The sequence below is a fragment of the Rhipicephalus microplus genome, chromosome 1 (genome assembly GCF_043290135.1).
Source record: "Rhipicephalus microplus isolate Deutch F79 chromosome 1, USDA_Rmic, whole genome shotgun sequence".
NCBI lineage: Eukaryota > Metazoa > Arthropoda > Arachnida > Ixodida > Ixodidae > Rhipicephalus > Rhipicephalus microplus.
The window spans coordinates 171,468,282-171,540,370 of record NC_134700.1 but is presented as its reverse complement, the minus strand read 5'-3'; the positions used below and the strand labels follow the sequence as shown (position 1 = coordinate 171,540,370).

General features: G+C 47.8%; 2 protein-coding genes across 2 annotated transcripts in view; both read left to right on the top strand.

The window, feature by feature from the left end:
- Nucleotides 1–2,723, top strand: part of LOC119178558 (endothelin-converting enzyme 2) — a 3,341-nt gene extending 618 nt beyond the window's left edge. The window contains exon 2 of the mRNA XM_037429765.2: nucleotides 702–2,723. Within this exon, the coding sequence (XP_037285662.2) occupies nucleotides 702–2,723 (2,022 nt within the window). The remainder of the gene's footprint in view (nucleotides 1–701) is intronic.
- A 17,545-nt stretch (nucleotides 2,724–20,268) lies between these two features.
- Nucleotides 20,269–71,539, top strand: LOC119178333 (polypeptide N-acetylgalactosaminyltransferase 1). The gene is made up of 12 exons (XM_037429522.2): nucleotides 20,269–20,409; nucleotides 41,150–41,540; nucleotides 43,933–44,113; nucleotides 45,390–45,559; nucleotides 46,718–46,925; nucleotides 47,818–47,988; nucleotides 49,012–49,129; nucleotides 50,087–50,273; nucleotides 55,482–55,624; nucleotides 57,322–57,435; nucleotides 64,745–64,885; nucleotides 70,469–71,539. The coding sequence occupies exons 2-12, from the start codon at nucleotides 41,267–41,269 to the stop codon at nucleotides 70,613–70,615; spliced, it is 1,854 nt and encodes a 617-aa protein (XP_037285419.2). The 5' UTR covers nucleotides 20,269–20,409; nucleotides 41,150–41,266; the 3' UTR covers nucleotides 70,616–71,539.
- Nucleotides 71,540–72,089: the final 550 nt, after the last annotated feature.

The window sequence follows — 72,089 nt, the reverse complement described above, 5'->3', positions numbered from 1 at the left end:
GAAAAAGACCGAGAATTTGCATTAGGAAAAAAATAATAGAACAAGCCCGAGCAGCAGAGATTAGGAGCACTCCAGCAATGTGTACAGAACTAGAAAAATGTTTATTGCATCGTGAAAAAGTTAGCTTTCTCTCAACTTATACTCGGATGCTTGAAGCAGGATAACTGGAATTATTAATTTAAAGAATTATTTTTCATATGCCAAATTTTAATTTGATTGGGCACTTGGACCACAAAGAAGGAGTAAACAGTGCAAACCAAAGATAAAGGAAAATGTAACGGAAAAGTCCGGGAGAAAGAACAAATATTATACGTGCGCGAGGAACGGTGCAGGTGCACGCTTCATAGTTTTTTACGTAATGATGGTTGCTTTTGCTGGTGACCCTCATAGGAGACAAATGAGCTACACTGATGCCGTTTTGTTTTATTTTCGTTTTGTGTATATTGTGCATTGTCCTCCCAAAGATTGTGTGTTGTGCAATAATAAAATTTTGTCGCCAGTGCAACGCCACCTTTTTGATCACAATTTTTGTTAATTCATACGCGTGACTACGGCATAATTCTGTTCAAAGTAAATTCGTTCATGTGAATTATTCTAAGAACACCCGATGGGTTTAGTTCTTGCCGTGTAACAGATAACGCCGAATTCATAATTCGCTGAACTTGTTTCCAATTATATCTCCCTTTGTGCTTCCCTTTCAGACGACACAATCGCAAATTAGTGGCCCAATCAGGCGCCTCATTGTGGAAAGGCACGATCATCGCTTCAGAAACCTAATGATTGCTTTTTGTGTTGCCGTAGTGGCATCAGCTATCATCGTCAGCGCATGCGTCACACACTACGTTTTCAAGCACGTACCAGTACGTGTGCTGACAGGATGTACGAGTCAAGCTTGCTTGCAATACGAGGGCCTGGTTTCTAGCTTTCTGAACGTAAGCGTGGCACCGTGCGAGGACTTTTACACCCATGTGTGTGGATCTTGGAGATCTGATCTCGGCAAGCTCGGCGTGTCAGACACGGCACTGACAACTTACCAGAGAAGACTAAGTCGACAAGCTTTTCTCCAGTCGGTGCCCGCATCAGGTCAAACGCCCGAGCAAAAGGCGACAAAAATGTTCACGGCTTGTTACAATGTCGTCGACAAGAAGGTTAGCTACGTGGAGTCAATCCGCAAAGTGATGTCTGAGGCGGGACTGCCGTGGCCTCACGTCAATTCCCGTACAGACATATTGCATTCCATATTTGCAATGTCGACCTGGCCCATTCCAGTTCTTTTTCGGATTGCGTTCACAAATTTGGTTCGAGGAGGCGGCCACCTCATCATCAGGTCAATCACGCTTGGCGTTTTCGCAGAGCACATACGGAGAGAGAAGGACGAGAAGCAACGGGAAGAGTACTTCCACGTATTTAAAAAATACTTTGAAAATGAGAAGTATAGAAGGAGCATTACCTATAATGAAACCCTGTCTGTAGAGAAGAGCGTGATTCCGGCACTTGGAAGGTCGCTTATTGGAACACCTAAAATCCTTCGAACCCACACAAGTGAATTAAACAAGACGGCACCCTCCGTTCCACTGGAATCGTGGCAACGGGAGCTCAAACGTCGTTTCAACACGTCTACCGCCAATGTGACCATCTATGGCATTCGTTTCTTCGAAGCCTTCTTTGAGCTGCACAGCACGCTTGGTGAACGCGCAATGAAGGAGTACTACGGTTGGTTTGTAGCGGAAGCCTTCTTGCCCTACACAAATGCTCACATTCTTCGCAAATTTCACGGGAGCGACGAAAGAGTCATGGACGAGCAGATGAAAGTCTGCCTCGGCTTCACGGGAGTCGCTGGTTACGCCCTCGACGTGAACTACTTGAAGAGCACCACCGACAAAAAGGTTCTGGAACAGGTGACACAGGTTGGAGCAAGACTCAAGGACGCCTTCCATGAGACGCTCAGGCGAAATAATTGGTTCCAAGAGGGCCTCGTCACTTTGCCAGAGATGGACCACGCCGAGATATTACTCGGCATGCTAAGCAAGTCCGGAGAAAAGAAGTGGCTGCCTGACATGACCGACGACGCGATCAGGAACTTGTCAGCATTGTCGTCCCTATCGCTTGCCTCCGGCCCGACAGAGAAAGCACCTTCTTCATACTCTGAAAAATACCAGCCCGAGAATGGTTCTCTCGTCCCAGAAGAAGTGGCCGATCCACCGCTGACACTGGCACCATACGATTTCTCGTTTCCTTTCCTTATGGTGGACGCACCCGCATCCGTCATCTACGCTGGAGTCGGCTCTGTACTAGCGCGGCTCCTCTCCCAGCACCTCTTTGCCGCCCAGCAAAGATGGAAAACCACGACGCTGGAAAAACTGCACGAACGAAGGGGTTGCGTCTACACTGCCGACGAGACGACCGTTTTGGACCGAGCCACAAGGGACGACGTTGTTGTGGTGACGGCGGCCACTAGCACCTTGTGGAATGCGTTCCTGTCTGCCGCTTCGTCAACTGGGTCAAACGTTTCGTCTCCAGCGACTTACCTGGATTCGCAGTTGCCGAAGCTTTCGGAGCGGCAGCTCTTTTTCTTGATTTTGTGCCACAGCACGTGCGGGGACCCAGCTGGACCAATGCGGTGCAATGTGCCACTTAGGAACAGCGAGGCGTTTGTGGAGACTTTCTCGTGCCAGCCGGGAACACCCATGCACGCCACACACATGTGTCCTGTATTCCGTTAAAGACAGCGGGGGGAAAAGCACCGGAGCCGCTCTGTTCATATTATGATTCGTGGTATTTATTCTTTTTTCGTGGTGGTGTTTGCGCATGTACACGTCATTTTTACTGACTACAACTTCTGCATGTCACAAAAACGCCGCAGTTCAAAACTCAATAGCATTCACGTAATTTAAACTACCAATGTCTGTATCGTAATAAGCGACCAATTGTTGTGCTCTATCGAAGGAAATGTCGTGAAGTTACAATCACAGCAGTATTTGACGTTGCTCTGGAATCCTACACTCTTGCACCAGGAAGCAAGACAAAATACCATGCGGACTGAGCCCCGCTGTGGTGGTCGCGGAATCCCGGCTGTGGCGGCTGCATTTTCAAAGGAGGCAAGAATACTGTATAGGCCCGTGTGCTCAGATGTAGTTGCACGTTAGAGATCCCTAGGCCTTCACCACACATCTCACCCAGGAGGCCCGGTTTCGATTCCTGGTGTTGGAAGAAATTTTGCTCCCCTTTTCACCATCTCGCTATATATCCCCTTTAAGCCTACTTTCATCCCCGCAAAGCGCTTAGCCGCGTCCCTGATACGGGAGACAGAAAGGCGAGTCTTCTATTTTTTATTTTTTTTCTAATAAATAGCCACTTATATAGCAGAGGAACACGGGAGCGCGAGCATCTGTTGGGGGTTTAGGGGTCCGTGTGTCTGTTGTTAAAGATGATATTAAGGACGATAGCCTCCCTTGGGATACTTGAACGCAGAAATTTTCGTGATGTATGTATGTATGTATGTATGTATGTATGTATGTATGTATGTATGTATGTATGTATGTATGTATGTATGTATGTATGTATGTATGTATGTATGTATGTATGTATGTATGTATGTATGTATCTATGTATGTATGCACGTATGTATGTATGTATGTATGTATGTATGTATGTATGTATGTATGTATGTATGTATGTATGTATGTATGTATGTATGTATGTATGTATGTATGTGTATTTGTATGTATGTATGTGTATTTGTATGTATGTATGTATGTATGTATGTATGTATGTATGTATGTATGTATGTATGTATGTATGTATGTATGTATGTATGTATGTATGTATGTATGTATGTATGTATGTATGTATGTATGTATGTATGTGACACGATTCAGCCACCCGAACAATGTTTAAGCACTTGCTGAACACCCAGGCATCTGAACTGGCGGCTGCGTTCATATTTGGGAACATTGTTGATCAAAAAGCAAATATTACGCAAATCTGAAGCGCAACATCAATACGTAAGTATTAAGTGGTGTGTTCCTGTATTAGAAAAAAAATCAAAGCATATCCACGGAGTGAATGGTGATTACGGGGTCGAAGAGTCCATCCGTCCGTCTGTCGGTCTGTCTCTTCGTCCATTCATTCGTCTATCTTTCCCTGTGCCTGTATGTCCGTCATCCATCTAGTGAACACTCCAGGTACCGCAATGTCGCATCATTCCATCTATCCGTCAGTGCGCCTGCTTGCCTGCCTGCCTGCCTGCCTGCCTGCCTGCCTGCCTGCCTGCCTGCCTGCCTGCCTGCCTGCCTGCCTGCTTGCGTGCCTGCCTGCGTGCCTGTCTGTCTGTCTGTTCGTCCGTCCGTCCATCCGTCCATCCGTTCACCCAGTGAACACTTGAAGTACCACCATCTCACATCATTTCATCATGTATTCATCATATACAAATACCACCGTCAAGTGGACATTCCAAGAACTAAACGAGAGGCGACTACCTACTACTACTACTACAACTACTACATACATCGAGGACGCACCACCCATGGTTCAAGGAGCTTCGCCCCCAAAAAATGGACCATCTCCCGCTAACGGGAACCATGTGTAGATGCGAAGCAGTGGGCTCTAACGCTTGCACTGGCAAGGACGTTGACGTTGGCGCTTATCAAGTGAAAACCAAGTAAAGATGCCCTTGACTGAATTCTGAGCGCGCGATCCAGTGCCTATATACGGGACACTCTGTAAGATACAAAAATCTTACACCATTATACGGGGTGGCCAGTGAACGGTTGTGCAGCACGAGCAAATGGTTTTTATATGTGAATGCGTTTCTTAGTCAGGCTATGTAAGGCGTCCGTCGAGATCCACCCCCGCCCTCTCCCATGGCAACAGCTGCGGGAGCGCGCGTCCCTACCAACCGGAGCTCCCACCATGTCACACTTCGGCGTCGGCATGTCGCGGTCTCCGGTTTCTTCGACTTGAAACTTTTCTCTTTTTCTCCGCGCATCACACACTCATTTCACACAACCTCATTTGAATAGCACGTACTGCTTAACTACTACACGGTTACCAACGGGGCTTGGCGCTGGTTAACTTTTCTACCTAGATGAAACATCCTTTTTGCTTCTGTTTTTTAAACGGGTGGGACAAATCTTCATTCGACATAAAAACGTATTTCAACTATAACGCCTAAATTACGTGCCTGTTTAACGTGCCACAATTAACCATCAGTCGGGCTCAGTAACGCATCAGCTGTTTACACAATATGAGCGTTTGTAAATTACAGGAGTGGCATTCTAAACGGAATATAATACTTATTGTGCGTCAAAAAGCGGCGAAGGTCCTCCTGAAGTTTCTGCGATCGACCCACCTCGTGGAGCAATTGTGACATTCTAGTGTGTGGGTAGGTGTTCGCTTCCCTGCAGTTCTTTTTTTCTCACTCCGTTTTCCATACTTTTCTATCTCCCCTTCCTCTTTCCCCAGTGCAGGGTAGCAAACCAGATACTTGCCTCTGGTTAACCTCCCTGCCTTTCTTCATACCATATCTCTCTCTTGTGCGTGAATAGGCACAGTGTGTGCACGAACTGTTTCGTGAGCCCTGTAAAGTTATGGTACTGCCTGTAAGTGTAAGTGTAAAGATATGGTGCTGCCTACTTCGACAGGAATCTACTTAGGCGCACCAATAGTTGATACGCACCTTTCCACTCAATAAAATACATTCGTATCTCACAACGTTTATTTTCAAACTACCACGCTATACACAGTACCACACGCGACCAAAACATTGCTGACATGTCGTGGAAGTACGAACGCATGTCATACCATCATGCAGTGAAAATGCTATAAAAGTAAATCTGTTCAAACAAACCTTCATTGCATTTTTCATGCCAGGACGGAAATAGTATGAGAACAGCATCACGGCTGGCGGCGGATGAGACTAGGACTCATGTAGCACGGCAGGCAGAAAACTATCGTCTTTTGAACTCGTTTGCAGTGAAGCATGCAGACACGTGGCCACTTTCTTGTCCACGGAGGCGAGACCATGTGTGGTAGATATATGTTACTGATTCGTTTCAAAAGTGTTTGCTCTTCATGAATGTGCCCCCTGTGTGGACAGCAGATACCGGAAAGTACTTTCCTGTCTCCCTTCCATTGTCGGCGAAGCAAGCTACATACCAAGTTTATTTTATTTTCTCCGGCCCACAAAGAACGGAGAAGCTGAACGTCATCGATCCCTGCCGGAGTCGGTGACACGTCGAGATGTATTGTTGAGGCTCGAAAACATCTGAAGTTCGTTTCAGCCCGTCTGAGGTTCTTTTTAATATAATCATCTGAAGCCTCTTGTGGCTCTGGCCACAGGATGGGAATCACTGTAGCAAACTACGGGAGGCTTTGATCTTTTGTGGAAAGTTTACCCATGATCTCCTCTACATGAGAAAGAAACAGATAAGATCCACAGAACCAGGAAATCAGAAGGAAACATAAAATATGCACGTGATATTTTTACCCAATTCCCGAACCCACTCTAAATGTTTCTGAAATTAGTTCGATTTATTACAAATTACGAGGAAAAATATTCACGTTTAAGTTCGGTTTCAGATCAGCTGAGATGATCTTTTGCTAGCTCCTAATTCTATCTGGCATTGTAAACCAGCGGAGAGACGCTCTAGGTGCTGACCAGTGCGGACGCGCGAAGATCGGCTCCTGCTTTCAAGAATGATTTCCTGTGGTATTCACGAATTCGTCGCCGAGTTTTCAGTCCCATCGTGTGCCTAAGTTCTCAAGAAATTAGCAGATACCACCTTTGTGCTGGTGAGTGGACTTTTAAGCCATTTTTGGGACATTTTTACACGGCAACGCCACCGGGGGATTTAAGCCTAACCAAGGAGGCGATTGTCGGCGCCAACGTGACTCAACGCTCTGCACGTTCCAGGACCTGCAACTGAAAATGGAATACCAAATAGATGGAGAGGACATCTCTCCAGAGGATTGCACGGAAGACATGGGTTGGAAAGAAGCCGAATAGAGACGCTCAAGGAATGAGCTAGCCGCGGTTAGCGTTCCTGCTGCCAAGTGTTTGCCCAAGGCTGGCGTTGCGGGAGATGCTCGAGCCAGTCGTAGTAGGTATGGCACCAAACATACAATTGTGCGAGCTGGACGCATGCCGCCACTACCCAAGTACTTCAGCAAAATTGTTCTACGACCACGTGGAGGATTAAATATCTCGAGAATTTGCACTGAAGCCGTGGCAGACGCGATAGTACTGGCGGCCGGCGCCAAAGAGGAGGAGGCCATGCAGGACATCATCTGTTCCAACTTGCAGCAGAACATTATGGTGACAAGCACTCTGGACCAAGACAGAGCTTCAAGATACCCCAAGGTCAAGCAAATTGACATGGGAGGCAAAGTTTTCGAGGTTAGCACGTACGCCATGGCACCCCACGATACTTGTAAACGAGTGATTCGCGGGATCCCCATCAGCGATACTCAAGACATTTTGACCCGAAAGATTGTGAACGCGAACAACCCGCTAACGCTGCAGGCCAAGAGAATCAAGAACACCGGGACAATCATCATAGCGTTCGAAGGACACAAGGTGCCCAGATTCGTGAGATATGAACCTTCACTTTTGCAGTGCTTCTTTACAGCAAGAACATCGATATTTGTTACGTCTGTGGAAAACTGGGACATCGATCTGACGCCTGTCCGAACCCAGCTGAAACCATCTGCAGAGGCTGCGAGATCAAGAACCCAGATAGCCTACACCAGTGCAATCCAAGATGCAGGCTGTGCGACGGTCACCATGCCACGGCAGAGAAGGAGTGCAAGAACAGGTTCTTAGTGCCATACGTCGGCAGACGCAGACGTTAGGAAAGATCGCGAGCAGCTGCAGAAGCCGGGACGCATCAATCACATCGAGTCTAGACATCAACGACAAGCAGCTTATTTAAGCCTACGGGACCCAGAGCATCCAGACTACACAAGAACAGGAAAGGCGGCCCCACTCCAGGGGGAGGTCGAATTCCAGAAGAGGTTCTAGACCCAAGGCCCGCTCCCAATCAAGGGGGTGTTCGAGTTTCCAAGGTCATCATCAGGGTCGGTATCAGCCTGGGCGGCACCCGAATGGCCAGCTGCCTGGCGTTCAGTTCGAGATGACAGCTTCCAACCCGGGGAGGACGCCTGCAGTTACATCGAAAGGCAGCTGAACTGAGCGAGTGCGCAACGGCGTGGCAGAGGTGATGACAGGTAAGCTGCCAGAGCATGATAGAACTGCACAGCTAGAGCAAGAAAACGCGAGACTTACAAAATCAAATGAGAGGCTATCAGCTGACTTAAAGGAAATAAAAGTTCTTCTCACTAAGCTAACCAGCGCGCAGCCTTCACAGCCAATGCCTCAGCCAGTGGATGTCCCTGTGGCTGAAAACGTGGAGAACACGAGAACGACAAAAAAGAGGGCAATCATGGCAGAACACGTGGAAGCCAACCAAACGACCACTTCAGATATGAAAGAGGTTTTCGACACGCTCAGCAAAGTAGTAGCCAATCTTAGCGAGCAGATTGGTAGGCTACAATCAAGCGTGGCAGCACTGGAAGAGCATATGACTTTGCGCATTACAAAGGTCGAAGCATATCTGCACAACTCAGCAAGGCCTCCTCATGCACCAAACTCACCTCCTCAGCCACCAATAATAGTGGTACCAAACGTGTCGACAGGTGCAGCATCAGGCTCTGGCCGCCCATGATGGCAGCGCAACATGAAGCATTTCGTATCTGGCAATGGAACTGTAGAGGTTACCTTAAAAAGAAGGCAACCCTACAGCAGTATATCAGGAGCAGCCAAGAAAAGCATCATATTATATTACTACAAGAGACCCTTTCACCGGAAGCAACATTGTCTGGATTCCGGCCTGTAATAGGGGATACTGAATGGAGGGGAGTCTGCACCTTCGCATGCAACAAACTAACGCACGTAACCCACGACCTCAAGATAGAAGCAGGCCGGTCGGAACACGTCATGGTAGAGATCGTGCCAGGTACCAGCAACCGTCAGAGGATTTTCATTCTTAATATATACAGCAGTCCAAAGGAACAAAATCAAGGGTTCAAGACGGTTCTAAATAAAACTGTTTATATCGCCGGGGAATGTCCACTCGTCATAACAGGTGATTTCAACGCCCCTCATCATACATGGGGTTACAAGTACAACACTAGGAAAGGAAATCAACTTTGGCAAAGTGCCAGTGAACTTGATCTCACCCTAATCACAAACCCCAGCCTACAAACAAGGCTTGGTACATCTTGCTGCAGGGATTCTACCCCGGACCTTACATTTGTAAGGAACATCAAGAAGGCCCAGAGGATGAACCTTGCTGTAGACCTAGAGAGTGACCACTGCATTCTTGCCACTTCCTTCTCCGTGGAGCGTAAAAAGCAGAAAGAATTCCACTTCACAGACTGGGATAAGTTCAGGAAGATAAGGATGGAAAGGGAACAAGATGGCCACAGACAAGGCTTGGAACAGTGGGTCAAACAGATGAAAGAGGACATCAATTCCGTCTCCTTCACCATTACCACAGATTTTCCAGTTAAAAGAAAGGATAGCCGCCTCGCTCATCTTTTTGAGGCAAAGCAAGCACTACTGAACCGTTGGAAGGGTCAGCGCCTGAACCGAAGACTGAGGAAGAAGATAGCTGAGTTAAACAGATCAGTCGAGGAACATTGTCACGCACTATCCAGGCAGCACTGCGACGAAATCTGCAACTCCGTCGATGGTCAGATGCACAATGGCAAGACATGGAATATGTTAAAACATCTCCTCATCGAAAACACCACCAAAACAAATCAAAAGCATGGTATCGCTCGAATTTTGCATAAGAGATAGGGCGCACTACAGAACAGCGAGTTGTGCAGCGGCTCGTGCATAAGTACCTCCCAATCAAAAGAGGATTGGCACCACCAAGTAGACAGTACAAGGGCACGCCCAATCCAGGTCTTGAGGGCAACTTTAACATCGAGGAGATCAGAAGAGCCTTGCACGATCTCAACGGCAGGTCGGCCCCTGGCCCGGACGGTATATCAAACAAAGCCCTTCGTAACCTTGATGACGATTCAATTGAAACCCTGAAGGATATGATCAATGCAGCATGAAAAGAAGGCAGGGTGCCAGAGCAGTGGAAGCTGGCCAGCACGATCCTTATTCCTGAGCCAGGAAAGCCCCCTAACTTGGACAACATGAGGCCAATATCCTTGGCATCATGTATCGGCAAGGTTGCAGAACATGCCATACTGTACAGCATAAACAAGTACTTGGAAGATAACGACATATATACACACAATATGGTTGGATTCAGGGCAGGGCTATCCACACAAGATGCATTGAAGCTCATCAAACACCAGGTCATCGACAATGAAACCAGAGACGTGAGAGCCATTCTGTGCCTAGATCTAGATAAAGCGTTTGACAACATCCACCACTCATTCATACTCGAAGCAATTTCCAAGCTTGATTCGGGGAAAGCCTTCTATGACTGCGTATGGTCCTTTCTTACAGATCGGAAAGCCGTGATGAAGATTGCAGATATCGAGACCGCAGCAATCGAACTAGAAGCAAGGGGCACGCCGCAAAGGGCATTGATTTCACCAAGGCTGTTCAACATTTACATGATTGGACTGTCAAAGAAATTATCAAGCATGAAAGGTTGAAGCGCAGCGTCTACGCAGATGACATTACCATCTGGTGCACAGGTGGAAGCGAGGGGCAGATTGAGAGTGCTTTGCAAGAGGCGATTGACACCGTAGAAGAGTACCTTCGTACTTCCGGGCTCAAGTTCTCCTCGAGTAAGTCAGAACTTTTACTGTATCGGACTGCACATCGGGGACCGAAGCCTAGTGGATGGAAGCCGTTAAACCCGATAAACATCCATCTCCGTACAAATCAAGGGGTTGCCATTTAGAGGGTCGACTCCATCAAAGTCCTGGGCATGCTGATAGAGTCTACCGGCGCCAACAGCAAATCTATAGCCAAGTTAACTTGGAAAAGAGACAGTGCGGTGCACCTCATACGCAGAGTGGCCAACAAAAGAAATGGGATCAAGGAAGACAACCTCATCAGGTTGATGCATGCGTTTGTTTAAGCCACTTCCCGTACGAGGCAGCAATGCACAACTGGTCAAGAGCAGAGTCTGAGACACTGAGTGTGCTCCTCAGGAAAGTTATCAAGAAGGTCCTGGGCCTACCCATACATACCAGCACCGAGCGTCTGCTTGAGCTTGGCATTTACAACACGCTCGAAGAAATATCAGAAGCCCAAGAGAGAGCACAGTTTGCAAGGTTATCTACAACAAGGTCGGGGGGAATTATCCTGCAGGAGCTGGGCCAACACCCAATGACAATCAGACGTAATTACATTGATATCCCTGACAACATCAGGGAGCATATCACGGTATCTCTTATACCAAAAAACGTGCACCCAGAACACAACGTCGGAAGAAGAGTAGTGAGGGCCAGGACCATACTTCGTCAAGTCTCAAACGAGGAACGAGGGGTCGTATTTGTTGACGCGGCTTCCTACGCCAATGGGAAAGCGTTTGTGGCAGTGGTGGTCGATGGGGCTGGCCATGTCGTCAACTCAGCGACGGTCAGGACGAAAGACCCAATCATTGCGGAACAGGTGGCCATCGCCTTAGCACTCAAGATGGATAACATTGAAGTCGTCTACAGTGATTCGATGGCAGCACTACGGGCGTTTGCCAAGGGCATGGTCTCAGAACAAAGGCTGAGAATACTGCAAGGCAAGAACATAACGCATCATCTTCTGAGTTGGTTTCCAGCTCACCTTGAACAAATCAACGATTCCCCTCCCAATCTCAATTAAGCAGCACACGAAGTGGCGCGAGACCTCTCCAACCGCGCCTCCCAGGGGATGCGTTCTACCGGTGAAGGGAAACCGGAAAATTCTTGCAACATATATAATGAGCTCACTAAATATTTCTACCTGTCTAGAAGGATTTTCCCTCAACCTCACAAAAATTTAACTCGCCCCCAAGCACTTACATTAAGGCTTTTGCAAACGCGGATGTAGCCTACTTTGAAAATGTTACACATCATGTACCCTCACCTATACCTAAGTAATCATTGTCCACATTGTGGGGAAATAGCTTCATTAGAAAACATGCTCTGGCAGTGCACCAAATTCGCTCATTTATCGAACATCACCTCTGCCAGATGGGAGGCGGCAACCCGCAGCTCGTCCTTGGCAGATCAGCTCAGGGCTGTCCACCAAGCCCGCGAGGCGGCTGAGGAGCTCGGCATCTGAGTCCCCACGTGGGAGCTGCCCGCAACACAGTGATCTGTGTTTTGGGGGACCAAATAAAAGTTTATCCAATCCAATCGAGTTGTGAACCAGATAAGTAGGGAAGGAGGGGTGCAAAGATGCCCCCCCCCCTGAAATGTGCCTGGTGGGCCATTAACGCAAGCGCAAGAGTATCATAAGTACAAGTATAGCTGTGCGTATTTGTGAGTCATTCGAATCCGCAAAGATGGATGCGACGTTGAAAACACGTAGATATCTCTAGTAATTATACGGATGTGTTCTCAATTGTCTGTCACGCTGTATACTGCAGTAAAGGTCCATATATGCCACTCATCTTTAGTGTCATGTCCCTCGATGTTCACTCCAACCCGGCAACGAGGCAGTGAACGCCGCTGCCCGCACTTCTCTCATCCGGGCCGTCGCCCCTCCACGTCCCGAGTCGGAATCTGGCAATAGGAATCTGACGCGCTTTCGTGAAATTCTTGCCTATTACCGGGATTCACGCCGCCTGTACCCGGACCCCGCAAGTGGTCTGGAGAAAGCGGTTGAGCGAATACTACGCCACCTCCAGACGAACACCTATCTCAGTGCGGCAGTCGCCAGGCATTTACAGGAAATCAGTGGCCCCTGCTTGACCTGCCAGGTCCTGGCCCGACGCCTACGACGTCGTCGCTTCGTGCCCTACTAACCCCCTTCCTTTTTCACCCCCTTTCTCCATCCTAACTAGAGAGGCTTGGGAAGAGTACCTGCTCGGCTGCTCGACCTTGGATGCTCAACGCTCCTTGGTGAGGCGCGCTCGAGCAGCGGCCAACTCCATTTGCATCCCGGAATAGTGTCTTGCCACTCAATCATGCAATATGCCGCATCTCTCTGGTACATTTTCTGTAATAAAATGTTTCTATACCACAACCACCGCCTAACTTGCAATCCAGAGTTCATAAACCGCAGGTTTAAAACATACAAGTGCTTGCTTTGCAACCCTGCCTAGTTGGAGCTTTCCAAACCCATTCACGACATGTATAGAAACAGTCTTGCATTGCTAACCATTGTAGCCCGTATGTTAGGAGTGTTGCGAATGGTGGACTACTTGGTCTCTTGTGGTAGCGTGGCGTACATTGGGTGGAATAAATGAACGCTGACAAGAAGATGATACGAAAAACAAAGAGGTTTATGGCACTATACACATATTTACAACAAAGAAAGGTTAGGAGTTTCACAAACCACGAGCGTGGTGGTTGAACCGTTACATGGTTCAGAGTGACGTCCAGCACTCTGCGGCGTCGTTTTAAGCCCTGTCGGGCTCCCCCTCTTTGAGTAGAACACCAATCATACACACACAACAGGTGAGGGGGACGAGCAAGCACGGTCCACGTGAACGTCTAATATTGAGCCGTGATCACTGCACTGCAAGGTGGCACCAGCGGGGCTCTTCCTCGTCGTGTGTGTGCCGCTATAGTCGAGAGGTCTCAAGCTCCTGACAGCATACATCAAAGTGTCCGCCGATCTGTTCGCTCAATTAGCGGGGCGATTCGCGGTGGCCGCCACGGTCTCTTCCAAGGAAGATGCTGTCTTTGTTGTCCTCTCTCGAGCGGTTTACGGCGTCGTGGCGACACGACGTCTCACCCTCCGGCTAGCAGGGACAATGCCTGGCGGGCATAGGCAGCCGGCCGGTCGACTACTTGATTGAGGATTAAAAGAGCGCCGCTCCCCGTCAGCTCTGGCGCCAGTCACAACAGCTTCCCCCTCACCAGATGAGTCGGCGATGGCATCTGTCACTGCTGCTGCTCGAAGGGACGACGAAAGGGTCCGTAGTTGAAAATCAGGAACTCGCTTTCGCTTGCTGCATGGTCTGGGCAATTGCCGAAATCTTCGACAGCGTCTGGCAGACTGCGAGCCGAAGGGGTTGAGAGCCTCCCTAGTAGATCGGCTTACGCACAATGGCGTCTGCCCAGACGAATTGCCGTGTCAAACGTAACAGAGGGCCCCTTTTGCGTCTAAAGCTATGTGTGTGACATATTTTGCTTTCGCTATTTCACAGTCTCTCTACTTCTATTGTCTGAATGGAAAGAGTATTGGTCGTTAGACTAGCTGGTGTACAGTAAAGAAATAAATTTGGCAGTCCCACATTTATCTCTCTTTCAATTGTTTAGACACTTGGCCGTGCACTGGATGCACGCTAGATGGTGGTCGAAACCAATCTGGAATTTTTTATTATATCACGTATCTCTGACGAGTTCAAATCGCTGATAATAATATTAAAAAAACACCAGAGCACACTTGTTCTGACAGCATCATATCATCTTCGTAATTAGGTGCTGTTGTCAATACATCATTGTATAAACCAGTGTTGCGGAATGGGTGCCTTCGTTTCATTCCAATTCCATTCCGGCCGGGGAATTAGAAATTGCCGCAATTCCATTCCTTTTGATTTCTCGATATGAAAAAAAAACTTAGTCCATATAAGATCCTACTCCGAGAATGGCCGGGCAGTTGAATTCCACTTCTGCTTTTTCTCAACGTAAGAAAACCATCGTAATAGATTTATTAAGTTGATAATAAACCCGATACGCCGCCGTGGTTCCGCGTGACGGACACCGATGGCATATAGAAGCGCCGTTACGAGAAGAATAGAGATAATCTTCAGAGTAACACAGTCTATAGACGGGCAAGATTGTAGTAGGCTTGCAATGAGCCAAACCATTTTAAAAATACTGCTTCATTGTTCAATTCGAGGCTCTGACTCGCCAATGTTTGAAGTCGTAGGGGGGTTTCGGGGCCGCTCGGCCCAGATTCCCGCAGGAAAGACGCGAAGCCAGACCAGGAACTTTCTTTATTGACTGGATTCCGGGCCGCAACTGCCCACTGCCAGTGGCTGCCGCGTGCCGCTCGGCGCACAACCGATCCTCGTTTTCCTGTTTCTTTCTCCTATGGTCAGCGCGCTCGCGTCCGCCGTTCCCCTACTGCCCCTCCCCTCGGAAAAAGTAGAGAGGAGATGCCGCATAGATGAAGGGGCTATCCCTGGCTCCTGAGTGAGACGGGAATCGTGGCCTATTCCTTAGAACGAACCCCTTGCCAGCCCTATCCTTGCTTCCGGACTGCTGCTCGTGCTGAAGACGACTGTACCACTGCGTACTTAATGTGTTTCTCTTCTTTCCACTTTTCTCCCATATCTCTTTGCCGCAGGCACTGCGCCGTGCCCCCGACTGGGCTGCAGAAATTAGATGCCTTTCTCCTCTGCTAACCACTACCACAACCTATCCCTGGCCACGGCGGACCGCACGTGGTGCATGCAACCACATGCCAGGGTAGTAAAGCGACACCTCGTGATACCTCATGAACTGCCTAACGTTGTAGTCGCTGACTCGAGTAGGGGCAAGGGTACCATCTCCGCCACCGCCCGAAGACGGAGGCGTACCGGTCTCACTCAGGTCAGTGATTACGGTCGTCCGTGGCAACATGACGGGAAGCCGTTGCTCCTGGTGCAGATCCAGTCCCGCTGAGCTAGCCGGCCCAAAGTAGTCAAAGTAGACCTCCTGGTGCTGACTGGGGTGCATGGTGCCGCGGTCGTAGAAATCATCTTGCTGTATCTTTTGCCGCTGTAGCCATCCGGACCTCTGACGTCTGGGCGGTGGCCACTCCTCGGCAGCCGTGGAATAGTGATGTGTCCGCAGAGCCTCTGGCTGATAATGCCTCTGGCTCTCACATCTCCACCCTCGGTGATGTTGATGCCAAATTGCTTTTCATCGCCTTTCTCGACGTAGGTTCGGACCTCGAGGACAGCCACTTTGCGCTTCAGGGCTCACACACCTGTGTAATTACTCGCGTTGGCCGCAGGTTCTTTCTTGAACGTGCCCAATCTTTCTGTCGCTCTCTCCAAGGACTCCTGCAAGTCTTATTTTTCTGCCTGCTGTTTGTCCACAATGACGCGGAGGCTCCTCAGCTGCTTCATCAATTCAGACCACTCGTACAGGATGTCCTCCACGGAAATGTCCGACGAGTCTGCCGAGGACTCCCTATTTTTTGCAACAGAATTGGTGGCGTGATATCCTGACTTAACTGCTTCCTGAGTGGTTCTTTTCTCGGATTTTTATTCAAGAAGCTTCCAATCTAAACTATCGAACGACAGAGCCATCACAGGCTTTTCTGCCATAGACGGACTGGTTGTCACAGCAACTATTTTCTCCTGCCTTGGTGGGTTCTTCTCGTGCTATTGACGCAAGAAGCGCAGCTGCTCCGCCTTCGCCATTTCGTCATGCAGCCGCTTGACTCTTGCGGCACACTCTACCCATACGGTGTCCACGATATCTGTGTAGTGGGCTTCTGGTTTGCTTGTCATTTCCTGGATGGCAGACGTCTTCTCCTCGGCCACGTGCTTTTCCAGCTGAGCTCTTTCCTTGGCCAGTTTTTCCACGACAGTCGCGCGCTCTTCCTTCATCTTCTCAATCTGCTCTGTGTGTGCCTTCTTCAGGGTCTCGAGCGCGAGCCCGAACTGTGCCTTCTGCGAGTTAGCCGCCAAGTTGTGCTCGGTCTCGAGTCTTCTGCGCAGCCTCCACTACCCTTCCTCGTAGCCGGCTTTAACATCATATAGCTCTTGTTGAAGGCTCTCTCTCAGCACCTCAATTTTGGCCCTGTGCTCCGACTTTAGTGTCCCCATCTCTGCAGCGTGCCTGACTCCTAGCCTCCTCTCGATGTTCTCCAGCTCCTGGTCATACTCTAGCCCCTGGTAGCCCAGCGTGTCGGCGTACTGGTCCACTTCGTGCTTCAGCAGGAGCAGGTCTTCGTCTTTCAACTTCACTTCTTCCTGGTACTGTTCCTGGCTCGCAAGCAGTTCTTCTACACGCCTCCTGTGCTCGGCCTCGGTATCCCAAAGCTTTCCCCAGAGATTCTGCAGCGTGAACTCGTACTCGTTGCGGACGGCCTCTCCTATGCATTCCAGCCTTGCCTTTTCCTCAGAGAGCAGCTTCTCGTACTTAGCTTGCGCGGACTCAGCTTCCCGTCGCAGCGCCACATTCTCTTCCACATGTCATCGAATTGTAGTGCTCGGGTCGAGTGCCTATCTGAGCAGTCACTCCCGATGCTCTTTGCAAGCTCTACAATCTCATCCCTTTCCTTATTTAGAGAGTCGAATGCGCTTAGGAGTGAATCACGCTTTTTCTGCTACACCTCGAGTGCGGAGAAGAGTGTCGAGGCCTCCTGGCGTGCTTGTTGATGAGCGCCGCCATTTCGGTGGAAGCCTTTGCATGCTGTTCAACGACATCCTTGCCCCTCTCAATGTCACGAGCACGCGCCATCTCGGTACCAGACTCATATTCATGTGGTGTTATTGTCGTGTCGCTGAGTTTCGTTACTCCCGGTTTCTTCCTCTTATTCCTGGTCTTCTTCCTTTTCTTCACGTATGCTGCTTCGTCATCCCGGGACTTTGTGAACGCATTCATGATCGCTCCCCTCGCTCGCTCCGCAGGGCTTTCTCGCGTCGCGGCAACATCCCACCTCGCGTCAGCGTCTGCTCCAACGTCAGCGACATCCCATCAACTGGCCTCTTCCTTGCCTCCATGGAGCTCACCTCCCTCCTCCGCGACTATGGGAACGGTCGGAGTAAACGGCTCGGCAATTTACTGAGCAAATTGAGCAAGCTCCGCGAGGGAAGGAAAAAAGCGGCCCAACAGGTGTAGCTGGAAACGGGGGTGGCATCGCCGAATAACATGTGAGACCTTTACGGCCTGAGGTGCTGTGGAATCTGCCCGACGGAAGAGCGTCTGCATGGCCTGAACATAATCTCGCAGACCCTCCTGTGGGTGTTGCGTTCGGGTGTCAAGATCACGTGGCTTCGCAGAGACCGACGTGCTCCGGCGGGTCCTACCAGTTGCTCTGCGTGGTACCGCAGAACGATGGCGGCGTGTTCGTAAGCAACCGGTAGGAAATCTTCCCGGAATGTCGCGGCGAACTGGTTCCAGGACTGAAAGGGTGGTTGAAGCCGCCGCCATTGTTCTGCGGTACCACGCAGAGCAACTGGTAGGACCCGCCGGAGCACGTCCGTTGCTGAGAAGCCGCTAACGGTTGAGTACACGAAAAGATTGTCGATGAAGTCAACGACCGATTCCTTCGCGTCTTGACCGGAAAAAGCGGGCACGGGTAGCAACGTCGTCAGGGCCATGGTCGCGGACTGCCTCGATGTCTGTGGCCGAGAGGCAGGGTTCTTCCTGTTGGGCGCCAATTGTAGGGGGGTTTCTAGGCTGCTCAGCCCAGAACCCTGCGTGGAAGGAACCTTCTTTATTGACCGGAACCCGGGCCGCAACTGCCCGCTGCCAGTGGCTGCCGCGTACCGCTCAGCACACACCCTATCCTCGTTGTCCTCTTCCTTTCTCCTACTGTCGGCACGCTCGCGGCCTCCACTCGCATAAGGTTCAAAGAACAGTGCGTAGACGAAGACGTGGTCTATCTTTTTTTTTAACACGCAATTCCTTTTCCAATCTATTCCGTGTGAAAGACGCCTAATTCCATTCCCATTCCGTTACTCCGAGCACAGTCCCCAATCAATTCCCATTCCTTTCCGGGGTCGCGAAAATGTGGAATGATTCCACTGTCATTTCCAATCCGTAGTGGCAACTCCGCAACACTGGCATAAACAATATATACACGTATAGGATTCGTTCCTTATATCAGCTGAGAATCCACCTCTCTTTTGCTTTTGCGGTTTGCCTTGAGCAGTCGTTGGGCGCCCCTTTGACTTGAAACTTCTCTATTTTCCCCACGCATCACACACTCATTTCACACAGCCACATTCGAATAGCACGTACTGCCTAACCACTTCAGTGTAACCAACGGGGCTAGGCGCTGCATGGTTAACTTCTCTACCAATAATCTAACATCTTACTTGCCTCTTTATGTCAAACAGACATCACATTTCCGTAAGGGTGGGACAAATTTCCATTCGACAAAAAACGTCTTTCATTTATAACGTGTAAATTGGGTGCCCGTTTAGCGTGCCAAGCTAATCCTCAGTGGTCGCATTTAATGATCATTCAGGCTCAGTAACACATCAGCTGTTTGCACAATATGTGCGTTTGAGAAAAAATATAGAGCAGTGGTGTTCCAAAAATAATGTAAGACTTTTTGTGCGCGAATAGGCAGAGTGTGAGCACGGATTGTTCCTTGAGCCCTGTAAAGTATCACGTATATCTACGCATGCACAAATGTGTAGAGCATGCTGTCAGGAACTTGAGCACCTTGCAGGCAGTACCTCGCGCGCAAGCGTGAAACCACGTTCAATGGAGAAAGAGAAACGCGTGGTCGCTCTGAATGACATTGAATCGTGAAACAGATGCCGAAGAATTAGTTGAAGCACGTTAATAGGTGCTAATCCTCTGACCTTTCAATATGCCTATATGCTCTGTCCCAGGGGGGGGGGGGTCACCTCTTTCTCCCCCCCCCCCTAAAAACTCGCCTTTGCATTCTTTGCACTCTGCACTGATCATTCGGGCCTCCGTGGGAGAGTGTGGAAAAGAAAGAAGGAGGAGGCGTGGGGCGACAAACTAAATCACAGCTCCCCGCCCCCCCCCCCGCCCTCCACTCACTTACACATGATTTATTTATTTATTTATTTATTTATTTATTTATTTATTTATTGATAAGTGGGGTTTAACATCCCGAAACCGCCATATGATTATGAGAGACGCCGTATTGGAGGGCTCCGGAAATTTTGACCACCTGGGGCTCTTTAACGTTCATCCACATCTGAGCGCATGGGCCTACAGCTTATAGATGAACCCCGCAAGCATCTATGGTCGTCTGTCACACTCTGTCAACACAGCAACGTATTCTAAATCCTGTCGTAATAACGGTGTGGGGGAAGTCAGAGCCCGGAGGAGAGAGTGAGAAGCCTCTGGCGAGGGGCTCTTCTCTCTCTCCGCCGCACACAGCCGCGCACCAAAGCACAGAGCAAAAAGAAGAGGACCCGGTCGGACAAGTTCTGCCCGTGCTTCTCCCCAGTTGGGCAACTCCGCGTGGGTACGATGGGTGTGTTGCGAGAAGGCTTCCGGTGGTGACCACGACCGATCCGTGCCGTCGCTGCTGCTGGCTGCAGCAGCAGGTGATTCGCCGAGGCCATGCGACGAAACGTGAGTGTGCTGTGGTCACATGAATAGCCTGTCTTATAGCGAGCCATTAGTATCTGCCTCTATGATCGACGTCTGTCTCGGAATAACCAAACGATCAAAACGAGTCGGCAGAGTCGTTTGCTAGCCGCTGCAGCTGCTCATCGTGTCTTCGATGGCTGCTTTCAGAACGAACGCTGAATGAAACCCGGGCCGCGGAATGTGCAGTGATGGACAAACCTCTCGACAGCATTGCTGTCACGCTGTACCACTTCTGCGCGTGAAAGTAGAGAGGGAGTTTGCGCTTAGGCGCGCTTCTTGAACGAATGAGATCGACTTCGCGGCAGAGGCTTGGCGTACAGCATTAGGTATATGCAGGTTTCGGATCAAGTCCAGTCGGCTCCTCGACTTCGTGAATGATCGCAGGGCACATTTCTCCGTCACACTGTACGTGATGTCCCGTAGCGAAACCGCTTTTACGCGTGCGAGCTATACATCGGTAATGTCGCCTTTTCGATCGCTCCTTACCTTCTCAGCACAGTTTGATTTCGGCTCGCGTTGTAGCGACGGAATCGAGTGCGGCGGTGCAAAGTCTTGCTTACGTTCTGTTGCAGAAGCTTACGGATACTATACGAGACGCGGAAAGAACTTGTGTGGTCATGCAATTGTATTCGGTACAAGGGCATTCACGCCGAAACGTCATGGCTAGCGCTAATATAAGAATTAGGCTCACTCGATGAACGCTTCAATGATTCGCGTGTTGCTCGTTCTACCGGAAGAAGTTGAAGAAGCTCATTGAAGCGAAACTCCTTGCGTAACGAATGTCAAAGCAACGATATCCAGGAGGCAACGGACCTCTCGTTACGTTTATGACATCATGTTCTCACGTCGTCGTACCACAGAAAGGTTTCAAGTGTTCCACCCCAATTTTTTTTCTTTACCAGCTTCTCAGAAATGAGAAGGGATGCGACTGATGTATAAGTTGTCGCACTAGCGCTTTTCAAGGAAGACGACAATTGTGTGCCTTTAATGACCGACATGGCAGAAGCATGTCAGCAGAAAACTCGAACCGGCCCGTGGTATCAAAAGTTCAAGTAAGGGCACAATAATTATCGTAGTATAGCATGCGAATTTTCTGGGCCAAACCGAATTCAAATTGACCAATGTCAAAAGTGAATCGCATAATTTTGTAATGTATTCGGACTTCCTCGTAATTTTAGCCTTGGGGCCACAAATCAAGAGTCAGTGTATTACGAGCATGCTCAAAGCTCTGTTGCGAGACCGAACGATCACTGCATGGTTGATAAGATTCAGCTCCCCACGTAAGTGACGTAGGGCTGCTGTACAAGTACTGCTGCACGAGGATGTTGACCCCACGAGGATGAAAAGGCTTTCGCATGGCTTCACCAATTTCGCGCTTCTTTGTCTGCGGCCCTACAGTATGAAACGTACTTGCGAAGTATTCATAAAATATTCGAATTTACCAATGCTGTTGACTCGAAGACTTGTGGAACAGCGCACTATCCGATTCAACATTCGAAATAGTCGGATATTCCCATACTCCACTTAAAAGTCAGTGCATATAAGGAGTCAGGCATAGTTGCCCGAGTTACGCGCGTGTTTGTCCAGCATCATCCTAAAGGAGAGAAAGCGTAGGAAGAGGCTTCATGGAGAGCGAAAAACAGAGATCAATCTTATTATTTTTTATAGCTCATTACGAGTCGTCACTCTCGGAGTCCAGTGGAGTTAACAATACTCGTGGTGAGTCTATTTGTGCTGGCCTATCACTCTAGAGGCTAGAATAAAAGCCATATCTTGTATGGCACAGTTCTTTCTATGAAGTGGTCACGACCTCCCAAGAGACCGAAAGGAAGTTGGAAATGTCCGAATTAATTTAAAAATATGTAAGAAGAGGAGAGGGGCTGTGGAGTTTTCTCCAGTGATTATGAAGTTAATTGGTTATATTTGCCACAAACATTGAGCACCCTCTTACCATATCTGTCCTCGTCGTAGTGCTGGATGAGAAATTGTATGAGTGCTTGCGCTTGATGGCTTTGAGGAGTCTTCTCTATAGTCGTTGTAGGCTGCAGACGTGGCAAGAGAAGTATGTGTATTGTATGCCTTGAGCTGACTGCGACTTTGTGCTCAGAACATAGTAAACCACCATACATAGCCTTCATAGATTACCAGAAGGCGTTTGATTCAGTAGAAATATCAGCAGTCATGCAGACACTGCGGAATCAGGGCGTCGACGAAGCACATATAAACATCCTGGAAGAAATCTACAGGAGATCAACCGCTACCATAGTGCTTCATAAATAAAGCAACAGAATACCAATCGAGAAGGATGTAAGGCAGGGGGATACAATCTCCCCAATGCTATTTACCGCATGCTTACAGGAAGTTTTCAGGGGCCTAGAATGGAAACAGTTATGGATAAGAGTTAGTGGAGAGTACCTTAGTAACCCGCGCTTCCTCGATGACAATGGCAGATTGCCACTATCCATAAAGAGGAAGCTGCGTCTTGTCGGTAATTAGCTATGCATGAAGCGCGAACCTGGAAGTTTACAAGGGTTCATCTTAAATTGTGGGCGACACAGCGAGCGATGGAAAGCAAAATGATAGGGGTAATAAGAGACAAGAAAAAAGCAAATTGGATCAGAGAATAAGCCGTGGTTAAGGATGTCATAATTGAAATCAAGAAAAGAAATTGGACATGCATGGACCGGGCATGTAGCGCGTATGCAGGATAACTGCTGGTCATTAGGGGTGACTGACTGAATTCCTAGAGAAATCAAGTGGGTTAGGGGGAGACAGAAAGTTAGGTGGGCAGATGAGATTAGGAAGTTTGCGGGTATAAATTGGCAGCGGAAAGCACAGGACCGAGTTGACTGGGGGAACATGGGAAAAGCCTTTGTCCTGCAGTGTACGTAGTCAGGTTGACGGCAATGATGGTGATGATGATGATGATGATGATGATTAAAAAATATAAATCCTACTCACAATGCGAAAAAATGCTGGAATCTGCGACTATAACTTGTGGTGTTGGCGCTATTGACCTTTTTCCAGGAAACAGACCATGAATTGTACGGTGCCTTGCTTAGTAAACTAATTCACTTCTCGGTTTGTTTCCTTCTTCCACGAAAATGTAGTGATGCAACTGTAAAACGGTCAATATGCATACTTTTTTTCTTCAGGTGTTAAAACACATAAAAATAATGGAAACTATTTTTTTTTCGCCAGAAGTCAAGGTGCGCTTTGCTACACTCGTTCGTGTATAACATTATAAAAACAAAAAACAATAAGGAACTACTATTCAAAGCTCGGCGCATTGACTGCAATAGAATACACAAGTCGCCTGTGTTCAGCATGCCACGCTCCACATATGTCGATACAGTGCAAAAAAAGGAGGCGATTTTCAAGGTGAAACTTCTATTCTACTGTCATATGATGCGCACAAAACACAAAAGACTCTGCTCTAATAATGTATCAACCTAGATTATCATGAGCGACTAATGAATTCAAAATAAGGTTGGCGTATGCTATGAACTTGCTTGTACTATCCAGTGGCTATGGGTCTAACCAGTGTTGTGTATTTTCATGTAATAACAGAACTTGAAATAAAATAAAATGAAAAAAAGAACAAGGAAATGTCCACATGGCAACTTCTGGTTAATATCATCTCTTCCAGCTATGTAAAGCATTGTACCTAAAAATACGACAGCTTAAGATTAAAAAAATACTTGACGTGTCGTTCTGAACATCAAACTATGCATGGGTATTTTGTGTATACGTACGCAAATTTCTATTGTTTAAGCTCGCTACCATTACACAGACAAACCTGATGGGCATATGGTTAACCACTCTACCTTTCTTTGCTTTTTCAATGGTCTAGCTGTTAAGCAAACTGTTCTTTGTGATTCAATGGCAGAAAACTGTAGTAATATTAACGTGTATGTGCCACAGATATAGGTAAATGTCCTTACTCGCCACAGTTCCACTAAAATCTAAGAAGGCAACAGCGAACCAAACTCTATAGGGAACGGGAAAGGCAATGGCGACTGCGAGAAGGGCCCGAAGCGATGGAACTCCTACGCCAACGAAGAGATCTATGAGAGGTTTGAGAGAAAGAGAATTATTTTAATGCGAAGCTGGAGATGTTTGCCTGGTTTTTCACCTGACAGGCTACTCCAGTTGCCGGGTGATGACAATGATATATACAATGATAAACACACAACACATGCAGAACATACACGCATAGCAGTCACATAACGCAAAAGTCACTCACACGGCCTGCACTATTTACAACGTTTCGTTCAAGCCTGTGGCCCGTGAGAATGTCAGCAGCGCTTTTGTAGTCTAACGCACTGGAGGTGTTCTGCCATGGGCCTAGAGTATTTTTCAACTCCAGGTTTGTGTCCTGATGTATTTTTAAGGCCATCTTCAGAGACTGTTTCTCTGATGCGTATTTCGTACACTCACAGAGGACATGATTTATGTTTTCAACGACGTTACATTGTGCACAAAATGATGAGTCGGGCAGTCCAATTTTGTTCCTGAAGTAGTTCGTATATGCAACGTTTAATCGGATGCGGTGGAAACGCGTTTCATCTTGCCTGTTGAGATTTCGCGGCATCCCGAAGTCGCACGATGGATCGATTTTGTACAGAGGCCCATGCTGTTGGCTAGGGTCTGTCCAGAGGAATCGCTGAAGGCGCCAGGCGTGTGCCGACTCTTGCGTTGCTGTCTCTTGCCCCGAGGAAGGTATCTCGACAATTTCTGCTGAAATGTCATTTCCAGCTTTGGCAGCGTCATCAGCCCGGACGTTGCCTTGTATTCCGCAGTGGGCAGGGTATCCACTGCAGAACAATTCGATGATGGAGGTCACAGGCTTTCTTGCATAGGCGTTTGATGTTCATGACGAGTTTATCCTGTGTGCATGGAGACCTCAGCGACTGCAGAGCTGCTCTTGAGTCAGTGAAGATGACCCAGGATTCGCCTGTCTGGTCCACGATGTAATAATTAATGGCAGCCCGCAGTGCAGCCTGTTCAGTGGCTGTAGATGAGGTGCAGTGACTGAGAGTGGCAGGGATGGTGACATTGGCAGATGGAATCCAGACACCAATGGCGGATGATGTAAACGTAACAGAGCCGTCAGTGTAAATATGACGATGAGCTTTGTAGTAGTTTTCCAAATGCTCTAGAGTGAAATGTCTTAGTGCTGGTCAGGGTGTGCGTCTCTTGCTCTTTAATCGAGGCACAAAGGTGACTATGGTCCACGAAGGAGTTTTCCACGGTGGTTCTGCATTCATTGATGCTCTCTGATAGTATAGCGGGAGGAGGCTCCGCACAAGACTACTGTCTGAAGCAAACGAGTGATCCGGCACTCTGGTGGCATAACGCAGGTGGACTCGAAGAAACTCCTGCTGCAGAAGAACAGGAGCTGAAAGGCGCCTACTTTCAGCAAGGGTTCCGATGCTTGATGTGTTCTTTGGTAGGCCAAGGCACACCCGCAGGGCTCGTGCCTGGACTCCAGTCAGTGCCTCAATGTTCGTTCGAGAAATTCCATGTAGTGTAGGAATGCTGTAACGTAGAAGACCTTCGCAGAGAATGGTATACATTCGTAACATAGCATTAACAGTACAGCCACCGGCATCGCCTGATAGCAAGCGAAAGATGCTCGCGTATGACGCAACTTTTTCCTTTAATATCCAAACGTGGGGAGTCCACGCCATTAGCCGGTCGATTATCACTCCCAGAAACTTATGATTTGTCACGTACTGAATGGGAGAATGAGCTACCTTTAATGTGTAGCGTGAGACATCATGCCTCGTAAAAGAAATGGTGGCACCTTTCTGGTGACATCGTTAGACCTCGCTCGAGCAAGAATTTTTCGATGGAGTTGAGAGCTTTCTGCGATCTTGCTTGTAGAACACGTCTGTTGCGACTGCTGCTCGATATACAAATGTCATCTGCGTTAAGTGAGATTTCAACCGATGCAGGGATGCACTTCTCTAGTCCGATGAGAGAGATGTTGAATAAGGTCGGACTGAGGACACCACCCTGGGGAACTCTTTGATGCACTGTGTGTGGACTTGTGTCACCTTCTTTTGTGAACATGTATACTGTCCTGTCTCTGAGGTAGTCCAAGATTCAGCGGTACATACGCCCTCCTACACCTAATGACCTCAGGGCGTGTAGGATAGACTCATGAGTCACGTTATCGAACGCTCCCTTGACGTCGAGGAATACACTGATATTGATGTTGCCAGTTACTTTGTTCAACTTTACACAGTTGATGACATTGATTACATTGTCTATGCTGCTGCAACCTTTTGTAAATCGAGACATTTGTTGGGGGTATGCATTCTTGTTCATAAGCAACCACTCCAGGAGTATCGACATCTTCTCCATGAGCTTTCCTACGCAGCTGAGAAGAGCAATGGGGCGATAGGAGTTGAGTTCCGTGGGAGGCTTGCCAGGCTTTAGAATAGGAATAACACTAGCTTGTTTCCAGGAAGGTTCAAGACGGCCACTCTCACATCTGACATTGAATATGGCAAGTAGACGCATCTTTGACTTATCGCCTAAATGGGTTAACAAAGCGTGGCTGACGCAATCAGGTCCAGGAGATGACGCCTTGTTCATCAGTGCCAAAGCACCAAGAAGTTCATGATAGTAAAAGGTTCATCTACCTCAATGGTGCTTGGCGGCGTTGAAACTTGTCGTGATGCACGAGGTAACGTTGCTAGAGCCGCTGCAGTGATCTTAGAGCAGAAAGCCTCCGCCATGTCCAACTCGCTGCTGTTACGAGACAAAGCAACTGAGCTGAAGGGATGCAGTTGGGTCGGTGGAGTTATCAGGCTACGAACAATACTCCATATTTTCGACAGCAACTTTCTTGGGTCTAGTTTTGAGCAGAAGAGCCGCCATGGCCTCTTATCTAGCTTGTTAATGTGGCATTTCATTCGTCTTTGTATTCGCCTGGCCTCACGAATGTCATCTGCAGACAATGTCCTACGAGCACGTCTTTCAGATCGGCGATGAATAGCTTGCAGCCTCTCATACTCCACGTCGACCATTGAGTGAATTTGAGGGGGTTCTAGATGCTTGGCGCTGCTTTGTTTTGCTCAATTCAGAGCAGTCACGAATTCTTCATACATCATTTCAGATGGCTCTGCGTCTTCGACTGCAACGTCATGTGCATTCCACTCAGTGCATCGAATCCTCCTTCGCTTCGTGTTTAGCGTAGGATAGCCCACTGAGATGTAGGTGCACGTGGTCACTCCCATGACTTTCGATATCAGCAAACCAGGTCGCCGTAGACATGAGGCAGGTGGAGATCATGGTGACGTTCAGGGCGCTGCATCGGCCGTTCCTAAAGAAGGTTGGCTGCCCATCATTAATAATCACGAGGTTGTTTCGATGTGCGATGCCAAAAAGGCGTCTACCGTGCACTGAAGTCATCCTGCTGCCCCAGGCTAGGTGATGTGCATTGAAGTCCCCTGTTAGTATGTGAGGTCTAGATGTTCCACTTATTATGTCCTGCAGTCTGTCCACATCGAATGTGGTTCGAGGTGGTATGTATGCCGCAATAACCGTAAATTGCAAAGTGTCCATCTTCATGAGAGGTGTGAGCACTTGGATTCAGCACCAGTTTCCGTCTCCGGAGTTCGGAGATACGTGTCGTGTCTGTGACTGCATGTAAGAAAATTGTGAATGCATGGATTCAGCGTGCCTATCTCGGGAGTTTGGACAACCACGTTGTGTTCTGCGACTGTCTGTCATTTAACTCGAACCTCCCTGCGCTGAGTATCAACGCAGAAGAAACCTATAGCATCTTCTAGCAACAACCTAGAAGCAACCATATTAGTTTTCAGAATCGTCCACTTTCGCTGTTTAAAGAATGGCGCAGCTTGGAGGAAACTTCGCCACTTTTTTCCCTCTCTGTTTTACTCACATGCTCTTTCTTTATCTCTTCGCATGTTTCACACTACCTCGGGGTACATGACCCATTTAGAGTCGAACATGGACATTATGAACTTCTAACGCCTGACGCAGTGCACAGAAACAAAGAACAAAAGAGAAAATTGTCAAGCCTGCGCCGAACGTGCGGCACAGTCACAACGAAACCTGGAAGAGTGGCCTTTCTAGAGCCCCCAATTTAAACACTCTTGTGGCAAATTCTGCAAGAACACTTGCATAGTAACTACGACGCCGTAAATCACAGTGATTTTTGTAAAGATTGGGGTGCCCTCTACGAGATTATTTGTCTTTCGGAAAAGCGTGGCCCATGCTTCGCACCTGTGACATTATGTTCACTTTGTTAATGCTGTGGCTGATGACGATGAAGAATTATGGCTGAACCTTTTTTTGTGTGTGTGACGGCTGGGTAGCACTGAACGACCCACTCTTTGCGATGTTCACATTATGTGGCGCCTAGTTGTTATTTTACTCATCTCAATTACACATTTTTACGAGATTCCTTTTCCGACATGAAGCCTGCATAGGTTGTGTTTGTAAATAACTTCCAAGCATCTGCGTTGCCCTGAATAGAATCGGCGTGGCTCCTCAGACCCCTGAGTAAGTATGAGCCATACTTAAAGGCATCATCATCATCATCACCATCGTCGTCGTCATTATCATCATCGTCGTCGTCGTCATCGTCGTTGTCGTCATCATTTGTGGAATACATGCATGAAGTTCCACGCAGAGGGCTAGGGTGCAATTATCTCCGAGACGTTTTTTTTTCTTATTTATTTCGTTCTTTTTTTCTTTCACGCTGTAGACTCTACGGACACCAGCAGACAACTTTGGATGTAGAAGGCAATTTCACAGGACCATTACTGAAGTCTTGTCGGATCGTCTCATCCTCTTGTCTCTATTTTCCGCAAGCGGTAAGATGACTATCACGTACAATGTTGCCCGGCTTGGTTTGTTTGAGCAAACGGGACCAACGCATGAAGCGGACACAGGTGTAGCACAAAAACGCAACCTTCATTTCACCTAACGACACAAAGAACAAAAAAAATCGGCAGGTCCCACGTACCTGGGAATCAACGTTATTCGAAGCATGCTGAGGGGTGGTGACCATGTTGCAATTTTTTTTATTGAGCGACACGTCATGAAATGACGCTAAATATATGTACAAATTGTCACGCACAGACATGTGTTGACGGGTGCAGATGTTCATATATAATCCTTTGTTTGCACTTGCGCAACGATGCCAACTGGAACATGCATATTAGCAGCACCAGAAGCTGATATGAAGCGCTGATGCTCGCGAAGATGCTGGCCCTGGACTCTGCTACACAAATCAACTTCAGCGCATGGCACCTAACCACAATTGACGTTAACCCGACGTGACGGTTGTATCAAAGGAGTATATATGCAATGTTTATAAAATTGGGTAGGCAGCACTGCAACCACTATTGACGTGTCACGAAGATTAGTGTCTATTTGAAAAGTAGTTCCCAGACCTGGCGTAGCTCTGTGGTAGAATGCTTCATTGTAACAAAATTCGTCCGTTCCATTCCAGCTGGAATCCTGACATTTATGCCATGCCTTCTTTGGTTTGACGCTACCGATGTCGGGCATTGCTTAACGCTCACACGTTAAAATTGCCCATGTGTGTTCTCGTCGTTCCTGCGCAGATACTACGTGTCAATCACCCGTGGCATATACCCGCATACCAGTGGCACATACCCGCCCGTGGGCATGTGCCACTGTCTTATGGGAAGTGTTTGATAACGTACGCGACGAGATTGTGACAGTATTCCTGCCTTGATTAACGCGTCATATTCGTCAAACCATCTTACCCTCTCATGCTAATTTTGGTTCATGCCAAGTTAAGAGGGTGACCACAAGAGAACCCAAACGTAAGCTGCTAGATAAGATGATAGATAGATAGATAGATAGATAGATAGATAGATAGATAGATAGATAGATAGATAGATAGATAGATAGATAGATAGATAGATAGATAGATAGATAGATAGATAGATAGATAGATAGATTTGATTGATATGTGGGGTTTAACGTCCCAAAACCACTATATGATTATGAGAGACGCCGTAGTGGAGGGCTCCGGAAATTTAGACCACCTGGGGTTCTTTAACGTGCACCCAAATCTGAGCACACGGGCCTACAACATTTCCGCCTCCATCGGAAATGCAGCCGCCGCAGCCGGGATTCGAACCCGCGCCCTGCGGGTCAGCAGCCGAGTACCTTAGCCACTAGACCACCGCGGCGGGGCATAGATAGATAGATAGATAGATAGATAGATAGATAGATAGATAGATAGATAGATAGATAGATAGATAGATAGATAGATAGATAGATAGATAGATAGATAGATAGATAGATAGATAGATAGATAGATAGATAGATAGATAGATAGATAGATAGATAGATAGATAGATAGATAGATAGATAGATAGATAGATAGATAGATAGATAGATAGATACGCTCAAAGTCGCCGAAGTTCGCTAAGAAATGCTTAGCATTTAAAACACATAAGTATGTATAACCCACTAGACATAAATAACTAGGTCACCAAAACACTATAGTTAAGTCCTAGCACGGCCAAGTCCTACGCGCATCCCTATGGTCCCACTCAGCAACTAACCTCTCTAGGACGAACGGGATGTAAGGCGTCGGCCGCTGACACCAGAGCGTCGCTCACCGCATCCGTCCATGCTGTTGTTCCTGCTGGGGTGATTGGGGGTGCGCGTATGACTTAGCCGTGCTGGGACTTGACTATATATTGTGTTTTGGGGACGCCTAGTTGTTTATAGATATTTTCAAGTATTTTGAGTTTCATCATCGTCATCATCAGCAGCAGCAGCAGCCTGACTACGTCCTCTGCAGGACAAAGGCCTCTCCCATGTTCCGCCAGTTAACCCGGTCCTGTGCTTGCTGCTGCCAATTTATACCCGCAAACTTCTTAATTTCATCTGCCCACCTAACCTTCTGTCTCCCCCAACCCGCTTGCCTTCTCTGGGAATCCAGTTAGTTACCCTTAATGACCAGTGGTTATCCTGTCCACGCGCTACATGCCCGGTCCATGTCCATTTCATCTTCTTGATTTCAACTATGATATCCTTAACCCCCGTTGGTTCCCTAATCCACTCTGCTCTCTTCTTGTCTCTTAAGGTTACACCTACCATTTTTCTTTCCATTGCTCGCTGCGTCGTCCTCAATTTAAGCCGAACCCTCTTTGTAAGTTTCCAGGTTTCTGCTCCATAGCTAAGTACCGGCAAGATACAGCTGTTATATACCATCCTTTTGAGGGATAGAGGCAATCTACCTGTCATGATATGAGAGTGCTTGCCAAATGTGCTTCACACCATTCTTATTCTTCTAGTTACTCACATCTCGTGGTTCGGCTCCGCAGTTATTACCTGCCCTAAGTAGACATAGTATTTTACAATTTGAAGTGCACTATTACCTATCCCGAAGCGCTGCTCTTTTTCGGAGGTTGTTGTACATTACTTTCATTTTCTGCAGATTAATTTTAAGACAAACCTTTCTGCTCTCCTTGTCTAAATCCATATAGTCATGATTTGCAATTCGTCCCCTTTGTTACTCAGCAACGCAATGTCATCGATGAAGCGCAGGTTACTAAGGTACTCTCTATTAACTCTTATCCCTAACTGTTCCCATTCAAGGCTTCTGAAAACCTCCTGTAAGCACGCGGTAAATAGCATTGGGGAGATTATGTCCCCCTGCCTTACATCCTTCTTGATTGGTATTCTGTTGCCTTCTTTATGAAGTTTATTTTGAGTTTACTTGTTTATGACTGTGTGTCTGCAATGAAGGTTTTGCTTTTGTACCCCACCTGTGCCCCCTTCATGCGTTCTTTCCGCTTGCTGAAACAATTCAAGCCGTGCGATATCGTACGTGACAATGACCTGCCACAAACGCGCCTAACTTTCAATTTGACTGAACTTCAGAAACTTTTGTTATCGTTGATTTGTATATTGTCGATATTTGTTTTTGTAGATGTTACCGAAATTCAAGCTGGTCGTACAAACATGTAGCTAAAGTAGCCTTTTAAGCGACAGCATGGATCGCATTTGGTTGCCACCACAAGACTTACTTTATCTCTTTCTTTCTTTCTTTCTTTCTTTCTTTCTTTCTTTCTTTCTTTCTTTCTTTCTTTCTTTCTTTCTTTCTTTCTTTCTTCCTTTCTTTCTTTCTTTCTTTCTTATTTATTTATTTATTTATTTATTTTAGTAAATCGTCAATTCAAGCTACAAGCTTCTGTTTCAGTACGCATGTACTATATCACCACTGTTGGGAAATCCCCTAGATGCTTTTTCATTGAGTTTCAATTGTCTCATTCAACAGGTCAAACCATGGAATACACAGCAAATGATTGAAATGAATGGGCCACTTAGTTCCAGCTATTTTCCAGTTTCGCAGTCGTCGTCAGACGCAGCTGCCACCGATAATGCATCGAGAAAAGACATCGCATTTGTTGTAGGCGGGGTTCACAAGACAACGTGACAAATCGCTCAACCGACCAAGAAGAACAAAAAAGGGAAACCTTAATCTCGTAGGATATTGTCTACGGCTCTCACCACTTTCAACAATGTACGCACGAAGATATCTACTCCATTTGCATAAACACAATTAACAATCACTACAATTGATTCACGTGACTTCGCGCGTCAGGGATCTCCTTATACTTGTTACTCTGTCACTGTGCATGGAATTGCGGTGTTATTCAACGCGCTTACGTTCTATGACAAAACATAGAGGGATGGATAACAAAATTGCGCTAAAATAATGACGACCAAAGATTGCAAGAATGCTACTCTTTCAGTCAGTGACTACGCTTAATTCACCTCACAAAGAATACGTTATCTTTATGTGCGTCATCTTACTGAACCGTATTAGCTTCGCCTTGCATTTTTTGCCATTTAAATGGCGCCATTTAATGGTAGCATGTCAAATATGCACGCCAAAGAGCTGCCGCGCACGCAGACTGCATGCCCGCTTCGTTCGCAGCACTTTTGCTTTTATCATTCTCTGTTTCATTTTCTTGCTACGTCATCCGTAGTGATATTTTTTCTTATTTTGCAAGGCTGTGTGGTTGGGGGAGGGCAAGGGATGAATGGTATAATTCACATATTCATTTATTCATATATGGGTTTTAACATCCCAAAATCACCATATGATTTTGAGCGACACCGTTAGTAAAGGACTCTGGAAATTTCGACCACTTGGGGTTCTTAAACGTGCACCCAAGCCTGAACACACGGGCCTACAGCATTTTCGCCTTTATCGAAAATGCAGCCGAGCCGCAACCGGGATTCGATCCAACGACCTGCGGGTCAGCAGCCGAGTACCTTAGCTACTAGGCCACATAATTCATATATTGCGCTTGGGTGAAAAGCTCGGAAAATACCGTACACGGAAATGATCTTCCACGTGCGTTTTGATTATCAGAGAAAAAGCATGAAACGCCGCGCACAACAGACTGGCGCAGCATCTCTCATTGATGGAGCTCTGAAATATCTTTGGAACAGCGGGCTCATCTGCAGACCTGACGCGTTGACACTATACGACGAAAAGTATACTTATTGTTCAGATTTTAAGTCTCTAAACCGTCATGTGATCACGAGGGACGATGTATAGGGAAGAACTCTGGAAACTTTGACCACCTGGGCCTCTTTATGTGCGCCTAAGTACACGGGCTATGTCATTTCGCCTCCATAGGAATGCGGCCGCCGCTCGCGGGATTCGATCCCACGACCTTAGGGTCAGCAGTCGAGAACTTTAGCCGCTAGTCAACCACGGCGGGCACCGCGTATACTACGCCTTTTAGCGCCACGTAGCGTCGGCCCAGCGTCGCGCTGCACCGAGACAACGACACCGCGAAGGCACGCAAATGAGGAAGTGAAACCGTGACCTAGACGCGATGCGCGCGAATTGTTCAGGCCAGGTGTCTTCACGGGCAACACTCTTTCTTTGTTTATTTCTTTTACTCCCTCACCCGCTCGCAAACTCCAAACGCCTGTTCCTCGTCCACCCCCCCCCCACCTTTTTTCCCCTCTGCTGTTTCTTTCTTTACATAATGAGCTCTGCGTAGGACAGTTTAATTCAGCTGCCACCGGGGCGCATTAGATCTCTCGCCCACGGCGCTAAGCTTACGACCGTTCGCACACGCAAGCACACACACGCACATGAAGTCGGTCGCACAGAACGTGAATGCGAACGCGGATGGCTGGTCGGTGAACTGCGCAGCGCGCGCAGGCCTGGGGCGCAGCGGGTGGGCACTGTTCCGTGCAGTGCGCATCCCCCCCCCCCCCCCCGCCCGCTGTTACAAAAGCCAAGAAGTGGCGAAACCCGCAACAATGGCCGACGGGCGGTTTATCTGCGCGCCGCCAACCGTGACCTCCGCCGAGTGCAGTGCATACGTGAAAAGGCCCGCCGGCGTTATGTGCGCGCGAGGCCGACCGTGCATGGTGAACTGGCTGCGGCAACAGCGTGCGAAGAGATATAAAGGGGGTCGCTGCTAAGTGCCCCGTCTTTAAAGGACGATTGCATAGCCATAGTACTCAACGAGTCTTTTGTCATAAAAAAAACATGAAACAAACAGTCTTTTTTTTTTTCACACTAGTACAAGTGAACCGCAGAACGAGGGTTTCTCGGTCTACGGGACATTGTTCGGCAAACACGCTGCTACTGGTAATGAACGACCTAAAGACATGTCTCAGGGCGCTCTTGGTTGTTGGAACAAGATAAGGGCTTCGAGGTTTGTTACGCAAGCCGAGTTTAAAACTAATAGACGGCGGAGGCTCGCACGGGCACTCGGAGGCAGACAGGCAAAAAAGCAGAACAAAGTGTGCAAAGAGGTCGGCACTGCAGGGAAGCGTTCACTCTAGCCGGCTACTGCGTAAACGTAAGAGGAACCTAGATGGAGAAAGAATTGTGGCGTACGAGTAATCGTGCGATAACACAGCATCCACACTCCAAGAAAGTTATGAAATATTGAATGTACAGCGATGTTACGCTATAAAAAGATAGTGACACTATATATATATATATATATATATATATATATATATATATATATATATATATATATATATATATATATATATATATATATATATATCACCTGCACAGTGTGTCGAAAAGGATTTGGTATGCCTGCGTCGTGTCGTGGCAGATAAAGTAGCAAAAGCGTGCGCAGGGATCACCTTCAGGGAATGGAGAGAGTGAAGGTTTGTTGCAGCGATCCCCCATCCCTATAATGTTATTTATATATGTGGCTGGCTTTGCGCCCCTCTCTCAATCCATCCCTATAATGTCATTCTACGGAGCAATACTTCTTTGCAGACTATATTTGTTTCATACTTGAAAACTCGCCTTGCTGCGCAAGCTGAAGGAAAACGAGAAGGGAGACAAGAAACAGTGCTCTTCCCTGTCTTCCTTCAAGTTGGGCAGTAAGTTGAGTTGTCAGTGTATGGGGCTGACTATGCACCCCCCCCCCCCTCTCAACCTCGACCCCCTCCCCCGTGCACACACCTGTGTAAAGCAGGGAGTAGAGGCTGTAGTCATGCGATGCAAAGGGAGGATAGCCGGTTGTAGAACAGTGCACTGTCTGCTTCCAATGAAAGGAGAACAGCGGCAAGCATTAGAAATAGAATAGTTCACGCCGTCCGGTAATTCCCATTGACAGGCGCACAGCACTCCGGTTTGGTAACACTACGCATGCCGATGGAAATCAATGGACGATGCGCACTATATAGCCTACCTTGCCGCTGTTCGTGTTTCATTTAACGTCTATCGTTGATTGATATCTGGGCTCCACAAATTTCGACCACCTGGGTGGTCGCAATTTTCAAGTGGGATGCTGAACAAGTCCAATTGCTGTGCGATGTGACATTGGCAGGACGTTGAATAAAGATTTACTGACTGATCGCTGAGCCCTAGTACTGGCACCTAGCAAATATTTAGGTAAGCAGCCAACTGAATGTTAAACTGCTTAAGGACAAGTCTCATCACGTCTATAGGATGCTACTGCCTTTAGCAAGCACTCTCTCATCACATTTATGGTGCGTTCAAAACAAGTGCCTTTCCCACTTATCTTCATTAGACCCAGATTGCGACAGCTGAATCTGCCCTATACTTGCAAGTTTGTAACCTTCTCATGCCACTCTCGCCACTACGTACACGGCACTTATTTTGTGAATCAGACACGTCATCTTAGTATGTGCCAGTCACTTGCATCCACTACAACTGGGTTGCGCAGAGGAACTACAGCTGAACCCTTTTATAAAAGACACTGATGTAACAGACGATTGGCTATAAAAGACACCAGTGTGCTTGCATAAAAATAGGGGTTGATATAAAAGGCACAGTATGTTGTACCTTGCTTATGAGAGACACCTCATATCAAAGACAGGAATCGCTCCCCAGTGCGTGTCCCCTACAGAGGGGTTCAACTGTATTAATTCATAATGCTAAGTCCAATAAGCTAGCTTATTGCCAATAGAATTTCAATTGTAAATTATACAGTAATAATCCAAAAGAATTATCTTCCCTAATGCTGTCAAAGGAGAAGGCCTGCACTACATCATTTTCAGTACGCATGCAACTCACGCACGTGAAAGAAAGAAGTGAAAATCTAAGGGCTCGTGCTTCTTTCTCAGAAACAATATAATTAAAAACTGGGTTCTTTAACGTGCACCCAAATCTGAGCACACAGGCCTACAACATTTCCTCCTCCATGGGAAATGCAGCCGCCGCAGCCGGGATTCGATCTCGTGACTTGCGGGTCATCAGCCGAGTACTTTGACCACTAGACCACCGTGGCGGGGCGCCGTCTATTGTACAAGAAATAGTCTTGTAAAATAATGCGTGGCTGTAGAGTCAACATCTGAGGTCGCATTCTTATGTATACCTTACTTCACCAGCCCGTGTTTATGGTTGTGTGACCAATAGTGTGGTTGCACGTGCGCGCTAGTTAAGAATGCCTAACCACCAGTATACCAGAGCTCCTCGTTTATTGGCGGAGGGTGTTTCATTTATATGCTTCCTATAGTTTATGGTTACTGTTCTAGTTTTAGTACGGTCTACCTCCCTTGTGGAATTCATTCTTGCGGTTCGGACAAAGATTATCTGAATTTCGTACAAAGTCACAGTAAATGCGCAGGCGACCTTCGATGTTTATGTGGTTTCAGGCGAATAAACAAGAAAGATAATCTATAGCCACATCATATATGTTATGTACACGCGATAAATTCAATGCTCGCTCTGGTATAATGTAAGAGGCTACACCACAACAAAGGGAACACAATCCACCGCTTTCTTTGCGCGTGAATAGTTCCGGAGAAAATGTCGATGTTTCTGGTTCACAGGCTAATTCAACGAAATTATTTGTTGCCGATGGCGCTGTATTCTCATTGTGAAAAAAATTGCAGATCCCACGTGCTATGGGAATCGTTTATATGCGAAGCGTGAATGACGAAGGTTAATATGTCACTTTAAAATGAGCACAACATTACGAGGCGGAGGTAAATTATGCCGTACATGACTTTTATGTCATGATTATCACGTTTGGACGCGTGATTTACCTTCGTCACCTATTCACGTCACCTGATACCAGATTTGGTACATGTGCAGCTAGCGAAACGGCCATGAGCACGCTATGAGCATAGCATGCAGTCATGTTTTACATGACACGAATATGATGATTATCATGTCTGTACGTGTCACATACCTTCGTCGGCCATTCACGTTCCGTAATTCCCAACTTGGTATATGTGAAGCTAGCGAAACGGCGGTGAGCGCACACTGGGCGCAGCGACGCTATATACGCTGACTATGCATTGCTTTGGGGTAACAGTGAATAGGTGAACAGTGAACGCGACATGCTGCATTTCGAGGTGAAGACGTTACCTAGACAGCACCGCGTCTGCTTAGCTTCGTGACGGAAGGACGCCAGGCACGCTCAAAGACGCATGCGTCATAGCAACGCCGCGCGGCCTGCGCCTGCGCAGATCGGCGCCTGGCGTGGCATCACCGGCGTGACGCGACAAAACGAACGCCGGCACGCACGCGCGTCGGGTCACTCATGTTTTCACATGACACGCATCTCATGATTACCATGTTTGCACCAATCACATACCTTCGTCATTCATTCGCGTCCCGTAACACCAAGTTTGGTGTATGGGAAGCTAGCGAAACGACTGCGAGCGTACCAGGAGCGTGACGCGTAGTCATGACTTACATGACATACACGTCATGATTTTTACGTTAGGGTCTGTCACTTGTGTTTGGCCATGCAGTCACGTCATACCACGCCAATTTCACAACATTTCATGTGAACGAAACCACGGCAAGAGCTGCAAGACCACAAAATGTAAGTTATGACACTAATGAATGACTAGTCAATTATGCTTGATTCATTGATATGTAGGGTTTAACGTCCCAAAACCACTCTATGATTATGAGAGACGCCGTAGTGGAGGGCTCCCGAAATTTAGACCACCTGGGGTTCTTTAACGTGCACCCAAATCTGAGTACACGGGCCTACAACATTTCCGCCTCCATCGGAAATGCAGCCGCCGCAGCCGGGATTCGAACCCGCGTCCTGCGGGTCAGCAGCCGAGTACCTTAGCCACTAGACCACCGCGGCGGGGCAATTATGCTTGTCATACAGTCATGTTATGTCATACTAAATTTGGTATTGATGGCAATAACTAAACGGCCAGAAGAGCTAAAGGTCGTAGATAGATAGATAGATAGATAGATAGATAGATAGATAGATAGATAGATAGATAGATAGATAGATAGATAGATAGATAGATAGATAGATAGATAGATAGATAGATAGATAGATAGATAGATAGATAGATAGATAGATAGATAGATAGATAGATAGATAGATAGATAGATAGATAGATAGATAGATAGATAGATAGATAGATAGATAGATAGATAGATAGATAGATAGATTCAAAGTCGCCGAAGTTCGCAAAAAGATGCTTCGCATTTGATAAGGATTCAGCTAGAAGACTGTTATGATTTCCACTGCCAGGCTCAGTTATAATGCACCTAGTTTTGTGCCTACATCCTTTCTCTCTAGAATCCTGAGTAAGCCTATATACAACAATATTTATTGTTAAAACTTAGCCAATGTATCGTAAGCCGAGTTCAAGGTGAAAGCAGGGCTTTAAAGGGCCCGTAAACTACCCAGAGGTCGAAATTCAGTTGTGGTGGGGAAATTATGCACGAGTGCACAACGAATACGCAGCTGTGAGACTTTTTCGGAACGGTGCAGTAATAGCGGAGCTTTAGACGCGTTTCATTACCGAAACCGTGGTGGTGGTGGTAGTGGTTACAATGAAGAGGAAAAAGGCACCTAATTTCTGTCTGCCTTCAGGCGACACGGCGCAGTGCCTTATAGGGGTGGGGGGAAGGAGGGATAAAAAGAATAGAAGGAAAGTAGAAGCAGAAGAAGACAGCCAACGAGAGGAAAAAGAAGGAGATAGGAAAGTGGGGATCCGGTCGAAGCAGTCCAAGGGCGGGGTGCCACAATGCGAGAGCTACACGGCATCAGGAGACCGCGGAGGGCGAACCAGTCGGCGGGAGCTACGCTGAAGTCGGAGATCGCGAGGGCACAACCGTCCAGCTTGAAATCCTGCGAGCGAATCCCCGAAACCGTGACGACCAACACCTTTCGCTCTCTGCTACGCTTCCGTCCGCTGGTATCCTCTCCCACGTGCTTTGCTTTCTCGCTGAGCACCCCTCCCATGCACCTCCTAATCTTGCGTGGCATACGTCATCGCTGACGCACTGCTCGAAACACCCTCTACTTCCGGTTGCCGTGACTCCAGCAGTCGACTCCGTCAGTTGCGTTGTAGCTGCGTGCTTGTTGGCGAACCGTGGCTGCCGTAATCGCGCCGGTATGGACCCTGCGTTGCGAGCGTGCTTTCAAAGTATCGCCGACGCGGTGGACACGCCGTGCCCCGCACGTGTTGCACGCACGCTGGCAACCCGACGAACAACAACAAGCAGCGCGGACAGCTGCTTGCAGACTGACCGGAAGTCGTGAGCTTTTCCTCGACCAATCACGGCATATTTGGCATATTTGGCTCGGCGCGTCAGAGATGTGACCAGGCGCGTCACGCGGAGGCCCGAAAGGCCAGGAAAGAAGGAGGGATTGTTTCTTGGAATGTGTGGCGCGCTGGCGGCTCGTATCGCTGACACGTGTAGAATCGTTGATCGCGATGGCATTCTGCACACGATGTGCGTGTTTACTTAAAATTCTTGTAAAAATATCGGAGGGAGTTTACGTGTCCTTCAAGGATTTAGAACAGCGCACGTGCATCATCTAGACCTTGAGCAATCTGTAGCAGCCCCCGAGGAACTCCTAAGTTACGAACGCTAGTAGGACTGCAAACAATGAGTTATCCTTGCATGAGTGCAACAGTGCACGCGTCCATACTCGTCATAAACGCGTCAGTGCACGCCGGTTCCATAATGGTGCCTTATTTCCGGTGGCCCCACAACCTCATGAGTTAACTTTGGAAATGGTCCGAGGCTGCTCGGTGGGAGGAAGTCGCTCCCAGCGGCATTGCAATCATGTCCAGACGCTGGCTGTGGCATCTTATATTTGTCAATTGCGAAGACAATGTCTGACTGACACATAATCTCAAAAAATGGTTCAATTTCCTAGACAGCAGTCTTGCTTATAAGAGAACGTCATGGTTTGACTTGCATTCGTTATGCTCCTCCATGCAGGTAGCTACATTAGAACGAGGATGGGGTCGGTTGCTCGACACAAGCAGGTGCAGCCTGGCGCTCCGGTAGAAGCGAGACAGCGGCTGTCAGCGGCTGGCCGTTGACAGCGTCTCGGCCATGCGGCTGGTGCGGACGCCTTGCGGCCGCCGGTTACGGCGCTGTCCGGCGTTGGTGGCCGCAGCACTGACCTCCGTGGCGCTACTGCTGGTGGCGACAAGGCATGGCACCCTCTGGACTGGTGAGCACGACGACCAGGACCCCGACGTGCGTCAGTGGATTCGCAGAGACTCGCGACAAAAGGAGTACATCAACCGTAGAGGCATACACGTCATCGTAGGACACTACATGGGCAAGGGCCTGCCGTGGGAAGCTACGCCTAACCTTACCGACGGTATGCACGACTCTGCCTCAATCTCTCATGGTGTGCGCGTTGAAGACCACATGATAGCGTGTCCCGTCTGACGTACGAGCAGTAGTACCAAGAAACCCATCCAAGGGCCGCAATGACCATAGGCGTACACCACCTCCGTCAAGTAAGGGGTAGGGGGCGAAGTTTAACTTCAGCGGCGCTGATCGGTAAAGGTATATTTTACCAATCAAGTCCGAAAGAAAGCAAGCTTCACAATGAATACAAAAATAAAAATGGAGTGAGGACGAGCTTCTCACACAACACATTTGGTCTATGGCTTTTCGGAAGTAACGCTCGGAGTGAACAGCTCTAAATTGTTTATAAGGGGCCTTCGGTTAGTAGCATTGTTAAAAACAAGCATGGCCATAACCCTGCACATAACACAATGATGATACAGGTCCGAATGAACAAAGATACGAGCAGACTCGGCGCCTATCTTTAATGATTGGAGAGAGGTGCACCCTCGCCTCCCCCACCCCCTTGCACGCACACCTATGGCAATAAGACTGTAGTTGATGCTGCACAAAACGCATGAGGTACCACGCCGTGCTGAGTCCGGATCCAATATCATATTCTTGGGAACCGAAGGCTGCCCATTAGGTTCGACTCTTGCAGCGTGGTAATCTTTGTTCCGCATACTCTAACCTGACCGGGTGGTAATGTTCACCTAAGTTAAAAATAGGGCTACAAGTTATTATTCTTCAAGTACAAGAAAACGCAATACCTTTCCTATACAGCAAAAAATAGGGGGTGAAAGACGTGCAGCGGCTGGTTGAGAGAGCTTATTTTTGAAGAACTGTGCAGCCTGATAAAAACACCAGTGTTTTGACATCTGATTTGAACACATACCATTGAGAAAAAAATTAAATGCATATCGATGAAGTAAATCTTGATGAATGGGGCGAAGCGTCCTCTGTCTGTCTGTCTGTCTGTCTGTCTGTCTGTCTGTCTGTCTGTCTGTCTGTCTGTCTGTCTGTCTGTCTGTCTGTCTGTCTGTCTGTCTGTCTGTCTGTCTGTCTGTCTGTCTGTCTGTCTGTCTGTCTGTCTGTCTGTCTGTCTGTCTGTCTGTCTGTCAACTATACTAAATCGTCAGCTATTGTATACAAGAACCACTAACGCCATCTAGTGATAATATTTCCAAGAACATTTACACACAACGCCCTCTCTTGACCAATTCTTAAATTAGAGGTGCCTACATGGTACTACTACAGAGGAGGGAACGACCCAGACCCTAAGGAGCTTAGCTCTAAAAGGAAGTCATTGCATAATGTTCGATTTCACTTGCCAAGTAAATGGTATGCTTGTGCTGCCACGGATGGACGGTTGACTGGTCATGCGGAGCTATAATAAAGGAGGCAGGAAGAGAGGGGGGCGGAAGAGGAGAGGCGTAGGCGTGACAGGTAGCGAGGCCAGCGTGGCGTTCATGCAGGAGTTTTTCAAAGAGTTAAGTGTTTCAGAAGTCTATACGCAAGAAATGGGAACTGTTTCTCTTTTTTTCTGCTCTAATAGCGCTAGGAGGACAACAAGGCACTCAAGGTCACGGAAGACTCAAGCCCTCTACAACGTAAAACATTGTTCAATAAAATAAGTTTTAAGTATCCTCGGCACTCTAGTCCCCGGCATCCTCGGTACTCTAGTCCCCGATAAAAAGTTTTAAAAGGGAATACTTGCTTTTCCTTTATCTGCGAACAATCAAGCCAAACAACTCCGTGCAGATTTAACAAAAGACGCTGTGTTACGCTTATAACAAAATTGGGGTTTCATAAAATGCTCAATTATATTTTATAGCAATAAATGTGACGTGACTTTCATGATACACCTTTCCTCCCTTCCATACGCCGTCACATTACGGCTTAAATACAAAACAAGTGCTGCTTAATGTACACTACTTGTGCAAAACTCACTCTAATGCGGATTGCCGAGAAATATGCTTCATTAAAAAAATCACAGCATATTCGCGGACCAAATGACGATGAGTGGGGTGAACCGTCCATCCGTCCGTTTGTGCATCTGTCCGTCCGTTCAACCGTGGGTCGATCTGTCCGTCCGTGCGTCTGTCCGTATGTCTGTCCGTATGTCTGCCTGTATGTCCGTCCGTCCAGTGAACACTCCATGTGCCACCATCACACATCTTTTCATCATATATAGATTATATACAAGCCCCGCCATCTAGTGAACATTCCAATAACTAAACCTCCTGTGGCACATACCCAATAGAGGTGGTTACTACAGAGGACGATCGGGTGACGGCTCAAGGAGCTTCGCCCCTAAAAAAAAAACTCACAAGGTCTGCAATGAACTTACCTAATATTATTTCATTTAAAAGTTAATAAACAACGCACAAGTGCGTTTAATATCGCTTCTTCAACCACAGAAATACTCAACGCCAACGACTTCGCACCGGAGAAGAACGCCGGCGCCGATGGCCAGGCCGTGATGGTGTTGCCCCACGAGCAGGCTCGCAGCAAGCTTCTCTTTCACGTGAACAAGTTCAATCTTCTAGTCAGCGACAGGATTCCACTGAACAGGTCTCTTGCCGACGCCAGGAAAGGGAGGTATGAGCACCGCGCACTATCAACAACGATTATTTTTACCTACGAATACTAGTTATAGTATGTAATACTATCTTGAACAGACGTATTTCACTTTTCCTTCTTACTTGATGCTATTTTATTACGTAGTGAACTACCGAATGATGTCGTAAAGAAGAACAAAAAAAAACTTTTACTGATTCTGAGGTTCCTCGAGAATTTGGCTTTGTGTTTACTTTGTTAGTTATTTCTTAGTCACTGTAGTTCGGCTTCAAATGTTATATGGGTTCCCATAAGAGTTGTAACAGACATTATGAACTGCAAATACACATAACCATGTTCTTACTGTGACTATTTTATTAGAAACGTCATTAAAACAAAAGTTATCACACAACTTCACAAAAGTTATCAGAGAGTTTGAGAATTGGGAGCCCAAGACACGGGGTCCTCAAGCTGCATTGCGTTGGTCGCTCTTGCGTTCCGAGGCTCAGCAGAGTTTCAGAAACGGGTCGAACGCAGGGTGCGTTGGGTCAAAAGCACGGGGCGCCACACGTGGCCAAATAAAAAAAAATATGCGAGACGCGGGCCATACGGCACCGCAGCTCGCGCTGCATCTGCTTTGTCTCGCTGGCGACCCAAGACGCCTTGGGGCCCCACGCTAGTTTTCGATTTTTGGGCCTTTGGTCAACACGAACGCATGAGCCCAAGATTGGCTTCGGTTCTGCGCATGCCTCCTGGTACGTCGCAAGCTTCTTGGGTCTCCAAGCTCCTTGGGGCCTCAATTTTCGAACTGCCTAAGGTGTAATTCAATTATTGGCACCCATCCTGTAATGACCTTCGACACAGGGCCAACAGTATGACTAAATAAATAAATCATTTACACAACCTCATCCTACACAACATTAGCATGTCATAGACGCAAGTTGTCAGCGTCCGCTCTTAAGCGGTCGATTTTGCAATTAATTAGAGCCGAAACACAGGCAACAGAGCGATACTTTGGACGTTCGAGAAGCAAGGAATCCTCCTTGCTTATTCCTGTCCATGCCTTTCTTCTCTGTGTATGCCTATGTCTGGGCCTCTTTCGCTGCCGTATTCCCCACTTGGTCAACAGAGGTGGGAGTTTTGCGGACGACTTCCACGCAAATTAGTTCACAACTATTTTTCCTCTATCATTTCTTCGCGTGTGTGCCACATAGATACCATCGACGGGTTCTACCATCGACGGGTTCTCGCGGTCGGTGTCGCCGTCGTGTTTCTTATTATCCTGCCACGTGCACCTTGTCTGTTTTCCCTTCCGCAGCTGCAAGAAACTGTGGTACAACGTGAGCGCACTTCCTGACACATCCATCATCATCGTATTCCACAACGAGGCCTGGTCGACCTTGCTTCGGACGGTGCACTCGGTCATCGACCGATCGCCGCGGAGGTTGCTGCGAGAGATACTGCTCGTCGACGACGCCAGCGAGAGAAGTGAGTCACATCGGCGTCTCACTGTACGTAGAGCTTTCGTCTAGAGTTCACGTCACCATCGTCATCACAGGCGTGCGCACGAGGAGAAAAAGTAGGGGGTAAGGGGGCTAGGCGGCCGCCGTCTCTAGTCACCTATAGGGCGGCTCGAAGTCTGCCCAATTCTTTTCCTCAGTAGCAGGTGTCCCATGATTTCTTAAGCACCAGAGTTTTAGCCACAGAGGTTCTGGGCAATAATGGCGTTCGAGGCTTCCTGACGTTGCATTTATTGTGAAGCGCACATTCTTTTAGGCTCGACTGACGGGAATGAAGAGGGGGAGGAGGGCCGCTGCGATAAAACTCCCCCTCCCCCATAGTAAGGCACCCCGTGCACGCATATGGTCGCCAGAGTGCTTAAACACTCACACTCAGTCCTGTGTGTCGGGCTAGATCTTTAGGAGAAAGTTCTTACGACCAAGACCACATTATGGCGAAACATTTAGCGCAATCACCTAAGAACAACCATGTTGATCACAAAAAAGGAACCTTACGATCTATGTGATGTATACTCAGGCCCTCATTCGCAAGAATTAAGCTATAATTATATGCAACGTATGCTGACAGTACTGGTGATTTTCGACAAGATTAGCCTGCTAGAGGTGGCCGACAATTGCTCACTGTGCTGTGAGCAACCTATGTGCTGCAGAGTACATGACTCAAATGAACTGCATGATTTAGCTCCACTGCCGCGTTCTAAGATATACCGAAATGAGAACGTCAGTTCATACTAACACGATTCATCCATCAGATAGGTAACCCGAACGTAGTACTTCGTACCGATGAAAGGGTAAATATGCTCCTTTGAGGATAGTGACTCAGGATAGTTCCACCAGTGGAGGTTAAGGCTGTTGGTAGATTGCCAAGGGTGTCAGGCATATCTAGTATAGTTTCGTTTACTCGATGTGAGAGGGCAGAGTCGGAAGAGGAGCTGACCGACTCTTAAGTCATATCACGTTTATATCGCTCATATTGTACGGGTTTGTACACCAACTCCGCCTTTTATGCGATATATATATAGCCCGGCCCTACTCATTACATTCACAAACACAATCTCCGGTCAAGCAGGACTGACCCGACTTTGTCAGGTTTGTGCTGACAAAACGCAACTGATCCGACGCGCAGCATTCCTGAAGGAGCCCCTGGACAGGCACGTGTCGCGACTGCCGGTGCCGACGCGCGTGCTGCGCTCCGCCAACCGGACGGGCCTGATCAGGGCTCGCCTGCTGGGAGCGGCTCACGCCAAGGGCCAGGTGCTCACGTTCCTCGACGCCCACTGCGAGTGCACCAAGGGCTGGCTCGAACCGCTGCTCGCAAGGATCGCCGAGGACAGGTACACAGGCATCGATACCAATCACAGACGTTCCACTCATACGCTAGCGCAATACAGCTACAGCTCAACGTATATGAAGCATGTTGCAATTTGGCAATTGCAGTATGTGTCGTAAAGCGGGTTGTTTAACTATTAGTTAGCGAACTGCAGTTAATTACACGATTGTGTTTTAATCACTTTCTTGTAAGTAATCGGAGTAATTAAGATAAGGACAGTTTCGTCATCTGACACAAGTGATATTTTTTTTAAATTCTGTATTCTAATAACAAAAATGCTCTTTACAAAGTGTTTCAGCTAACCCGCACTTAACTTTAAAAACAAAACAAAAGCAAACGCGTGTGCTACGCGTGTATAATTAACTCCGTATTGTTCGGACCTGTACACAGTGCTTCAGGATAGTTTGTTCACACCTGCTAAGCTGGGCTATTAATAAATATTACTTAATTACCTTTTTATTTTTTAAAAACGCCAGCGCGAACTTTTCACTGCAGAAGTTGTACCACTTCTTATGAAACCTCGGAATTTTCTGTGCATGCTAAGACGCCTGCCAATCTGATACGCAGGGTAATTAATCAAGATCATTTAATTAACCCTTACACTAACAACTCTAACGAATAAGATTTTCAGTGCATAAGTTGCAACGTTTCTTCAGCAATGTCGAATTATTTATTCTATACTAAGACAGCATCCTGTTTAGTTTTCTTCCTACTTTTCTTTAGAATGCACGACAGTAGATAACCCATAACTTGGCGCAAGTTGGTTGGAGCAATCCGCATAAACAGGGTGGAGCGCAACGTACCTTATCTTGCAACTACTCGTTTAATGCAGCAAGCAATAATACATAAGTTACTTTCTGTCTGAAGTACAGATTACGCTATGCTATACTTCTCAGGACACGAGTGGTGTGCCCCGTGATCGACATCATCAACGATGAGACATTCGCGTACGTGCGTAGCTTCGAGATGCACTGGGGAGCGTTCAACTGGGAGATGCACTTCCGCTGGTTCCCCGTCGGACAGAGGGAGCTCAAGCGAAGAAAAGGGAACTCGACGATGCCTTTCAGGTAAGCCGAGATGCCTCTTCCTCGGCTTCAACGATTTGTGCGAGGTGTGAAGCCATACGCGTGTAGAGATACGAACTATTTTCGTGGAAACTGGCCAGGCACGCAAACAGGTCACGCCCTCTTGTGCAGCTACAGTTCTCTCCTGAACGGATGTAACCATTTAGAGTAAAAGGATAGGCGGCGCCAAGCTCCTGCGAGAAGGGTATACACCGTACGAGAGTGGAGAGTGGAGTTCGTCTAAATGTCAAAGCCTGAATAAATATTTTTAAGCGAACCTTGTATGACTCACATATTTTGGCGTCGTGTGCAAAAAAAAAACAGAAAAAAACCCGGCGCCGGTTAGCGTACACCAATGCGCCCTTAGAAGGCGTGTGCGCCGTTTTGCAACAATTAATACCCTCTCGATCGCAGGCTCTCCACGATCAGCTGTTTCTGATATGGCAATCGCATCTTTTGTCGACAACATTTGTCATTTTACGTTGTCGCGTTTCACTGTTGCCTGGATATGAACCCGCGACCTTTTTTCTTGCCCTGAGCAAGAGAAGTGTTGCGCTGCTAAAAACATCAATGAAGATCCAATTCCCAGAATGGAAGAAGGAAAGAGAAGAGAGCACTGTGCACTAAAGAAGGAAAAAAAATAACCAGCTTTTCAAAGATTCTCGTCGTCTACTGAACAATCGCTCGTTTACATTGCAAAAGTCTTCCCAAGGCAGCCGCTCGTAATATGCAAACAGAAGGTAACCAGGAATCTCCAGTAGTGAGATGACATGTAGGCAGTACTATATTTGGTTAAACATGGTAATTTTTGTGCTACTGAGTACATAAAGGGAACGACACAAGTGATCAACAGCAGTAGTGACGAGTAGAGTGAGCAAGTTTTATTGAATTGTTCTTGTTTTAAAGTACGTAATTGAGTTTTGCGCACGTTCATGCCATCACATGGGTTGTGTTTTGAATTCAACGATGTGCACACGTTGCCGTGTTGTTATTAACGTTAAAGAAACGTCCGAAACATCTGCGCAGGACGCCCGTAATGGCGGGTGGCCTGTTCTCCATCGAGAGGGACTACTTCTACGAGATGGGCTCGTACGACGACCAGATGGACATCTGGGGAGGAGAGAACATGGAAATATCCTTCAGGGTAAGCGAGGATGTATGCAACAGTATGAGACAATGTGTGCAGGATTGGGGATTTCGAGCTGTCCTATCGATGGCGCCGTATTTTGAAGAATACAGATGGAGGGGGGAGTGATGTGTAGCATCTTTTATTGACTGCCGACTTAACGGAAACAAAAAGAAATAATGCAATGAAGCGTTCAAGAACATTGCAGCGGTCACCAAGTGGAAGGACGACACAAAACAAAAAGACATGTGGAAGCGCTGAGCTTCTATTAACGTTTGTTGTGGAACGAAGTCGCATGCGACAAAAGGTGCGTAATGAAGCAACTTCGTTCTATAACAACCGTCCGTTTAAGTTCAACTCTTGCATATGTGACTTTTTTTTTCGTGCCGTCCTTTCTACCGGTGTGTGATGCCATATGCAATTGCGATCAATCAATTAACCCACCAGTGCGTTTTATGGAGTGACACGCTCGCAGTCATAAACTTCGCGGCAAGTGCTATCGTACTAATGGCGTTAATGAATGGAAACACGTTGACATTATGCAGAAAAAAAAAGAGTGCCGCTTGCCACGCAAAATGATGAAAATGGGACCGTTAAAATTCGATGACTCGGTTTGCTTATACCTTTTAATCTATTGCTTCAAACCATCCGCGAACGACATTATCCAGTAACAACGTAGACGAGCGCTGGGGCTTGTCTGACTACGCAGAGGCATAGCCAGAATGTTTCGTTTTTTTTTAAGAGGTGGGCCAAGTATATTTTATGTATGTTCATGCGTGCGTTTGTTTGAATATGCGCCAGTATATATACGCAATCAAAATTGCAAACTTTCGTAAGAGGGGAGGGGGGACTAACCCTCGCTCCCTTGGCTACGACTCTAACGGAGCGTCACAGTCACCCGAATTACAGGTGCGACGCTAAAAAGTATGACGACCAAACAGAGTCCGTGCGCGCTTTCTCCCGCAACTGATGCAGATCTGGCAGTGCGGAGGCTCCGTGGAGGTGGTGCCGTGCTCGCACGTGGGTCACGTGTTCCGGCGCACGTCGCCCTACACATTCCCCAAACCGGGCGGCGTCGGCAAGGTGTTGTTCGCCAACCTCGCCAGAGTGGCGGCCGTCTGGATGGACGAGTGGGCAAACTTCTACTTCAACATAAACCGTGGTAAGAGAACTATAGACGGTCCTCGTATTTTACATATTGCCACGTTTACCGACGGTCAGTGGTCAGTTGATTAGTTGGGGGTTTTGTGGCACAAGGGCCGTAAGTGGTCGAAGTGCCGTGTCATTTATGTGGTGTTGGCGATGACCGATGTTTGCGATCACAGGGTGTATTATATGGCTGTATAGAGGCCTAAAATCATGCGCTGTAAGTGAGTATAATAGCTCTGTATAGACTGTAAATTATGGTAGTGATACGCGATGTGATCTATGGATGGGCATTGTGTTTCCAGTGAGTGTGATATTTACAAGTAGGAGACATGGAAATAGCACGGGTGCCTCCTCAAGACCTTCAAGGCCTTTGGCACTATACTTTCTGTAAAGTCCGTAGCAAATTGTCAGTGAAAGCCAGTGTCATTGTCTACTAAGATTTCCCCGACTTCATCGGTAACTTTATTAACGATGTAGCTTTAAAGAGCTCGTTTTGGAGAGTTTCCCGCATCGGCGCTGGTGTCGTTGGTTGTGAGCGAAAAATCATCATCTTACGCGAGACCGAAAAGTGGAGAACGAAGAAAATAAAATAAATAATAAAAAATAATAGAACAGACCGGGGAGGGTTGTTTGGGTGCAAGTGGGGATTAAATCTGGGTCATTTGCGTGGGAAGCGGATGTTCTACCACACGGCCACACCTCTGCTTGGAAATGCAGTGAAAGTAGCTTTCATGCTTCACAAGCACATGCGTCCTGTATACATGCTTCACAATGCAACATGAAAGTAATAATGTGTGGTACAAGCGTCTGTCGCCAACGGGAGTCAGAATATGTGATTATCGTAATGGCTCCGTGAATGAAAGCCGGTACTCCACTAGAAAATGCACACACGCTGCTGCGCCTACTCCTATGGCCACGTAGTGGGTGCATAGCAAATTCAAAAAGGTTTCATCCACTAAGTGTTTGAAGTACGTACTAGGAACAGGATGTCGCTGTCGCGTTCAACATTTAAAGGAGAAGCTTCAGGGAACCCTAACTTTTTTTTAATTAGCTTAGTAACCATACACCATGCTTGTCCTTGCAGAGGGAAAACAAAGAAAATAATGGGCACAAAAACCGAAGGCGGCAGCAAAAGATTGACAGCGTGATTATGTTTTGTCCTATTCCTTTTCTGGGTCCGGTGTTTCGTTTGGCGGTTTACATCTTCAATCATGAACCGATTGTCCCAATTCTCAATAATAATATCTGGTTATTACACCACAAAATGTTGATATGACTATAAGGGACACCGTAGTGGAGGATTTCTGAAATTTAGATCATCTGGTGTTCTTTAGCAGGCACGCACTGACATCACATAGAACACGGACCTCTACATTTCGCACCAAAACGCGAAATGGGGATTCAAACCCATGACATTCTGCTCAGCAGCCGATCACTGTAATCGTTCATCAACCATGACGGGTGGTTGCTAAATGGTTGCCGACGCATGACAGGTCCATCGCGAGCTCGGTGGATTCCGTGCTGAATGGTTGTGCCGTCCGCGATCTCCGACGCCAGCGTGGCTCTCGCCGATCGGTGCCCTCTCCTAGCACTCCTTCGACTGTGTCCCCCACCTTCCTATCTCTTCTCTTCTCTTTCTACACTCGTGTGCAGTGAGTGCTGTCTTCTAAATATTTCTATTTCTACTACTATTTTATTGCCTTACCCCTTCCTCTACAAGGAGCTTAGCCGTGTCCTATGATGCAGACAAAAATTAGCCCGTTTTTTTTTTTCTTCAAGAACCACTTACTACTTACATCGCGAACTGCGAACACTTGATTACACTGCTGCGCATGACAGTAAATACCAATCAACAAAGCATTCTGTGTAAATAATACAACTTCACCTTGAACGCCTTTCTTAGTGTAAGCAAAAATTAAGATAGATTACTTTTTTCCAACTCTTTACAAGTGCTATCCGAATGTCTCATCTTTCCCTTCTGTTCTGTCCTATTGGTACATCGTATTTTTTGTTTCATATCATTTTTTAGTTTTTCAAACAATGTACCAACAAGCCCACCAGCATGTTATACTGTACTCACCTTATGTTGAAGCTACTTTACCTGGGCATTACGCACGCTATCACGCCGTAGCGACCTGTGCAGCGTGTCGAAATAACTAGAATATGCAGAATCTGCTTCTGAAAGGAGGCCCCTGTGTTCGAAAGTGCAGCATAACTTAGCGCATTAAATATATAAAAGAGTGCAATGATTATTCAACCTTTTTTTCATAATGCGCAAGCACACTTTCCTGCGCTGCATATTTGCCAGGGTAAAACGGCGGCACCTATCGTGCTTCAAGAGTAGATGGAGTACTAAATGCACGTGCTGGGGTTTGTCTCTTATGTCTATTTCTAATAAGAGAGCTGATTCTACATTTTCCGCGTCATAGCAGAATCAATCCGAGTTTCAACACACTTCTTGCAGAAGCGACCAGCCCCCATAAAATGGGTTGACCGCATCGCAGAAAAGTTAGCTTTACAATATTGAAAAGGTAGCTTTTTTTCTCCGCAGAAGTACTCTTATTGTGGTTAAGACGGCTTTTTAGCGTTCTGCGTGTGATCGCGCGAGAAGAATGGTATTTGCAACGTGTCGAAAGAACGACTAACATCTGCCACCAATCACACTTGTAAAACATCACTGTACGCCATGGCATGGCCACACTATTCGATACATTTCGCGTAAAAATAAAAAAATGAGTTACGTAAAGCTGGGTTTTTCACACAAACACTCTTTTTGTGGTGAAGCCACACATTTAGCCCTTTATTTGTGATTTTATACAAGAACGGTATCAAGCAAGTGCCAAATGAAAGTAAAGAATAGCATCTGAATGTTACCGCACGTAAGAACACCTTTGTAAGTCATGGTATGGCCACGCACTGTGGGGTGTTCAATGTAAATACTTTTTCACATAAATACTTTTGTGCGGTGAAGCCTAATTTTCGAATTCTTAGGGTATGTTCGCATACAAAATGTGTATGCCCCGAATGAGATCATTTAAAATAAAATGATAGGCTAAATCTATAAACCGACAGGCGTAAAATGTTGAGAAAACACCCTTTCATCCTTTTTGGAATATTTCAAATAATTTTCCCCTTCTTACCTCTCACCATTTTCGCTATTTCATTCACTGTTTTTTTTTTTTTTCGCCTGACAAGAGCTATTGAAAACTGCGAATGCATGCACACTGAAGGAGGCATTTAACTAGAAGCACAGGTGTGCATTATTTATTCCTAGTGGGTCTTCCGCCGCATCTCCAATAATTCCTCTATGACCGAGTAAGTGGCCTCCTCCCCCTCCAAATCTTGTCGGTCGTCCTTCACCATAGGAGGGAGAGGGGGGTGCTTGCTCGGGATTTTGTGGGACGCAAAACTAGGCGTTCAGTTCTACAACTACAACAGGAAGTCGCATTTCCGGTAGAAAGAACATTGCCGTGGTTAAGTCAGCTTCCCAGGAAAATGCTTGCAATAACATTCCTTCGGGAACTGTCGAAAGTGACAGCATCTATCGCCGATAGATACAGATCACTACACTCTATAAAAATATCGTGTAAAAAGGGTGTCTTTTTGTCCCACAACAACAATCGTCATCAGGCTTGCGTGCACTTCCTTTCTTGAAAACTCGGTGCTGGCCACTTTCCTATCGAGAATGCAATGTAACCCTGATAATGGGCATGTCGATCGTGACCGGAATGTACCGGGCGCGGGGCGATAGCGCAAGGATGGAACGCAATATAGATGGCGATTATTGTTGTGGGAGAAAAAGACACCCTTTTTACTCACTCTTTTTTTTTTACAGTGTACGCGTAAGGGACTTAGTGCCGAACACCGCGTGAAGTGCTGTGTTTAGGATAATTCTAGCAGCTTTGCAAATCGTATCAGTCGATTCGTGTTACCTGCCCAGGCGAATAGCATAAAATTTTTCGTGCAAGTATATTTCACAAGTTGGAATCACGTTCCCCAAAATCACATTGGGTTTAAAAGTTTTTTCATTTAATTACTATTGCAGTCATTGCAATTATATTTGCATAAATGATCACCCTAGACTGATTTATCAGCGCAAAAAAGACTGAGCAGGTGCCCAAAGGAAGAGGGCTGTGGTGGTTCCGTACATGCACAGGTTGTCACATTACCTGAAAAAGATGGCCCAGCGTTTCGACATCAGGGTGGCGTTTTCGGCCCCTAAAAAGCTCTCCAGGTTGTGCCGAGCGGTGAACGTCCTCCCTGGGAACAAGAACATGTGCGAAACTAAGCACCGCCGCCCCTTTGCGGCGTGCGAGCAAGGAGTAATGTATTCCACGCCACTCTTATGCGGCATGTACTATGTTGGACAGACGGGCGGGTGTCTTAAATGTCCGTCTCAGAGAGCACCTGCTGAGCCTTTCAGCGGTGGTCTGCAGTCATTTAGCGATACGTTGCCGAGACTGTGGCTGCTCCCCGCACTTTGAGAGTACAATTGTCCTAGCGAGGCATGGCGAACGAATTGTTCGAGAAATTTTAGAAGTAGCCGACATTCAGAGGCGGGGGGACAAATGTGTAAGCAGGCCTTCCATTTCCCTCTCAAGTAAGGAAATAAGTAACCTACAGCGCATGCCTCTTTATTAGTTTCAATCTGTGCTTTACACTGCTCTTATAAATATTTTTAGTTTTTAACGTTTTAGATCTTGTTTGTCTTACGTACCTGCCTGGGCTTCTCTGGCTTTAACGTGTTCGGCCCGGTTAGTTTTGGCATCAAGTACATATTTTCTTTTCTTTTTTTTTCTTTTTCTCCTTTCATATCAAGGGTGTACCTTGTGGTGTGATTGCCTTTGGTTGTTTGTCTTCTTGACAAGTGGTTGTCAGGTGGTTTTCATCTCCTCTTTTCATCATGCTAACTTTTGTTGTTTCGATGCGTGCCTACAAAAAGGCCCTGCGTTTGAAATAGTAAATGAGTTGTGAGTACAGCGCTCTGTGTGTGTGTGTGTGTCTTTTCTAAAAGTTTCGTCTTTTTTGCGCTGATAAATCAGTCTAAATAATCATGAACCAACTCGCCCAAGCAACAGTTTCAGCGTAAACGATCTTTTTGCCCAATGTTCACATGATATAGATCAAGGTTGTCTTCATTAGATGTGAGCTAATTTCACGCAATATTAGAACAATCATTTTACGTGTCTGCAGCGTACTTTTTACGTGCCCATTTTTCCAGAGATGAAGAAAAGTTACACACCACAAGATGTGGCGGAGCGCAAGAAGCTGCGAGAAAAGCTACAATGCAAGAGCTTCCGGTGGTACCTCGAGAATATATGGCCGGAAAACTTCCTGCCCGCTGACAACAGATTCTTCGGAAAGGTACGAGGCGGTCACTCGGGAGCGAAAAAAAAATGTTGAAATGAAATTTTCGAATGATTGCTTTTGCCCCTAAAACGTATATATATACAAGCCGGAAGCAGCCCGCCGTAAGCGCGAAAACAAGGATTGTTTACGGGGTAGCGGGCTACAAGATTTCCCAACCTAAGGTGACTTGTACATCCAGGCATGACCACATAAAAATAATGAAAAAGAAACATTACATGTATATATTTAAGGTGTCAGTTAGGTACGAGAAAAATGGCGCCCGTATCTCCCCACGGGGTGGAACTTGAGTAAATGCGTCGCAGAGGGGGGGGGGGGTATCGTGTGAATGCTGCGTCTATTCGAGTCAAGCAAAGCGTCAAGTTAGGCGGAAGCCAAGTAAAGACGCCCTTAACTGAACTCCGAAAGCGCGATCCGCCGCCTATATACACAACGCCGGCGTTTGAGGGAAGAGAGGAGACGAGGCACGAGACGAGCCGAGCATGCGCAATGGGGGTGTGAACGGCGCCAACGCAGAAGCGCGACATTATGCGACTAAGAAATGCTCCACATTTAAAATAAATTTTGTTTGTCGTTGACAGCAGTCATATAAGTTCGCACTGATTGAGTATGCGATTGCGTGCGCTACAGAGAAGCAGAGAGTGAGAGAGAGAGAGAGAGAGAGAGAGAGAGAGAGAGAGAGAGAGAGAGAGAGAGAGAGAGAGAGAGCAGGATGACAAACAAGTTGCTTCGTTCCCGTAGAAACTATTTTTATACCCACGCCGTCGAACTTTCGTCCTGTTGTCATTGATGAAAGCGTGAAGTGTGTGACAACTGATTACGGTAACTCCCGACAACCCGTATATATAACGTTACGTGTTGAACGCGGTAGAAGAGAGTAACCACAGCTGCCGCTGTGCAGCTAGACAAAGACGAAGATCTCGGAACAGCAAGATTGGAAGTGGCGACCGTAGTATTAAAGCAAAGTCCAGAGTGTATTTCATGAGCGGGAAGCTTGACCGTTATTATACGCGGACGAATCTCGATCAAAATTCGGACTGAATGCTGCACATTTTAGCAAGCTCCAATTCTGTCCAATTTCACAAGGTGTAATGCTGATACTTCAAAGACTGATGCGATAAGTCAGCATTCGCGGGATTTTTCTCGCGCTGTGCACTCCTAGCGGCTTATAGTGTGAAAATCTTTCAAAGCGGCGTAAAGCAGTAAGCGGGTGGAAAGGGAAGAATATGTGATAAATGCATAACATATTTCTAAAAATTGCATTTTTTTTCTCTCATCGATTTAGCAAATTCAGGGTACGATTAGTCGGGTGCATAACTAATAATCCTCCACTGTGGGTCTTATGCCCACTATGCATGCTATCCAGCTGGCTAGCTTTATTGGTGAAATTGCTTCGTGAGCAGGGTCACCTGACTTGGATACGAGTGTATTGACATATTCCTCGTCTGTAAACATGGGTACGCGCGCTGTCGACATACTGGGGCAGCTGTTGTGACGCGTATGGAATACGTCTTTAGGAGGAGCACAATACCTTTCCCCTCCCTTGAAGGAACACTGTGAAAAATCTGCTGGTTGTCGTGATCTGTACTTCCAGAGGCTTTTTTTTTTACCACTTTCTTAACGACTTTCTCTGATTTAGTTGCCTCTGTTTCTAGACCAGGGTTCAATACAAGCTCTTCACACTTCCCTTCCAGGTGAGAAACAAAAAGAGCGGAAAGTGCTTCGTGCGGCCGAGCTCCAAGAGCTATCACCAGCCAGTTGGGAAGGTCGAGCTTGAAGAATGTTCACTTACGCACTACCCTATGCAGGTAGGAGTCTGCATCAAACTGGAAGCTCCTTTCTTTATTACTACATTTACAGCAACATAGACTAGTCCTGAGGGCCTAATATAATGTGTATATGGGTAATAAGTTCGCGCACTTAAGCCAGTGATGTGTGAGAAGTGAAGCAGTGTCTTGTGGAATCTGTTTGTTGTTTGTGGAAACTGTTTGTGTAAATGTAACGAAGGCCGGCTTGTAGGAGGTGACGAGGGCGTAATCCTTTGGCATGTCCCTATATTCGTCACATGATATGCATAACCTGACAGCACTACCATCAACTGCTTTGTGCACCCGGCGAAAAAAAAATAATAATCATGAGGACTGAAATGTGGCTGGCAGATTGATATTGAGAGCAGACTTAATTTTTGCGTTTGCTTGTTTCATTCAAAAAAAAAAATAAACCAGTAAACTAGATTCAGTACGTTTCTTCAACGGAGTTATCATCGAAGCTGTTTAGAAATTGCTTCATAAACGCATTTGCTATTTCTTTCTCACGTGAGCAAGAGAGAAAATGTTGCAGTCCCAGCGAAATTTTCACGCAGTGGGCAAGGGAACAATCGAAGAAACTTCGTAGGAGTATCGGCGACGTGCCGTTGGTAACAGAACACTAGTTGCGAGGCTTGAGCTTAAAGCAACTTTTTAAAAATGGTAAATTACTTTTCACAAAACCAAAATAACCCCACTTTGGGAAACGTGCAAAAAATATGAAGAAATAAAGATGTCAACGCCCCCTTGAGAGACACTAGGCAATAAGTTTCAGAAAATTTAGTCGGACTATTTTTGCCGAATTCCGAAAGAAAAGGTCACAGTTTTGCCACAACGGCAAAGCAGTGAATGCGATAGCAACATATTGGAACGTTTTACGAAGCAAGGCTACAATTTTTAGGAGCATTACTATTTGTAGTAAACATGCGCTTGCTAGTTCCTGCCGCGCGGCCAGCGCAAATAACCACAACAAGCCTTATGCGTAGTGGCGGCGTTCATGTACGAAGTGAGGCTGGCAGCCAACTCATTTAGATCCGATCTCACATAACTCTACAAAACGCTGGTGTAAGAGAACACGGCCACTTCAGGTACACCTTTGACACTTTGACACCGTGTTTTTGTGTGGAGAGCGGCGTCCCTAGAAGCAGCTCCCGCCTGCTGTGTGGCCACATGTAAGACGCGCACTGATCGTGACCGCGATAGCGCGGCAATCACATGCGCCCCCCCCCCCCGTTTTTTTCGCTGGCAAGATAAGCGCGTGCGAAGACGAGCCAGGCCGGAAAGGTTATGCTCGCGCCGCAGAAAGAGGAAGCTAGTGCATCCTTCCCCGTGAATTTATACATACGTATACAAATACGCGAATGACGGCGGCGGCGACGGCAAAAACCAGCTGAGACTATTCATATTGATACAAAACAGCCGCTAAACACGGCTGCATGAAAGAGGAGGACGAAGTGGGTTTTTCCGTTGGATGCGGGTCTGACGCCATCTTGCTCGTCGGGTTCTCTGCACTGTAAATAGCTCATTAAACAAGTCACTCGTAACATTATTGGTGGAGGTGGACGACCCCCGTACATCCATGGAGACGCGCAGCGGTCGCACCATCGGCGACCTTTCGACTGCTTCGACTGCTGGTACTTCCTCTGCGCCGCCCTCATCAGTCCAAGCCACCACCTACGTCACACTACCGCACCTCCGGGATCCCGGCACTTTCTCCGGTGATGGTACGATCGATCTCGACACTTGGCTGAAGCGGTACGAGCGCGTCAGTGCTACTCACCGATGGGATCCCACGCTCATGCTCGCCAACGTGCTTTTCTACCTGAACGGCACTCCCCGAACATGGTTTGAAAGCCACGAAGCCGACATAACGAGCTGGGATCTCTTCAAAGAAAAGATACGTGACCTTTTTGGCGATTCGTCTGGTCGTCAGCTCGCTGCGAAGAAGACTCTTGCCACACGGGCCCAGTCTGCTACCGAATTCTACGTCTCCTACGTTCTCGACGTCGTGGCCCTTTGTTCCAAGGCCGACCAGTCCATGTCGGAAGACTAAAAGGTTAACCACGTCTTGAAAGGCATTGCTGACGATGGTTTCAACCTGCTGGTTTCTAACAACGCCTCGAGCATCGACACAGTCCTTAAAGAATGCCGACGTCTCGAACAAGCTAAAGCCCGCCGCGTAGCCCAAAGCATCGTGCGCCTTCCGAACACAGCGGTCACTTCTTCGTGTGACGACGCCTTCCACCAGGCCCCTCCATGTGACAACCTCACACGTATCATTCGTCGAGAGGTCGAGGCAGCACAACCGGTAGCCACGCCATTACCGACGCCTGCGCCTTCCCCGACCACGATCTCTTTAATACAAGCGGTCATACGTCAAGAGCTATCGAATGTCGGCCTACATCCTGTTCCTATCGTATACTCTGCTGAGCCTTCTTATCGTACCCCTTCTGCACCTCGCATACAACACAATCCGTCCGAATGGCGTACTCTTGATGACAGGCCCATATGTTTTAACTGTCGACGCGTTGGCCATATCGCTTGTCACTGCCGCAGCCGCTGGGCTCCACCGTCCCATTATGCACCTCAGTATCACACCACTTCTGCTCGCCAGGCGTCCTCACCACTTTCTCCATCAACGGCGACCACATTTTCCGCTCCTACAGCACCTCTGAGCAGACCTCGCCACAACCGGTCACCGTCCCCTGCTCGTCGTCAGTCCCGGTCGCCCCCACAACGCCGTGCTGCCTCCCCGACCTATTCGCAGCATCTCCGACCGGAAAACTAGGCCGTGCAGCTTCTGGAGGTGGAGCTGCGTTGACGACCTTCGTAAGAAATCCTCGATTAACATTAACAACGAACCGGAACCTTTTGGACGTTACTGTCGACAATGTTCGTGTCAGTGCATTGATAGATACTGGCGCACATGTGTCCATTATGAGTGCTAACCTTCGCCGCCGACTTAGAAAAGTTGTCACGCCCGCCCCCAACCGAGCTGTACGAGTCGCCGATGGAGGAACTGCCGCAATTCCTGGCATGTGCTCTGCGCGAGTGTCTATTGGGGAGAGAAGCACTGTCGTTCTTTTCGCCGTTATCGAACATTGCCCTCATGAACTCATACTCGGTATGGATTTTCTAGCCACGCACTCTGCCCTCATAGACTGTTCAGCTGGCTTTATCCATCTCGATTTACCCCTCTTTTCCGACCCGACCAGCCCACCGCAAACCAGCCTCTGCTGCATTGATTTCACGCGCCTCCCTCCTAACTCTGTCACACATGTCAACTCCACGCCGCCAGTACCTGATGGTGATTACATGGTGGCCCCGATTCCTGCAGTGATGCTTACGCATGGGGTTGCTGTGCCGCATATGATTCTGATGATTAAGAGAAACCGCACCTTCCTTCCACTGGTCAACTTTTCACTCACCATCCAAGTTCTGCCACAGGGTATCTCCCTGGCCAAAATTACTGCTCTCCAAGATGACCATGTCGAGCCCTTCAGAGTTGACGATTGCTGCAGCTCAGTCAGTGGTTCCACTCCATCACGTTCTTGGGGCGCCGACATCGAGCGAATGGTGTCATCGGACCTCACGTCTGAGCAAGCTGCAGCGCTTTGCCACGTTCTTGAGGGCTATCGTAGCATTTTCGACTTTGCCAGCAACTCTTTGGGCCAAACGACCATTGTCACCCATCGCATAAATACTGGCCATGTAACCCCCATTCACCGACGCCCCTGGTTTAGAAAAAGTTTATTTACAGGCTTCATACCATTCCAGTAACAGGGCACATACACTTCGGCACATCTATATTTCACGACTAACATCCCTACGTTACAGTGAAGACATTTGCTCTAATATACATGATTATGTTGGCATACATGTACACAAAAATTCAATTTGATATCACGATACAAGGGTATAACGATACAATAGATCCAAATGAAACACAATTTGTAACAAATGAAATCCTATATAACAACTCAACGGGCGCTGCTTAGCACCAAGTCGGTCGAAAAATGAGTTGTATCCTTTCGTGTTCCACCTTGACGAAAGGGCACGACCAATGCCGCAGAAACTCTTGCTCCCCGAGGAAGAAAAGCTCTTCGGAGAGGAACGCGAGGATCTCTCGTCTCATTCTCCCCAGTATCGGCCACAAGGCACGCCGGCGGCAATTGGCAGCTACGGCCTCACATCGGTTTCTCCAAAGGCTGAACAGCCCCGCAACTATGCCCCTACCGTGTGTCGGCGTCGGAGCGTGCAATATTACAACATGAAGTCGGCAAAATGCTTGCGAAAAACATTATCGAGCGAGCCTTCATGCAGCCCCTGGGCTTCTCCAGTCGTCCTTGTTAAAAAGAAAGATGGAACATGGCGCTTTTGTGGAGATTACCGTCACCTTAACAAAATTACCAAAAAAGACGTTTATCCTTTACCTCGCATCGACGGCGCCCTCGACTGCCTGTACGGTGCCACTTATTTTTCAACTATTGACCATCGATCAGGGTACTGGCAGATAGCCGTCGACGAGATGGACCGCGAGAAGACCGCATTCATCACTCCTGATGATCTTTATCAGTTTATGGTGATGCCCTTTGGACTCTGCAATGCACCAGCCACATTTGAAAGAATGATGGACTCATTGCTCCAAGGGCTGAAATGGTCCACCTGCTTGTGTTACCTTGACGATGTTATTGTCTTTTCGCCCACATTCGACTCACATCTTGATCGTTTGTCAGCTATTCTGGACGTTTTTCGTCGAGCCGGACTCCAGCTTAACGCCTCCAAGTGCCGCTTCGCTCGTCGTCAAATTTCCGTGCTCGGTCACCTTGTCGATGCTCAAGGCGTGCGTCCAGACCCAGAGAAAATTCGCGCAGTCACGAACTTTCCCGTTCCGAAGACCACAAAGGATGTCCGCAGTTTTGTGGGGTTGTGCTCATATTTCAGACGCTTTGTTAAGGACTTTGCGACCATTGCACGCCCACTCACAGACCTCTTGAAGAAAGACGCCTCGTTTACCTGGGGCCATGACCAAGCGTCATCGTTTTCGCAACTTACGACATTGCTTACAACGCCACCAATCTTGGCTCACTTTGATCCATTAGCCCCAACCGAGGTTCACACAGGCGCCAGTGGACACGGCATAGTAGCTGTGCTATTGCAGCAACAACGCGGACACGACCGTGTTATAGCCTACGCAAGTCGACTGCTATCTCCAGCCGAGCGCAACTATTCCATCACGGAGCGCGAGTGCCTCGCCCGTGTATGGGCAGTCGCCAAGTTTCGCCCATACCTGTACGGGCGCTCATTCCGTGTTGCCACGGATCATCACGCGCTCTGCTGGCTAGCCTCCCTGAAGGACCCCACGGGACGTCTCGCTCGTTGGGCTCTACGCCTTCAAGAGTACACGTTCTCTGTAATGTACAAAACAGGGCGATTACATCAGAATGCGGATTGTTTATACCGCTACCCTGTTGACGAAGCAACCGATACTGACGCTATCACGGACGTTTTTTCCGTGTCGCAGCTGTTAAACATTGGCGAAGAGCAACGTCGGGATGCTTCTTTACGAGCCATCATTGACAAACTGGAGTCAACGCCTCGCGACCCGTCCCTACGAATGTTTTTGGTGAAAGACGGGATTCTATATCGCCGCAACCTTGATTCCTTCGGATCAGACTTACTTCCTGTCATCCCAGCGCACCTGCGTTTCACTGTCCTGCATCAACTTCATGACGCTCCCATGACGGGCCATTTGGGCGTTTCTCGTACATACGATCGGGTACGACGTCGGTTTTTTGTCCTGGACTTGCCCGCTCTGTTCAACGCTATGTTGCCGCCTGTGAGCCCTGTCAGCGTCGCAAAACGCCGTCTGCCCTCCCAGCCGGCTACCTTCAGCCGATCGACGTTCACAACGAGCCTTTCTTTCGAGTTGGTCTCGAATTGTTGGGCCCTTTTCCACTCTCCACAGCCGGAAATAAATGGATTGCTGTTGCCACGGACTACGCGACGCGGTACGCAATCACATGAGCACTCCCGACCAGCTGCGCTACCGACGTTGCAGACTTTCTGCTGTACGACATAATATTAGTGCACGGTGCTCCCCGTCAACTTCTCACCGACCGTGGCCACGCGTTCTTATCAGCTGTCGTTCATGAAATCCTGAGGTCTTGCAATACCAAGCACAAATTTACTACTTCGTACCATCCCCAGTCAAATGGCCTCACGGAGCGCCTTAACAGGACCCTAACCGATATGCATGCCAAATACGTTGCGCCAGACCACCATGATTGGGACATTCATTTGCCGTATGTGACGTTCGCCTACAACTCATCTCGTCACAACACTGCCGGATATTCGCCCTTCTATCTACTATATGGCCGGGACCCAATTCTACCTTTAGACACGTTACTACCTGCGGCCACTGAATATGCTGGTGAAGCCATTAACCGCGCCGACCACGCGCGCCAAGTCGCCCGTAACCGTCTACAGGCTTCACAGGCGCGCCAACAACAGCTCTACAATTCTCACCATAGGGACGTGCACTTTTCTCCGGGTTCTCTCGTGCTCCTCTGGTCACCTACTCGGCGTGTGGGACTGTCGGAAGAACTGTTGTCGCCCTACATTGGACCATTCCGTATCGTTCGCCAAGTGACAGACGTCCCAAGAGTGGAAACTTGGGCTAGTTGGTGCGTAGTCATATTTGCAAGATGTGAAGCGCTCTTTCTGTCTACCCTGTCCTTTTTCCTTTGTTCGCGCGCTGAAACATCTTGCAAATATGACAGACGTCACGTACGAGATTGTTCCAACCGATCCAACAAAGTCATCGTCAGCTCCGAGCGACACCGTTCACGTGGCTCGGCTAAAGCCCTATTACCCCCCTTCGACATCATCTGCGTAAATTTAGCACCGGGACGGTGCTTCTACCGCCGGGGGTTATGATACAAAACAGCCGCTAAACACGGCTGCATGAAAGAGGAGGACGAAGTGGGTTTTTCCGTTGGATGCTGGTCTGACGCCATCTTGCTCGTCGGGTTCTCTGCGCTGTAAATATCTCAATAAAGAAGTTACTCGTAACATTATAATTGATATCACAATAAAAACACTTTGAAATTCATGAAATCACGTGCGTCGCTTAGGCGCAAAACTTATAAATGAAACCTTAACGCTGATTTTGTCTTATATTCATGGCGGTAAATGTAACTACAGAAATGTTCTCAAAGCGTAACTGATCAGTCGAAACAGATTAATCGCTTCACAGAATAATTTCATAACTACATCCAAAGTGTACTTTATCGGCGTTCTTATGACGCAGTACTTCGTGCTCACCGAAGAAGGCTTCCTGATGACGGACGAAGCCATCTGTCTGGATTCACCGGAGTCCCAAGCCGACACCAACGTGGTCATGATCGCCTGCAACAACCTGGCCAGGCAGAAGTGGCGCTACGATCCAAAGGTATTACCCGCCGCGGTGGTCGAGTGGTTAAGGCCTCACCGCACGCACCCGTTGCAGCGCGGGGTTTTTGACGTGGCATCCTGCCCTCTCTGCACAGAGAGGGTGGGCGCGCAACTTTGCGTAGTCACGCACCCTCTCTCTTTATTGGTTGGAGGCACGACGCCACGCGGCATCGTGCCCTCTCTCCACGGAGAGGGTGGGCGCGCAACTTTGCGTAGCCATGCACCCTCTCTCTCTATTGGTTGGAGGCACGATGCCACGCGGCATCGTGCCCTCTCTCCATGGAGAGGGTGGGCGCGCAACTTTGCGAAGTCACGCACCCTCTCTCTTTATTGGTTGGAGGCACGATGCCACGCGGCATCGTGCCCTCTCTCCATGGAGAGGGTGGGCGCGCAACTTTGCGAAGTCACGCACCCTCTCTCTTTATTGGTTGGAGGCACGATGCCACGCGGCATCGTGCCCTCTCTCCATGGAGAGGGTGGGCGCGCAACTTTGCGAAGTCACGCACCCTCTCTCTTTATTGGTTGGAGGCACGACGCCACGCGGCATCGTGCCCTCTCTCCATGGAGAGGGTGGGCGCGCAACTTTGCGAAGTCACGCACCCTCTCTCTTTATTGGTTGGAGGCACGATGCCACGCGGCATCGTGCCCTCTCTCCATGGAGAGGGTGGGCGCGCAACTTTGCGAAGTCACGCACCCTCTCTCTTTATTGGTTGGAGGCACGATGCCACGCGGCATCGTGCCCTCTCTCCACAGAGAGGGTGGGCGCGCAACTTTGCGTAGCCATGCACCCTCTCTCTCTATTGGTTGGAGGCACGATGCCACGCGGCATCGTGCCCTCTCTCCATGGAGAGGGTGGGCGCGCAACTTTGCGAAGTCACGCACCCTCTCTCTTTATTGGTTGGAGGCACGACGCCACGCGGCATCGTGCCCTCTCTCCATGGAGAGGGTGGGCGCGCAACTTTGCGAAGTCACGCACCCTCTCTCTTTATTGGTTGGAGGCACGATGCCACGCGGCATCGTGCCCTCTCTCCATGGAGAGGGTGGGCGCGCAACTTTGCGAAGTCACGCACCCTCTCTCTTTATTGGTTGGAGGCACGACGCCACGCGGCATCGTGCCCTCTCTCCATGGAGAGGGTGGGCGCGCAACTTTGCGAAGTCACGCACCCTCTCTCTTTATTGGTTGGAGGCACGATGCCACGCGGCATCGTGCCCTCTCTCCATGGAGAGGGTGGGCGCGCAACTTTGCGAAGTCACGCACCCTCTCTCTCTATTGGGAGGATGCACGACGCCACGCGGCATCGTACTCTCTCTTCATGGAGAGGGTGGGCGCGCAACTTTGCGTAGTCAAGCACCCTCTCTCTTTATTGGTTGGAGGCACGACGCCACACGGCATCGTGCCCTCTCTCCATGGAGAGAGTGGGCGCGCAACTTTGCGAAGTCACGCACCCTCTCTCTTTATTGGTTGGAGGCACGACGCCACGCGGCATCGTGCCCTCTCTCCATGGAGAGGGTGGGCGCGCAACTTTGCGAAGTCACGCACCCTCTCTCTCTATTGGGAGGATGCACGACGCCACGCGGCATCGTGCCCTCTCTCCATGGAGAGGGTGGGCGCGCAACTTTGCGTAGCCATGCACCCTCTCTCTTTATTGGTTGGAGGCACGATGCCACGCAGCATCGTGCCCTCTCTCCATGGAGAGGGTGGGCGCGCAACTTTGCGAAGTCACGCACCCTCTCTCTTTATTGGTTGGAGGCACGATGCCACGCGGCATCGTGCCCTCTCTCCATGGAGAGGGTGGGCGCGCAACTTTGCGAAGTCACGCACCCTCTCTCTTTATTGGTTGGAGGCACGATGCCACGCGGCATCGTGCCCTCTCTCCATGGAGAGGGTGGGCGCGCAACTTTGCGAAGTCACGCACCCTCTCTCTCTATTGGGAGGATGCACGACGCCACGCGGCATCGTACCCTCTCTTCATGGAGAGGGTGGGCGCGCAACTTTGCGAAGTCACGCACCCTCTCTCTCTATTGGGAGGATGCACGACGCTACATGAAACAGCCCTGCGCTGACGCGCTGCAGCGGGTGCATGTGGTCAGGCCTCTATGGTGCTCCGACCACTGATTCGGACGTCGCGAGATCGAATCCCGGCGGCGACCTCAACTTCGCTCGAGGCGAAAATGTTTGATACCCGTGTGCTTAAATTTAGGTGCACGTTAACGAAACCCAGGTGGGCAAAATTTCCGGGGCCCTGCTTTCTGGCGTCTGTCATAAGTTCTCATAACCACGCCATGGTTTTGAGACGTTAAACCACAATAATTATTATTATCCTAATTTAGTGTAATCTACACTGCGTACACTCTGCCTGATAAGTTGGAGGATCAGTCGTGCACGTTATCAGCCAGACGCGTATATCGCGAGTGCCTGTCTATGTTTCTTTTTTTCTCTGTACATTTATTTTGCGGAATTGTGCCAAGGTAATTTATACTAAAGCTAACATATACTAATGCTAAGGCCCCAAAGCTGCTCTAGATGTTGTAGTGGAAGGCTCCGGCTTGACTTACAGGGTTCCTTACACGTTCCACCTCAGTAAACTCTAAGGCGAGAACTGTCCTCTAACAGCGGAGCTGTTAAAGCTTGCCGTAATTTCTCGGAAACAGAAATGATCATCTTGAGCCAGTACACGCTCTCTTCTTTCTTTTCTGCCTCACTCCCAAACACGTGCGCTGATTTCTCCGGCGTGGTCTGTGATAACCCTGATGGGTCAGATGAAGAGTACAAAGAAAGACAAGGAGATACACAAAATGAGATATGAAGAAAGAGGGACATAAATTCTTGGCGTAAAATAGTACTCCACGAAGCGTGATTCGAACTAGAGCCTCGATTCGAAAGGGAGCGTTCTACAAGGTAGACAGATGCGATGATGAGGAGAGGGAAAGGATGACAGGAGCCCCGCCGCAGTGGTCTAATGGCTAAGGTACTCGGCTGCTGACCCGCAGGTCGCGGGCTCAAATCCCGGCTGCGGCGGCTGCATTTCCGATGGAGGCGGAAATGTCGTAGGCTTGTGTGCTCAGATTTGGGTGCACGTTAAAGAACCCCAGGAGGTCAAAATTTCCGGAGCCCTCCACTACGGCGTCTCTCATAATCATATGGTGGTTTTGGGACGTTAAACCCTACAAATCAATCAAAGGATGACAGGACATAGTGAAGCATAGCTTAGGAAAGAATGACAAGAATAGAAAAAATGAAATGCATAGATACAAAAAGAGAGAGAGAGGGGGCAGAAAGGGAGTGAAAATAAAGAAAAAGGATAGAAAGAATCTGCAAGAAAGCGAGAAATGGAGAGACAGAGAGAGATGGATGAAAAGGAAAAAAAGAAGAATGAAGAGAGAACGAAATACTAAGAAATAAACAAAGAGATGGAGAGAGAGATAAATAGATAACAACAGGGAAAGAAAGAGAAAAATGCACAAAAGAATACAGAGGTAGAAAAAATTGGCCCCATATCTGCATGTTTCACTGCAAATGTCGTCGAAAGACGATAGTCTTGCGTGTGACGAGAGTGAACAAAACGTTTATTTGATGTTGTGCGCAAGAAAATCGGTGGATAGTATTCTAGAAGCACTGCGTTAGAGAGTCTCGATCAGTGCAGCGAAGGCGAACGAGCGTATCGAGGCACGTTAGACACGAGCGCCATCTGGCACTTATCTTCGAAAACGAAGGAAGGCGTGCGTGCCCGCGGAGAGAGAGGCGCGCTTGTCTCGGAGGCGATAAGGTGTAGAACGCAAAGCGACGGGCAGGTGCCACGACCGTGTCGTCTTAGCAAAACGTTAAAAACACTTGCCTTTTTGAGCATCGCTATGCACTGAGAGCGCAGCGTGATAAACGCTACGGCCCTTAGATTTACTGACGTGTGCCTTCTCTTATATAAAGAAACACAAAATATTGACGTGTTGTCATGGTGCCTCAGATATGCGCAATAATTACTTGTTAATCGACAATCGCACAAGTATGAACGCTGAAACTTGAGCTATATTGGTGGGCGCTGCCGATGGGGTTGGCCATTTGGGGTATCGCTTGGTGCCGTTTGGGGTATTGTTACGGCGAACAAACAGACAAAAGTACAGAAAGACAGACCAAAATTTTTTGCGTCGAAGTACCGCAAGAAAGACTGTCGTCTTTAAAAAGAGAAAACTTGCTGAACTTACGAAACAGCGTTAAGCAAAAACTTGGGTGCCCTGAGCTCCGCTGTCTTTAGCACTGGGCCTCCAGTACAAGCTACGTTACTTTTTTTTTTCCTTCTGATTCGATGCATTGAGCCTACCGCATTCCTTGTAAAGCTTTCTGCAACTGACGTGGTTTTTTGTGATGGCTTCAGGATCGTAAGCATCGTAGGCTTTCTGCGAATAACATTGTTTTGCACTGCATCCGGGATCGGTCCACCATTGAGCGAGCAATGATGTCATATGATGCCGTCACTATGCAACATCGCGTTTTTGACGTCACAATGGCGTCATGAGGACGTCATACGGGACGGCATCACGTGATGGTGAGCATTTTTCAGCCACTCGTGTTGACGCCGCCGCCGTGGCACACTGGTCCATTTTTGCTTTGCCTGGATGACTTTCACGACTTGTTGATATTAAATCTCAAATAATATTAACATCAACAACAACAACAACAACAACAACAATAATAATAATAATAATAATATCTGGGGCTTTGCATTCCGAAATCACGATATGATTATGAGATACGCCATAGTTGAGGGCTCCGGAAATTTCGACCATCTGGTGGTCTTTAACGTACACTGACATCCCACACTACATGGGCCTCTAGCCCGCATTTCTATGTAGACGAAGTTGTGACTGCCGCAGCAGGTATAGAAACCGTGAGTCTGCAGCCGAACACGGTAACCACTGCACCACTGAGGCTTATTTACACAGAGCACTTAAACAAGAGCGCTCTCAAGTTCATCCTTATAGAAATGCTGCCTGGAATCGAACCTAGTATACTTCGTGGTAATCTCCAGAAGGCCCTATATTTCCTGTGTCATCACGGCTGTTAAGACACATAAGACGCACCTACATTTTGTTCCAGGGGCCATGACGCCCAATTTTTCCACCATATTCCGGGTTATGCGGGTTAATCCTTGCGCAACAACGGCGCAATCGCGAGCCGTGGCGCAACAAGGAGATAGCCGTTCGAGCGCCTGTATTCCGGCGATACGATGTTGTTCCGTGGTCAGGTGTGCAAGAAGTTGCGACATTTTATCTTTCTTTAGCTAGGCACTGGAAATGAACGATTTACGGCGACTTAAACGTGGCAGAAAACGACGGCTCCGCTCCAGTCCAACAAATTACGTCACACGCGTCATGCCAAATGGCGGTCGCCGGCGCTCAACGGGGTTTACGACCGGCCCCTTGTCACTTTTGCACTGATTTTTTTAAATTTTTATGGCCCATTTTTTTTCTATCTGTACAGGCGTAATAAACCCTGTAGTTCTAGTTTTAACTGAAGACCACAAATCGCTCGGTGACAGTGCCATGATTGCTTCAACACCTCTTTTCAACTTCTCTTCTTTCCCAGACTAAAGAAATCGTGCACAAGACGAGCAAGCTCTGCCTCGACCTGCCCGGCAAACGCGGACCGCAGGGCGTTCGTGTGCGGAACTGCAACGGAGGGCGAAGCCAGAAGTGGATCATGGAGTCCGTCGACTGGAAGACACTCACCTAGACGGCGCCGACGCCTCCGAGAAACCGCGAACGCTTGCCCACCGTCAACTAAATACGGCTCTGACCAACGTCTTTCATCGGCGGCCTTTCGTAGCCATGCTCGATTTAGCATAGTCTAAAAAAGCACTGTCGAACACGTATATCGAAAAAGGAAAAAGAGAGAGAGGGCGTTTTCGAGTGAGCAGCCGCGCACCATCCCAAGCCAACTTATGACGTCATGAACGTGCGACGAATCAGTGTGCGATAAAAAACGTACTTGCTTTAGCATCACTTACTTATCAAAAAAAAAGAAGAAGAAGGGGGCATAGAAATTTTACCGATGATTGAGTCTCGGTGCAGATAAGCCCTCTTGATCATTGATATAATGTCCCTATATATCTAGGACCCATAGTCTCCGAGTCCCTAAATCTGGAGGATTTAGGTGAAGATATTTGCGACGACGTATCCATCGCACAACGTAGATAACCGTTGAGCTAGTTGAGCTCACGAGCCCAGCTAACAAGCAGTGTCACAAAACGTCACTGCTAGGTCTATTACTGCCAGTGTGTCTACCTTCGGGTATACATACATACATACATACATACATACATACATACATACATACATACATACATACATACATACATACATACATACATACATACATACATACATACATACATACATACATATGTCTGCACTTAGCGAAAGCTCTCTATTAATTTATGTAGAATCACTTATTTCACACATTTTTGCTACTATGTGTACATAAACCACGATTATATATAATTAATTTTTTATAACGTAATTCACCCAAGCCTCTTCACGCTGTGCCATGTAAATATATACACGTCGGGTCTAGTAAGACAGGCAGGTAAGCTCGTACAAGATCTGGGTTTTTTAAGGTATTATTACTTGTAAATAAAAAAAATGTACTCTCGCTCGATTTGACTACACCTCATTACTGTAGTGACAAACACTGAAACCCCGGCGAAATGGATGCGAAAGTGGGGCTTATCAGCTACACATCGGAGCGCGTGCATGGTTGATTTACCCCGCCGGCTGCAACGAGTACGCGCTATCGGTTTTCCCGTTGAACGTCACTGAATTTCATTGCGCTGCAATCACTACCAGAGGCCGATTTTTTTTCTTTATCTCAAAGCTGCGATGGGTTCTTCGCATGGACGGCTTCGATTCTCCGATTTGACGTTCTTCACTACTGTCTTAAATAGTGTCTTTAAGCGTCTTAGAACGCCTGCGGCTACAGAAGAAGTATACGTAATTGTGAAGGCATTCAACAAACATCGAATTTCCTAGATTTCAGAAGATTTTTGACACATTTCTTGAAACACCTGATATTTTACGGACGAAGCTCTTAAAGCTCGAGGTAGAAACGTCCATATTATCCGCAAAAGAACACTCTGCTCCCGATATAACACTCGGTGTAATGTTTCGGCGATTGCGCAACAGAGAAATTTATACCGGTGTCACACGGG

Bases quoted from the DNA above. Each gene is read 5' to 3' on its own strand.
- LOC119178333 (XM_037429522.2), top strand. From the start codon at position 41,267: ATGCGGCTGGTGCGGACGCCTTGCGGCCGCCGGTTACGGCGCTGTCCG. The intron at 46,926-47,817 runs GTACACAGGCAT...TATACTTCTCAG, and splicing joins GCAAGGATCGCCGAGGACAG to GACACGAGTGGTGTGCCCCG. The intron at 49,130-50,086 runs GTAAGCGAGGAT...CAACTGATGCAG, and splicing joins ACATGGAAATATCCTTCAGG to ATCTGGCAGTGCGGAGGCTC.